General features: G+C 29.8%; 1 protein-coding gene across 1 annotated transcript; it reads left to right on the plus strand.

The window, feature by feature from the left end:
- The first annotated feature begins 8,986 nt into the window (after positions 1 to 8,986).
- Positions 8,987 to 56,979, plus strand: stum (mechanosensory transduction mediator stumble). The gene is made up of 5 exons (XM_075357570.1): positions 8,987 to 9,006; positions 28,728 to 29,349; positions 44,394 to 44,520; positions 48,079 to 48,273; positions 56,447 to 56,979. The coding sequence occupies exons 1-5, from the start codon at positions 8,987 to 8,989 to the stop codon at positions 56,539 to 56,541; spliced, it is 1,059 nt and encodes a 352-aa protein (XP_075213685.1). The 3' UTR covers positions 56,542 to 56,979.
- The last annotated feature ends 13,210 nt before the right edge of the window (positions 56,980 to 70,189 follow it).

Here is a 70,189-nt window from a genome sequence, read left to right on the forward strand (position 1 = left end):
AACCTTGCTTTCCTGTTAGTATATTCGTTTCCTTTTATCAACGTGCTTGTATCAGTGTATTCACAACGCGGCCATATCTATATACAACACTATAATCATTAATCATTGTATAATTAATCTGTTATATAGTAGCCATTGTAATCAAAAGTTTATATAACGTTGTCTTTTCAGTTCTATTAAAACCCTTGATCTTTTCATGTGATCACTGTTCTCAACTCGTGTTCAATTTTTGAACTTAAGGTCTAATTATTGCAAAGGGTTTTGCATATTCAAAGTAGATTGCATAAAGTATAAAGCATAAAAAAGTAGTATATGTATTCTTCAAAGTATAAAGTATATGGTTTATAAAATTGATGAGTTAACAAAACACAGTGGCAAACCGTACTTCGACTACCTTCTTATCATTGTGTATTCAACCCAATTGAGTTAATTTTAGGACTAATCAAAAGTTACGTAGCGTCAGAAAATACTACTATTAAAATATCTTATATTTAAAAATCTGATGTAGACACCACATGACTTCCTTGTAAGCCTATTAAATTACATATACGCATTTTTTTTTTTTAAATGAAACGAACATAAAATTTAATTTTTATTAATAACTTCTGATTTTTTTTGTTTTTTTATTGTTATTATTGAATTATTATTTATCGTAATTTTTTTTAAATCATAAGTTAATAAGTCAATATTATATTTAAATTTTAAAAAAATCTAATATATATTTTAAAAAAAAAGGAAGATGAAGTCGGATTCGAACCGATGTGCCTTCCCCTTGTAAGATCCAAATATTTCATTAATTACTATTTCATTTAGCTATAACTCTAGAACCAATGAAAATAAGAACTACTTATGATATATTGTTGAAAAGCTCTCAATGAGAGCTTATTACTAGAGTTAGGAAAAAGTTCAAAATCCTAACGTTTTTGGATTTTCCTAACACTTTTGGTTCAGTCAATCGGAATCAAAAAGGGAGATGCATAACTAGATGGTAGAACATTCCTAAATCCAAAATTTCAACATCCTGGGGCTAATCGATTTTTTAGTTATGCGAAATACATACGTACGTACAGATGTTACGCCGAAACTAGTCAAAATGGATTCAGGGATGATCAAAATGGATATGTCCGTTAAAATTTGAAAACCGAAATTTTTCGCGACCACAATACTTCCTTTACTTCATACAAGGAAGTAAAAATGTATGCTTAAAAGCCCTCGATAAAACAGGTCAGCAGGAATGGAAACCTATATAAAAAATATAAAGGATACTATTGAATCAAATTATCGAGAATTGGATAGTAATAGAAAACAAAATTGAACCTCCCTTTGCATCTCTTAATAATCGCAGCACTACAGATTTTTCGGAATCAGATGATGAAATTATTTGTTTATTATTGAAATTTAACCTAAGATGTTAGTGAACTTTACTTTTTGTGGACAATTAACAATTTCATAACTCTTTAAAATTTCAAATAAAATGTTTTAATTTCATTAAATTTAAAAAATATATACGTATGTATGCATGGTTGCTGTGTATTAAAGTCGCGTAGATTCATTTAGCATCACGATTTAAAAAAAAAAAATTTTTTTAATTTCACCGATCAGAGGTAAATTTCACCGATGCTAAGTAGGGGATAAAAAATATTTCCACCATGTTTCTACTTGTTTCTACTAAACCTTTATTGTTAATTTATTTTTTATATTTTTAGATAACAAACATGTAAACTATTAATATACGAGGTCTGTAAATAAAGTAATGAGATTGGTTCAGAAAAAACTTTTATTTACAATCCAGTTAGCCTGTACATGGATTCTATCATCTTCGAGATAGTTCCCTCGGGAAGCCACGCCACGCTTCAAACGGTTTTCCCACTCTTCATAGCAGTGTTGAAACTCAGAAACCGGAGTATCCTTCAGATGGTCGGTTACATTTTTTTTTATGTTTTCTACTGCCCCAAAATGGTGTCCTTTGAGGTGTTTTTTTAAAGTCGGCAACAGGAAAAAGTTGCAGGGACTCAAGTCAGATGAATAAGGTGAGGATCTATAGGAATGTTTTTTCTTTGCCAAAAACTCATTAATTGAGAGTGCAGTATTACAAGGTACAGCATCCAGTTGTCTTTGATAGCTGGTCTCACGTGGGCAACTCTTTTCCGTAGTCTTTCAAGAATTTCTCGGTAAACATATTGATTTACAGTCTGTCCTGTAGGCAATAACTCCTTATGGACAATGCCATTACTATCGAAGAAACAAATTAGCATGGTTTTGATTTGCTCATTTTTGCTTTTTTGGGACATGTGAGTTTGAAGTGTGCCACTTCTTACTCTGGCGTTTTGTTTCTGAGTCGTACTCAAATAGCCAAGATTCATCACCAGTAATAACATTTTTTTTAGAAAATCAAGATCAGTATTAATTAGCCCTAGAAGATCACGCACCCTTTCACCCTGTTGTTTTTCTGTTCAACAGTGACGTTTTTTGGGACCAATTTTGCACAAACTTTTTTCATGTCCACTTCGTTTGTGAAAATTTGATGGACTGTAGTACGGTTCAAATTCAATTTTTCTGCAATCGTTTTAACAGTTAATCGCCAGTCGTACCGTATCAAGTCTCTGATTCCCTCAACATAGTCGTCACTTCTTATTGTTAACGGTGTTCCAGAGCGTGGATTGTCCGCAACCGATTCCCGGCCATCTTAAAATGGTTTAAACCATCTAAAAACTTGGGCTCGTGACAGAGCGTCATCTCCATACGCCCTTTTCAATTTTGAAAAATTTGAGTAACATTCTCACCGAATTTAACACAAAACTTGATTGAACAACGTTGCTCGTAATTAGTATCACTCATTTTTGTAACCCAAACAAAAACTCGTTACAGGAAAACTTTGTTTACGTCTCACGTTCAATAAACTAAAAATATTAATACCTAATATACATCAGCTGTTCATATAACCATATGTTTACTAATGACTTAACAGTGTTATCACTTTGGCTGCCAAAAAAATCTAGTTTCATTACTTTATTTACAGACTTCGTAAAATCATCAAAATTGTCAATTTTAAATATACATAAGCACGAGTGTGCAATACATATTCCAATCCATAAAATACACTTGAAAATTTAAACCTAAAGACATTTTGGATATAAATGTCATATTAACATCGAAAGTATGTTGTGTTTCATAACCAATCGATTTAGTTGTTAACATCCAGATTCTTTGTCAGATATTCTTGGGTTCAATATCTAATAAATATCTGACATTTTTCATTATCTTATAATTATATTTTTAAAAAAAGAAAATATTAATGAATCGTAAGGAAATTTTTCTCTGAAATTTATTTTTTGAATTGTGAGTTTTTTTAAATTTATTACGTGTTAATAAGTTCAACGTAGGTGATCCAGTGATTATAAATATAACTTTTTCCTGTAACAACATACTCTTCTTTCTGTAGCACTCAGTTTTGACAAAACTTTGGACAGATGGACAACGTATGTTTGCAATGAAGGCATTGTACAACATTGGTGATAATTTTACGGCTATAGAACACCAATTCAGTATTTATTGGAATGTGATACCATCAGCCCGTGCCATTAAAGCCTATAATTTTGATTAATCCGGTTCAGCGTCGAATAAGAATCCTCCTGGTAAACAAAGGAATGTACGTACACCTGGAAATATAGACGCCTTAAGAGTTTCAATGCAATGAGATCACAAACGGTCTGCCCATCGTTTTCATTCACTTGTCTTATTGAACATGAATATTAAAGTAAGTATTAATAAGGATTAATATATGATTTCATGTAAATCTCGGGTAATGCGGCATTAAATGACGCTGATCCAGTTAAACGTATAAATTTTTGCCACCAAATTTTGAATATCAAAAAAGTTAATGAAGACGTTATTCGTAAAACGCTAAAAGTGATGCTAAAACACTTCCCATTTGTTGAACATGTGAATTAAAGAACCTCCCGATATTGCAAAAGCAACTTTAATGAAACGAATCAAATCACACAATTAAGTACGCCGTAAAATAATATCCCGTGGAATAATATTTCTTTAAATATTAATACAACGATGGGGATGCTATTAAGGTAAACAAAGTGATATGTCTAAATGATTAAAAGATTTTTCAGATAACAAAGAAATCTGAAGTCACTCCAAGTGGTTTCAACAGGATGGGATGACACTCACACAGTTAGGCGATGAATATAGTTAAACGATTGACCTTACCGTTATTACCTTCAGCACAGCGATATTTCTTGGTCCGAGAGGATCTTACAGCATTTTTCTTGAGAGGCAATTCTCTTCGGCTATTTTTTTCTTGTGGAACTATTTAAAAATCCCGAGAAGTAAAAACCTGATAAATATTTAAATCCCAAGTCCTGAAAAAAATAAGAAAAAGTATACAAAAAAATCATTTTAACAGACCGAGTATGAATTAAGGTACCTGAAATGGCGCGTTAATGATGCATTTTTTTTATCTTATGTTTTCCAGTTTTTTCCCGCGAAAATATTTCAGATATTAAAATGTACATAACAATGATATAATATCAAATATTAACAATGATGATAACAAAAATATCTTCAAATTTTTAATTTAGTCATTGTAATTTTTGTTATTAGATAATCATCTACTTAAGTTATATATAAAAAGGAAAAACACCTCTTCACCAGAGAGACTTCCTGTACAAAGTTAAAATGAATCATCAAAATCGATCCATTTGGTATATAATAGGGCTTGATCACATATAAAAAGAAAATACATGCGGGTTGAGTTGAGGATCTCCTGTTTTAGAAGCTATTAAAATTAATTCATATTGTGGCTCTAGTACAAAATGAATAATTTTACTGGTGTAGGAAATTAGCTGTGATTTAAAAATTTTACTTCAATGTAATATTCCTTTTTCCAGTGTTTTTTGGGTTTTTTTTTATCATTTTTTCTAACACATTTTTAGAAACATCATAAATTTCGTTTCAGTCATTCACATTGAAATAGATTTTTTTTTATCAGTAAAAAAATAATTTTATTGCAGTTTATAACGCGAATTGCACGTTAGCTTTTTTTTATTGTTCATTTACATTGTTAAATAAATTTATCTTAGCAATATCCGTTATAAAAAAAAAAAACGATGACCGTCTTATTATCTTCGACAGTTTCTAAGTTGCTTTACAGTGAGAATTAAGATGAGTTATAGGATTTGGAAGAATAGGTTCCTTCCGTCATCTTTTTTCATTTTTTTTTTTTTGTGTATATATCGTTGCTTGTTTTTACAATTAGGAAAAGGTGTTTGAAGGGGTAGTTTTTAAAGGGTAGTGGGGGTTATTACAAAGTCTAATGTCGAGTAGCTCATGCCGTGACCTCCGCTCGTCATGCACAGCCTTGGTCAGTTCGACCTCCAAGAAAAATCGTTACCCTACTACATATATATATAAAAAATACCTTAATGAAACTGCCCGATGCAAATTCATATGTTAGTTGATCCTGGAACACTCTAATAGGAGGCTTCACCGCAACAGCTCGCTGATTGTCGCACTGCAGCCATGGTCGTTCTTGTATACAAGTAAGCACAAAAGCCATTCTTAATGACTTAATTCGTTAAATAACGCCATACATAATACTACCCTTGAGTAAACATGCTTTACAACTAATTGAATATAAATTACTATCATTTATTTAATATTTTAATAATCGCCTTATTAATCATTTTTTACCCTAAAAAAGTAAATATATTATGTATTTAAAGGAATAAAGTAATCAATTTTAAAACGTTAATCCGTAACTTTTGGCTTTAAAAAAGTAATAAAATAGCTTTACATAAAATAATTAACATATGACAGGATTTTTGAGTTTTTTTTTAAATAATTAATACTTTCCTTGAGTCTAACTTTTAAAGTGATTTCATTACTTCTTAATCAATTTAATAATAATATATTAAAAACTTAAATGTTTATAAATTCTTTAAAGTACGGTCATGACAGAATTACTGAAATTATATTATTTACTTAAAAGTGTAATGAAAACAAAATGAACTTATATTTTAATAGTGTCAATAACACTGAAGGATTTATTAAACTTTTCCTTATACGGATGATAAGCAAAATAATAACTAACTACATCAAATTTATAACACATTGTATCCCATAAGTTTCCATACATAGAATATATAAAAATAAATAATAGTAATAATAAACAGATAAAAATAAATAAAATTGGTTTTTATAAAAGAACATTTTTCTTATGTACAGGAACTTACGGGACACTCTGTAGTGTATTTAAATTATTAATAACACATGCAGAATCAAGTTTATAACATAAATTATTTTTATTATTAATGATAGCCCATCGGGCTGGTCTAATCGTTAACTTTTCGTCACAAATTAATTGTTTAACAGCTGATTTTTGAAGTCCGAAGGTTCTGAGGCTCAAATGCTAGTAAACATTAGTTGCTTTTATTCGGATTTGAATACTAGGCAGTGGATACAGGTGTGTACTTTAATGGTTGGGGTTCAATTAACCACACATTTCATGAATGATTAGCCTGGGTCTATACAAAACTGTACCTCATTTACATGTCATATATATGATCTTTATATCATTGGTCCATGGGGGGGGGGGGAGGGGAGGTTACTTATTGTTCACCAGTTGAACAGATTGCATTGTATACATTAGAAATAATTTTTTTTTTTTAAATATCAATGATAAATTTGTATTAATTGTAAATTTTATATTATTTGTTTATTTAATTATTATAAAATTAGATTAATAAACATTAAAGACTCAACATGATAAATTTCATTTTTATATTTTTTATGATTAGTTCTGGGTTCAAATCCCAGTCAGTTATGATATCTCTGACAGGTTTTATCTCTCATTATCAAACTACAAGTGTTTTTGGATAAGCCATAATGCTTATGATTTCTTAAGAAATAATAATGTAATACCACTTCATTCAATGTATAAATATTGTTTTTATTATTTATATTAATATATGTATGTATGTATGTATGTTTTTACTACTGTGTTTCATGTGCTATACATGTGTTTTGTTACTAACAAAACTAATTTCAATTTATTTGTATAAAATGGATTTCAAAAAATGTATTTAAATGTTTTTAGAAATGTATTTATTTTTTTTATGTAATTTATTAAACAATATATTACATATTTAACAATTCTGTAACTATACAATAAAATATGTTACATAATAACAACAAAGTTTTTTTTTGACATTATTATTTTATTTATTTTTTATTTTTTTGAGGTTTTAGGGGCATAACTACTTTGTTCATTAGCCCTTTCCACATCAAAAAAAAAGAAGAAAGATAATATTTCTCTCTTCCCTGACAAAACACCAGCGACAAAGTCAGTAGACTAGTCTTGTCAATAGAGATCATCTAATAAATAGACTTGTCATGGGATAAATCCCCAAAAGAAACACAATATGGCAACTGTCTAAAGGGTCCATGACACTTAAAAAACACCTAAAACTTATATACTAAAACACTGCAAACCCCCCCCCCAAAAAAAAACACTTAATACACTCAAACCATTTCCAATGAAATGTTATCAAAACTTTCAAATAATCCCAAGAATATTAAAATGTCATATGAGTGTTATTAATTTTTACTAGCTCATACAAACTGTCTCCTTCTTTAATGCTACCGCCTAGTTTTACCCTTAGGCCATTCGTTTTTGGTTCTCTTTTCTATCTTCCTAAAGGACTCTATATCAAATTCCAGGTAACTGAGGCTTCAGAAACAGAATCATTTGATCCTCCACAGTAAACCACGGAGGATTCCTTGCTAACGGCACCAGATGATACCGGCTATAATGGTGTGGTCAGTAATGCAGAGTTGAGTATGCATACCCTCCCCAAAGTATGTGGGATGGCTGAAATCCTAATGATTACTTAAGCCTCTCCCTTATAGGCCTTTCTGCTTTCAGGGGCTCCATTTTTGTTCGATCTAGATCTTCTTTTTTTAATAACATTATCTCCGGTTTTTCAGTTTCCTGAATGAGGATATTTTCTATCAAGACTTTTACTTTAGATGTAGTTGGCTAAGGCTTTCTTTCAGTTTTGGCCTTCTTTTGCTTCCCTTGAGTACTGGTCATAGGCTCATTCTTGGGTTTAATGGAATTCTTTTCTTGATAAACATCTGCTTTCTTCTGTGTTGGCTTTGGACTATCTCACCTTGATGGACAAATCTTCAATTTATGATCAACGATATGTTCAACCATGCTTGCCAATGTCTGTGCCAGTTCAGAAATTATGTCCTTTAGTTTAAAAGAAGCTGCAGGAACCGCAACAACCTGAGCATAGGACGTAAGTTTTGGTGATCTGCTGAGCACAATTTTTCTGGCTTCAAAGTAGCTGACCTTTTGAATGATCTTTACTTCATCCTGTATTACTACTTCCTCGTTATAGATTGGAGAGTTTTGTGATCTAGCAGAAGGATGTCCATGGCAATTAACACAAACCGGCAGATCCTTGCAAGGGTCATCCAGATGTAATAGATCACCACAGGGACAAATTTGTTTTGTAGTGCATCTCACTGCACTATGTCCAAATTTCTGACATCTAAAACAACTGCAGTAGAGTCAGGATTATTATAATTATTATTATTATTCTCAAATGAATATCCGGAAGTCTCCAGATATCCTGTGCAGCTTTCTGGATTCGGGGTTCATAGGCAGCTACATCAACTTGTTTATGGTATGTGAGTGAAGCGTATCCTTATACAGACTCAGACCAACAACTAAGCCAGAATACTTCAATAACATTGACATTTAAATCAAATAATAATATTTAGCTATTTGGATCAATGTGCTACAGCATCAGAAAACAGCTGCTACAAAAATTTGATCAGAAATGATAAACTTTTCACCTAACCATTGGCTTGGGTTTAAATTTATTTTTTCTATTCCTCTGTCCAAGGTTATCATTATGTTGTTAGTTTTTAATTAATAACAATAGATCTCTTGGCCTGGTGATATATGGATGTAACAGGTTGCAGGTAAATCCATCACACAAATAAAGAATGCTGAATGCTACCTATGGACTCCAAATCAAGAAAGCTGTCTATGCAATATCTAGTGATTTTGCTACTTTAGTCTCCTTACAAAACTGACATTCATTATAATCACATGGAATTAGTAAGTTAAATTCTCCATCTCACCTTATCCATTAATACACTCTCCTTTAAATGAAGCTCACCCAAACCTTCCCCTTAGCATAAATCAGTGATAACAGTTTCCTTTGTTTATTTTTACTGATAGTCCTGTTTACAGTATACTTCTACCCATATAATCCTCATTTCTTCATGCTACTCATGCTCTCACTTTTTCTGTTTAGCCTCCAGACCCACCATAAGCCACCGCATTAGTTCAGAGGATGAATGAGGATGATATGTATGTATGTAAATGAAGTGTAGTCTTGTATAGTCTCACGTTAACCATTCCTACCCACCAGGTTGGTCTAGAGGTGAACGTGTCTTCACAAATCAGCTGATTTGGAAGTCGAGAGTTCCAGCATTCAAGCCCTAGTAAAGGCAATTACTTTTATATGGATTTGAATACTAGATCATGGATAACCAGTATCCATGTTCTTTGGTGATTGGGTTTCAATTAACCATACATCTCAGATATGGTCGACCTGAGACTGTACAAGATTACACTTCACTTACACTCATATATTTCATCCTCTGAAGTAATACCTGATGGTAAATCCCGGATGCTAAACAGGAAAAAAGCTCAATGAACCATTCCTGAGACATGTGGTTAATCCATATGTTAACCCAACCTCCAAAGAACACCAGTATCCAAGCATATCATTCAGATCCATATAAAAGAAACTGCCTTTATAAAAACTTGAACCTTAGAACTCTCAACTTCAAAATCAGCTGATTTGCAATAACACACACCCAAACTAGTACTATCTTTCTTTCCTTAGCACTGTCTTTCTCATTATTCATTGTTCTTATACTTCATTCTACTTCTCATACATTTATGAAGAGCTCACATTTCATTTTTATAAAATAGTAGCCTCACAACTGCCTTATAAATTTCTTCATTCAGTCTAAGAGGTATTCCTCTTGTAATGTAGATTTTATTTTTTACAATTTAACCATCCTATCTGTACCTAATGACTTAATATTTTAAATTCCTTCCTCCTCTTTTAATAGAATTTGTGCTTCAACCCTTGATACATTCTTTTTTACATTATTCCCAGCACTTTTACATATACTTTAACATTCTGTCAGTATTTTGAGAAAGAACACGTACTCTAACTTCATGTTATGAGAGATTCCTGTAATGTCAGACTAGATTTGTACAAATGTATATGCCAGTACCACCTAAAGGCTACTTCCATTCCAATGAGTGTTCCATATTTTCTTAGAAAAACAAAAATAATATCATTTACAAACACCAATATCTTAAGATATTTCTCTTCTTGCTTTTTCAACCAGGACAATATCAAACGATGTGCAAAGTGTGAATGTTGACATGCACTTCTTTTATTATAATAGCATCACTTTCTTCAGGTGATCTCATTCAGATATTATTGAAATTTACATACGTTCAAAATTTTTAATCTACTTCATAAAAACAGTTTCAGAACTTTATTTATAAACACTTTATTTATAAACACATGGCTTATTGTATCTTAATCTATAGAAATAAAGATATTAATAGTTTATACCAAAGTATCTCATTTTTAATTTTAATGATTAGATTTTCAGAATATAATTACATATTTTTTAATAATTTGTGATAAAAGTTGACCTTAAATTTGGGTCTGTGATGTACATTTTAACTAACCATAAGATTGCAACTGATTCAATTTCCCTATTAATTGAATAAGGAAACATTATTCTCAATTCTTATAATTATTGTTTTATTTATAGTCTTGAATAAAAGTGAATTAACACATATTATTGTAAGTTTCAAAAATTTAGAAATTGAATTATGTCAAAATATTCATTAGAAATACGTTTAACAATAAGAAATTTAGTTTCTCATTTATTGTTAGTTGATTTCTGTAAAAAAAAAAACTATTCATAAAATGTTTGTTCAGATACGAAAAAATGATCTTTTGAGATCTGTATATCCAAAAATAAGATTTAAAACTATATAGGTTATAATACTATCAAAATCATTTTACTAATAAATATATTTTTTTATTTGCCATTACAACTTTTTACATCTATCTAATTATAGGTACAGTAATTACTAAAATATTGTTCGTAATCTATATTTGAAGAAATCTTTGTGTTAAAACATAATATTGTTAAAATCAACCATTTAAATTTTTTTTTTTAAATTAATTAAACTAAATGTTCATGTCATAGTAAGTTACATACACCTTTTTGAATCTGATTTTTGTGGTATCAGTTTAGTAAAAAATTTCATATATTTTAATCTGAAAAATTAATCAAAGGTTTATCCTAAAGTTAATGTGAGAGATAAATTATGATATTATAATTCAAATTACATTAAAATGTATTTATATAATAATGATATTTAATAAAAATGAAGTAAAAACATTTAGTTATCTAACATTAGTTAGACTGATCATGATTACTTTTCCTTAGTTGAAATCAAAATTTGATTTTAGTTGATTAACTTCTTCACAAGATCTACCAAAAACTGCAAAAAACACTTGTATTTCAATAATAGTTTCTCTCCACAATAAATTAATTTCAATTATGATTTAATTTCTTCAATATTAAAAAAATTTAAACATTAATTAAGCCAAGTATTATGTTATTCACATTATGGTACAACACTCTTTAGAAAAATAAAACATTAATCCATTAACATAAATTCAAAATTTTTCAACCAGAAAATTTTTAATTAATTTTATTCTGTTACACTTATAAACTTAAACATTTGAAGAGATAATTTGAACCATGTTGAGCTTCTCACTAAATTGTTATCCCTAAATCTTTGTGATAGTATATATCACAAATAAGATCTTGAATTTCCAACTTTCTTAGTCTTTGGAATGTTTTCCTGTGAATATTCTTTAAGCAGATATTTCATATATTGATGAGCATTATTTTTTTACAAAATTCTTAATTTTTTTTCATGCATGTCTCAAAGTAGCAGCAATAGTATATCTGATATACATATCATTAGTGAATAGTACCCTATTCTACTCCGTGATCAGATACTTAAGAGACTGGAATTACAAACTATAGTGACCTCCTTATTTAGTATCTTTTATAAAAGACTTTAGATTCATCCCTTCTTATACTGATCATTTTGTAATGTTTGTTAAGCGATCATTAAGTAAGTTTGTTCTATCAAATAGCTTTCCTATTATTTTTCTTATTCATAAGTTATTTGTTTTTCTTTTGATTCTAATGATTCTTCTTCTTATGATTCTGTTTTTGCATTATTGATCCATCAGATAGAATTTTATTAATTATTTTACTTAGAGTATATCATATTTAATATTCTTTTAATAGAAAAATGCACATAATCTGAATGTACAGAAAAATATTATGAACCTGTAAACACATATCTCAGGATGGTCGACCTGAGATGTTACAAAGACTATACTTCATTTACATTCATACATAAAATTCTCATTCATCCTCTGAAGTAATACTTTATGTTAGTTCCAAAGGCTAAACAGAAAAAGAGTTTCTTTTTTTAATGAAACAATAAAAAAACATGTTGTTTAATAAATGAAGATTGCAAGAATAAATACATTTATTCAACTGATATGAGTATTTTTAAAATGATAGTCAGCTTTTTTGAAAAGAATGAAAATGTATAAAATTGAAGTAAAAGAAATGAAAAATAAAAATGGTAAAAATACAGTTAATTTAAACAGTACAGAGGTTAAGATATTTCATAGTTTAAGAGCACTTGCGTAAAAATTGTTTACACTCCTAACATTTGAAATATGGAGTGTCCCAGTGTCCTTGGTCCTTTGGTCTTCTTATTATTCATTAACTATCAAAGGATTCATTGTTATTCTTATGTGCAAATGATACAACTGTACCTATGTTTGAAGTTTATAATTTAAACAGTTAGAAAATCTTTGTTACAGTTCAAAATATTATTCAAAGGTTGAGTTTTAACTATCTGTATATGGATAAAATCATAGTACTGTGCTTCTCAGGCAGAAGTAACATTACTTACTGTGTGGATGGTAATATAGTAATAATAAATATACTAATAATGATATTAGTCTATTTCTCTTTGTCTAAATATGAAATTTCTGAATGTCTTTTTTAGATAGATCATAAATCACACAAGTCAGTCAAATTGATTTTGTCCACATTAAAATTAGCCCAAATTAAACTATTTTACTTTAAAGTATCTTAAGAAAATGCTAAACTTATCATCATTATTAAACATTTATTATGTTTACATACATTTCTGTTTTGAAGTATTTTATAATACCTTTGAGCTCCTTCAAAAAATCAGAATGACTTTTCAAGTTAAAAAAATTAGTTGACATATGATTGATCATTAGTGCTTGTAAATATCAATCATGTAGAATGATAATCGGTAAATTAAAGTTTTAACTTATCCATGCATTTATATTTCATACATTTACAAATTATTTTATATTTATCTTTGCTTAAAAAAAAAAAAAATAATAATTCATTCTTAAGATATATTTTTTTTCACCTAACAAAATAAACATCAGATCTGTTTTCATGTAACTTGGTATAGTTTGTCATACAAAGGACTGAATATTTCCAGTGCAATTTTTTTTTATATATTACTATTGGATATATTACTACCCAATTTATTTAAATAAAATTATAAAACATTTTCTTTTACAGAAACAGTATTACCCCTTTGATGAGTTTTAAATAAAAATCTTTTAGAAAAATAATTAAAAACCCTGAATCTCCTGCATCTTTAGTTAACATATAAATGCTCAAATAATTTCCATTTAAACATTCTACATTGTTATTTTTTTTACAGTTATTGTACTTATTTAGAATTTTTCCGAATTTTTTTATTGTTAAGTATTACTATTATCTTTAACCAATTCTATGAGTGTTTGATGCTCTAATCAAATTTTTTACGATGGTTCCCTTCTAGACCCATATAGATCATAACAGGACAGTTTTATTTTATCCTTGGAATAGCATACCTAACCATTTCCTGGTATGATCTGTATAATGCATTACATTATGTACTAATTAGAATAAAATATTTTTTAATACAGAAGAGAAACATTACAGAAGAGGAATGTATAGGAAAGATTAATAACCATAAAAGAAAATGAATTAAAATAGAAAAATTATAATAATAGAAAACCTGTGATATATAACATAATCAACGAAGAAGCTAATAAGAAAATAAAAAAAGACAGTAGGATTAGTGAGAATGTGTTCATCTGAAAAAGTTTTTTAAATCGTTTAAGTTATTTGCTATTAACACAAAAATTCAATAGACTAATCAATAATAAGTATAATTAAAAATAAAAGTAAAAAAGTAGATATAATTGAAGTTAAAAGTAAAAACGCAAAATGTTCAAAATCATTTACATATAATTTCTTTGCGAGAATTAACAATTACTAATAGTAACAAGCAATCTCCAAATTATGGCTAAATTCCATATAAAACGATGGTCAACCGATTACAAGATTATAAATCAAGTTGTAATTAAAAACAAATTAGTGCCATACTAAAACCCGGGCAAAAGATCCGAGTAGATAGACTTCACACAAAAATGTAATTATAGAGAAAAGTTCCCCTTTTAATGAGACACTGAATTTAGTGCAATACTTCAAGATATTAGAAATGACCTGTACTTCAATTGTCATCTTTAATGAATTACCATCATATTTAAAAATTCTTTCCAACAATCTGTTTAAAATAAAATATTATATAAATATAATTAAATTATTATTTGTCTCAAATACGTGAATTTAAAACAGAAATTTTAATTATGATTTTTATAACAATGTTAAAGTTTATTATAAATCTATGTATTTATTGAAATTTAAAATTCAATTCTTGAGTTTTTATTTAAAGAAATAAAATTAATCTCCTTCCCAGACTTCCAATAAAAGAATTTCAGGCAAAACGTAAATCTTATGTTTTCAGTTCTAGAACATATTTCCGTCACTGAAAAAATAATTTTTATTGAGAATTTGATTTTCAATTTTGATTCTTTTTCTTTCAAATTTGTGTAGTAGAATTAATTTCAAATGGGTTGTTGTTGAAAGATTGTTCCCACAACAGCTCGTAAAACCAACGGTAGAAGTTAAATTAATACTGTAAATCATTAAAGTATTCCATTAAAATCATCTTTCTCCATTTTTTAATTTGCTAGCTGTAGTTCTGTTGCTACTGCAGTAGCGCATAGCCACAAAGAAAAAGTAGAGCGATCAGCCAAAACATTGTATATATTAGATTAATCCAAATTGCGACATTTCGTGATCTCCTTACTCCAAAAAACACAAAAAAGTATACAAATTTTCCAGAAAATGCACATACATTTTGTTGACCTATATTTTTATTAATACTGTTGGACTGGTTCAAAATAAATTTTTCAAAAATGGCTCAAAATGTTTCTGTGTATGGAAAACTGATGGTATTAAACTTTAGACTATATTAAAAACAAGGAGGGGTAGCTTTTGCCTTTTATTTTTTTAGTTTTTGTATATTGGTTGTAGACAATTGAGCTTTAGTACAATACATTTTTTTTAATTATTTCAAACTCAGAGTTTAAGTCAGTTGGATTTAGGGGTGAAGGACATTCAATATTATATTTAATAGTATTTGTCTCTTATCTCAAAAACCTACTGACCATAAAAATTAAATTTCACACAAATATTTTGCATTTTATGTATATATATTTTATATATATATATATATATATATATGTATATATTGTCGCATGTTTCGCAGCTCGATTAGAAAATTCAGAGGTTGACAATTTAGAATGTGTATGTGATTACAGTTTACTGGTTTAAAATGTTCATAATTACAACCAGAAAAATTAATAATCATAACAATGGTGATAAATACAATGATAATAATAATAATAATAAGTGGCAATTAATGAACACAAATATTAATATAGTAATTACAACCACAATAATAATCAGGATAATTGTAATAAACGATAATAATATTACATGTCAATAACAGCAAATCAAACAATAAGTACATGACATAATCAAAACAGTAAGTGTGACATAAAAACAGAGCATATTATATAACCTAATCAACAAACAATAAAAATCATATCACACATTAAATAGTCATAAATGTCAATAGTAAATATTAAATACGGATTACACACAAGAGAGAGTTCAAAATAAATAATCGTTCGGATTTATTCCAGGTAGATAAATAGAAGACATAAATTCAGACCCAAAACAAAAGAAACTGCTAGTCTTAACCCTTTTTAATCACTTGTCTTATAAGAACAAACAATAAAGTTCACTTACAAATACCTTTGTTGTCTACCCTAACAGATTATGAATGAATATATTGCTTTATTTCTTTCACTTATACACTTATAGTTTTACTGTAACTCACCGATAGTATTTCTGATTTACTTAAATTACTCGTGCCGTCACCTTAATCGTATCGAACTGGATACTCTCCTTGCTGGACTGACGTCTCGCACTCTCGTCTAGCAGATTCACACCTGTGACTCTCCTCGCTGGACTGTCATTGTAATGTCTCGCAGGACTGGTTCGCAGAACTTCGCCAAACCCACACAACTCGCAGGCTCTCCTTACTGAACTCCTCGCAGAACTGCCCTTGCGGTACCGATGCCGCAACATCTCGCAGACTGGTTCTAATAGAACTCATTTTTAGCTGGTTTTACTGGGCTATTTATACTGCTAGCCCCTTTGGCTGTCGGATCGGACCCAAGTCGAAGCGTGAGAACTGTTGACCGAGGCTTTTGTTACCATGAATTCCAAATCTGTTCTCTTCTCACCGTACAACAGGTGTTCATTGTGTGACAGCGGGCAGTATAAGAAAAGACGGTTGTTAAACGGACCTATTCTTTACAAAATGGGTTCTCCTTTTTGTCCCTTTCTGGATTCTCCATTTATTATACTTTCTATTACTTTCATAATAATTGTTAGGAATCCGTTACTCAGGCCCGCTACACCAAACTTGTTACAATATATATATATATATATATATAACAGCTTTGACAAGATATTTTACTCATACAGAGAAGGGGCATTATGATGCCCATATTAGCTTTTTCTTTTAGGAAACTGTTATTTTTTATCCTTGTTGAACAATATTATACCAAATCGAACCCACTTATTGAAGTAAATAATTGTTCCAGTAAATAAACCTTAAAACTCTAAAAATTATTTTACTAAGAATTCTGGTTTTTTTTCTCAAATATACTTTTAATATTGCATCATTTTTAAGGTAAAAACGTCATTTGTTCAAAGGGTTCAAATCAGACCAAAATTGATGATGGACTCAATTTAGAAACTCGTTATTTCCTGTACTATATATTGTATCTGACTGATCTACCTAGTAACAGAGAGTAGGTCCGAAAGTTTCGAATAACATCACTAGAACGCATGTAGTTGCGTAAACAACTGCTAAAGTGTTTGCACTTCCATTATGTGTCAGTTGTAAGTAAAATGGCTACAGTTCTCAATTGAGATGTGTAAGTACACATCTCAATTCCCCCCCCCCTCACACCGATGGAGAAGAACACCTGCCTCGTAATGTCTCTGGTCGCCACAGCACCCCTTCCGTTCCTACCCATGAGTGGTTTAATCGGAGGATATCTTCTTGTCCTCAAATTGATCACATTCCACAGTCATCAGTTGACCTCGTGAGGTACCACTCGATCAGTTGACCTCGTGAGGATGCAGATGCCTCGAAAGACATCAGTAAATTCCGCCCTAGTCAAGTTTCGCCTTCAAAGAAAACATGAGACACTTAAATCTACCACGTAGCCCCAGAAACTGCTAAACTAACAGCCTATTCGCGGAAGATCAAAGACCCCACACGCCTAACTCTATTAAATTCTATCACCTCCTAAACCGTATGTACCCACTTTACAATACGATTATTTCAATAATTAATGCCACGACAGCATATTAATAATTTCAGTCCACCATGCCACGACAGCATCAATAAATTTAGTAAGCGGAGTGCTAACAGCGAGAATAAATGTCCCAGGGGACCTCAGGTCTGGTCCTTGGAGAGCTTAGTATAATCTCTAGTCTCCTACTTCAGCTCCAACTTTCAGGACCGCTTGGATTTACAGCTAGGTTGATCACAACCAACATTTACTTATTTGCCCCTTAATAAGTGTGGACTCCAATTCAACAAATCACCATGCTAAAGTTTGCAAATCATACCCGGGAGAGTGAAGATCACACTCCCAAGCACGATCCTGTCCGGGCGGACCCTAACCACCCGGGTTACTAACACTAAGTGAACCCGCAGTTGCCAGCGCAAGATGCAAGGAGAAGTAAGCTAGCCAAGTACCACAGTCAACACAAGGTTTTCTGGGCTCTTGAGTACGGCAACTACAGTACAGCGTGCGTTTTGTTTCGATTTAACATTGATCCTCCAACAAGAAAGAGCATACATAGTTGATTTCACCAGTTTGAACAATCAGAATGTCTGTAAAGGCAAGAGCATGGGCTGACTGTGTGTGGTAGAGGAGAGAATGTGAGATGAATTGAAGAAACCTTTCTACAAAGCCCAAGAAAGTCAACCCATAGAGCGAGCAGAGAACTTGGAATTCATCAACCAACTGTCTGATGTATTTTGAGGCGCCGTTTTCTTTTCAAGACATACTGCCTACAATCTTTACATACTCTTCACGGAGGTGACAAACCAAAGCTTGCTGAAGTTTTCGATCAAATACTTGAAACACGTTTCTTCCGCGTTTAATTTTTAGCGATTAAGCAACGTTCCATCTCAGTGGAAAAGTCAATAGACACAATGTTAGCATATGGAGTCAGCAAAATCCCCATGACACACTGCAACATGAGAGAGACTTCCCTAAGGTTAATGTATTTTCCACCTTATTGCAAAGAAAGGTTTATAGACCACACTATTTTGCAGAACTACAGTTACTGGAAAAACGTCCAGGACATGCTGGAAAACTGGCTTTTACCTCAACTAAATAAAGATTCTCAAGACTTCATTCTTCAATAGGACGAAGCTCCACCCCATTGAAACCTAGATGTTCAATGTTATCTGAACGAATCTCTACCTCAATGATGTATAGGACGCATCGGGAATGAAGACCTGGCTCTTCAGTTCTTGCCTCCGAGATCACCTAATCTCACGCCATGTGACTTTTTCTTGCGGGAAATTGTGAAAGATGCAGTTTACCTCTACCAACAAATCTAGCCGACCTGCGGAACTGTATCACAACTGCAGTGAACTCAGTAACACAAGATATGCTTCCTCGCGTGCAGGACAAGTTCAGCTACCGCTCAGATATGTACCGTGCAGGCGGAGGGGGCAACATTGAAAATTTATGAATTGTATCTGTAAACTTAATTGTGAGTATTTCAAATGTAATTTACTTCACATTTGTCATTAATTCTTAATTTAGACCAATACAGAGTGACGAAATAGTGTCTATTATTTTGAATTATCCTTATTTCCATTTTAAAATTTTGTTGAACATAAGAATATCGCCGGAAAAGTTTGCAACTCTTTTTCTTTGCAGCTTTTATCCTTTTTCAAAGCTTCTTTTTGACCAAATAACGTCATATTGAAATTTAAAAAAAGTAGTACTCTTATTAAGAGTACCGTAGACCATGTATGAAACGGTTTATTTAAGCTGAATTATAAAAAAAATTTATTAAATTGATAAAAAGTTGATTTTCTTCAATTCACCGCATTAGAATTTTAAAAAGTGAAATTTATTGTCAAACCTAACCACGTCTCATTGTGTTCTTATGGAAGTCTATACTTAAAAATTTTACTTCTTAAATATTAATTTAAAAATATTTTTATCGATTATTTTCTGTTCACGTATATTTAAAATTGTTATTTTTCCTTTCAGGAAGTCTGTTAAAAATGAACGCATTTCTTAATGTGATTCAAGGTCAATTTCTGTTATTGTAATCACCCTCTTGCACGTCATCAGAGGAAAACTACATGATTTTTTCCAAGGCCATAATCATTTTTAACTTTTGCCTGATACAGTCGTACGTATAAATATGTGTTAACAGAATACGGAATTTTTTTATTTTTCTATGGAATCCGTTAGAAGGAAGCTTTTATAAGAGTATAATATATGTATTAATAGATTTTCTATTGAAATTGCAAATGTGTAAAAGAAACAAGTACTTTATATATATTTATTTATATAAAAACTTTTTTGCATTTTGTTGATTTACCCGTTGTAAAGCACTAATAAAAATTGATTTTAATAAGAATTCAAATAATATAAATAAATGTAATAAAGTAAATTTAAAAACGAGTTATTGAATTTCAGTAACGAACATGCTTTATTATAACTTTAAGCGTTACGCTTAAATTAGAAGTGGAATGTTACATGCAACATTCCACTTTTAATTCTCCACAAGCTGTCGTGTATTAAGATGTAAACATAGATTCAGTATTTCGGCTCAGTTAAAAAGTTTAATTGTTAGGATTTATTGATTTCTTAGATGCAGATTTTTATGAACCGATTGTTCCTCTTATGACATTAACGTCCACTGAAATAAAATTTATTTATGACATAAGTTTGTCTAGAAGTTTTTTCTACAAACGAAATATAACGAACTCCTGAATTTTTCCTTTCAAACCCCATTTTAGAAGACTGCCTGAATCATATTCTGCTATAATTGATCTCCAAGAAACATTTCAGTCACGATTATTAATTTATCTGTAAAAAAAATAAAATAAATCGCAACCTATTTAAATAAAGTTCAACAAGTATTCGTTGGAGAAATACCTCTGAAAATAGGATTTATCATTCTATAAAAAGCAGCTTACATTAAAAATTTTTCTAAATCTTTTTGATTAACTTTTTTTTATCGCTGATAATGATAAATAAGTTATAAGATATTTTTTTTAGAATTGAATTCGACTTTTTTAGTGTTATTTTTAAGTTAAGATTTCAGTCAAAATACTTAAAAAATATCACAAATATCCTGCCTGGTACTTTGTTTTTGGCCTGTTACATCGTTTTGGAGCCGGACCTGCTCTAATATGAACACAGCCCCAAGGGTGACTCAGAGGAAATTATTCACTCCTACAATCCTTCCGCCATCTTTGTACGGATGATCTTTGTGTCAAGATGATCAACATCTTGACACCGCGTACCACGCCCGTTTGGTCCGCAGAATAGTCTTCATGATGTTATCTGGGAATGCCGAATTCTCTCTTGTATGCTTCCCTATGCTTCAGAAACCGATCGCACACAAACACCGTGTGTTCCGTGGTGTCCTTCTCCCCGCAATATCCCCATTCCGCAAAGGATCTCAACGTCCGCTCGGTATATTTTGAAACACCCGGTAACCCGATAAGGAATACACACGGTAACCGGTAAGGAATTATATGAACTCGTAACCAGTTCCCGTGTTTGTGGTGCAGCCATCTCTGGAGGTCCAGGATCAGTCTGTAAATTCATTTGTCTTTTCAACTGATCCAACCTCCTGCTACCTGCGGACAAGCGATGTCTTCACATCTGCCTTATTTGCTCTACTGGTACTTCTCCTCCCTTTTCCGAACGATGAGATCCAGGGCTGTAACTCTGGCCATTGCACCGGGGGCATCGCCCGAAATGATACCATACCTGCAGCGTACCCGAAGGAAGACGACCCAGTGAACACAGCTAAGAATGGCACAGGCTCTCTCCCTTTACAGCGCGATGGACCGTATTAGTGCACCGTACAAAACTTGAGAGACATTACCTGGGACAAGATCATCCGCTTCGATGTGCAGGGATTCTGGATGTTGGTCATTATCCTGCCGATGACGGCTGCCGTTTGTTCGGACTTAACCGACATTTCTCTTAAGTGTTTCTGAAACGTGGCGTTTTTATCTAACCACACCCCCGAAGTACTTCACTGCAGGGGTAGGATGGAGTTCCGCGGTACCGATTCTAAACAAATCGGGGTCACCTTACGCCTACCCGAGACTGCAACCGCTTGAGTCTTCGACAACGAAAGCTGAAGCCCGATCTCCTACAGGCGCGTGACAGTAATATTTAACGCCTGGTTTGCAGTAACCATCACCGCCCGTTCCGACTTGAGCGTTACAACGAGTGTCAAGTCGTTGGCAAACCCGGTCAGGGCTGTCCCAACGGACAGGACTTCGTCGTTCGCGATATTCCATAGTGTTGGCCTTGTTATTGAACGCTGTAGAACACTGCAACTCATCCTGATCCAAACTTCTCCTTCAGCGGAACTACCCGTCGCCGAATCCCGTACTTACCCAACACCGTAACGTGCACATAATTGAGGTACAATGAAATAAATAAAACTAAAAATTCAAGAACTAATAAAACTCCTTGATAACTGTGAAATACCAAGAAATAGTATAACGACTATACCTAATGGGCATTAAACAACTATTATTCAACGATACAAAAATATTAGAGGTATATCAATTTGTATCTTCTCAACCAAAATTTGATACATTCACCTAATTTTTTTTTCTAAGAACTAAGTGTGCATTTATTATAATGTAAAAAAAATAAGTTAAAATTTTGGTGATATTATTAACACGAAAATGGATATTAAAATTGATTTTAAACTAGAAAAAAACATTCAAACACCATTTTCAAAAAATATATTAAATTTCTAACTAGGTGGCATTCTGATTGTTAAACAGCCATTAGTGTACTCGTACACTGGGTGGGTTTTATTATTAAAAAAAACTCTTAATAGCTAACACAAATTAAAAAAGGTGATTAAAATAAATAAAAATAATTTATTATCATTTTTCTTTTATTTTTTTTTGTGTTTGGTTTTTTTTACTAATTCATTAGCATCAACTTCTGATGAAGATTATTTAAGAATAGAGAGGCTATCTACTTTTAGAGTTAAATAAAGTTCTACTTCTTTGTAAGCAGTTTTGAGCGTTTTCTGATTTCGAATTTATATTGTTACATAGCTTTCAACTTAGTCTGATTGCAGTGGAGTATCAATATTATTGAAAAATTTAATAAACTTCGAAACGTTTTTATAAATATACATTTTTTAATTATTAGTTATTAATTTAATTAATAATTTTTCTTTAATTATTTTTTAGAAGTTAGGGAAGTTTGTTTATAATATTGAACGTGTATTGTAAAAAAATTCTGTTGTGTTGCTTTATCATTTTAATTATTCCTTAAGCATTCACTTGAATGAGCTAGAATGTTGACTGAACTGCTCGAAATGTTACGTGATAGTATTAAAAAGGGAGAGAGTAAAGGAAAGGTTTGTTTATCGATGGAAAACTAAATATTAATTTAACAACTTATATCACTTATAGAAAATTTCAATAAAATAACTAATTATCAAACAAAATTAAAATAAAGCTGACAACACAGTTGTTTCTGATGTACGGCTTACACTCACATACACACATAACTCAATTTAAAATATTTACAATATAATTTATTGTTTATTTAATTCAATGACTCTAATTAAAGCGCGCGCGCATACAGTATTTAATTCGCGCGGGTGTGGCGGTACTAGCGGCGACGGTCGGTACTGACTAAATTAACGTAATTTCACAACTTATATGAAAAAATTTTCGCTTGTACGGTTGGCAGACTGGTTTAGCCGCAAGGCTTAACGCACCAGGTACCGAAGCAACCGGACGACCGAGTTCGAGATCCAGTCGGACCGAATTACTTTTTTACACTTTAAATATATTAATTTATTTAATTCTACCGCTCAGCTGTGACGTCACAACATAGCAGTGGTTTAAAGCAGTTTTGGAGTGGGAGTACGATTTTGAAAAACCTTTTTTTACAAATATTGTTATTTTTTAACTGTTTTAAGAAATGTGCCCAAGAAAAATATGACATTGATTAGACAAAATCTTGAGATACTAAGGATGACCTTGCTCTACAGCCTCACCCCCTTAACCTTTAAATTGAGAATGTAACCGCATCATTGCCCATATACAGAAGTAATCTGAACAAAGTTTGGTCAAAATGGTAGTTCTGGAGATATAAGGTAATTTAAAGGCCAACACTGAACACACACACACATACATACGAACATTAATATCTGGGAAATTTCCATCAGTTTTTTTGGATTCTTAGGTGTCAAAATATCAAGATCCAGTGAAAACCGCATGTGCCCAAATTGAACCTCTGTTATAGTGCTGTCTAGACTGTTAGCGCTAATTCGGATATAATAATTATTCAGATCTAGAAGGATTGCACAATTTAATGTGATGATCTTGTGCGATATCTAGATGTGTCCAATATATTACCATTATATGAAATGTGACAAGTAAAAAAATGTAATCAGTTCCCAAAAATTAAAAAATTTTTTTTTTTTCAGTTTTAACGTAAATTAATTCACGTTTACTTCTAGATTAAATGATAATAAATATTATCTACTGTATAACTTCGTAGGTTGGATACCGACTGTTACACTGAATTGATTTTATTGAACCAAGAAACAGTTTGATTCTTGACAGGTTTGGTACTTTTCATTTCTGAAATTCAAGTCATTATCTTTGCATTAAAGTAAGTGCTAATCTATGATTATTATTTAAGTAAACATCTTATCAATTGATCATGGGCAAACACAATCATATATTAAAATAAAGAATCTTTTTGGCGTTAATGTAGAACAAATCTAATTATAGTTTGATTTTGGTAGAGATTAGTTCAAGGCTATTCACTATTGAAAGAGAATAACAATTTAACATAATATATCCAAGTACAATAATAATTGGTATTTATTGCTCTAGATAAAACAATAACCTAACATATGCTTTAGAAGTAGTCATTCTGTGGGTACATAATTTCCTCTTCTATCTTCTTTTGTTATCCTTGATCTCTTATTATAGCATATGTTTAAGTATTCTTCACAAAATCATTGATTAGTTATGTACTACTTCTATTCTGGATACAGATACCTACCAAGAGATTATGGTGGGATGAACCTCCACCCTTCTGAAGGAAGGTTAAAGTACTCTTTTCAATTGGGTGGTTTCATTTTGCATTTACTTTGCTGGTAGATCATACCCTTATCAACAGCTACTTATTTTTTTAACCTTCATTCTTCCTCTCTGGTAGTTATCTGTGGGTTTTTGCTAGACATTCATAGGATTTGCATTAATGATGTGAGGACTTCTTTGAGTTAATGAATCCTTTGATATTTGTATGATTATATAGAGGTACCTCTGTCTGCAGACTTTTTCAAGGATTCTAGCTCCTACCCTTCATCAATTCAAAAAGTCTTTCTTACAGCCAGGATTGCTTATTGGATAAAGCCAGGACTGTTAACCTTACTAATTAATTACCATATCCTAGATCCCATCTTTATTCAATTACACCACACCTCATGCTATGGAAATTGCTGGCCACCTATTATGTTATGATCATGCTGCCACAGTTTAGTTGCCAACAAATATCAGATGACCAACAGGGCAGCTACTTGGGAAGGTGGCAGCTCTGCTTGCAGACTTGTTCAGAGATTTTATTTTTTATTTGAAGATGGGTCATAGAAAAAAAGTCTAATGAAAATTTTCAATCGGACATATGATATCATAACATGCACATAATTGAGTCATGATGAAATAAAACTAAATAATCAAGAACTAATAAAGCTCCTTGATAACAGTGAAATACCAAGAAACAGTATAGCGACTATAGCTTAGTGTCATTAATCAGCTCATTTGGAAGTCGAGAGTTTCAGCGTTCAAAGTCCTAGTAAAGCCAGCTATTTTTACACAGACTTGAATACTAGATCGTGGATACCGGTGTTCTTTGGTGGTTGGGTTTCAATTAACCACACTTCTCAGGTATGGTCGAACTGAGAATGTACAAGACTACACATCATTTACACTCATACACATCATCCTCATTCATCCTCTGAAGTATTATCTAAACGGAAGTTACCGGAGGCTAAACAGGAAAAGAGAGAGAGAGAGCTTAGTGACATTAAACAACTATTATTCATTGATACAAAAATATTAGAGGTGTATCAATATTTATCTTCTCAACTAAAACTTGATACATTCAACTATTTTTTTTTTCTAAGAAGTGATTGTACATTTATTATAGTGTAAAAAAAATCGTATGACCATACAATATTTGTTTTAAAGGTCTTTGCGAGACAAGCAAAGTGGTGTCAAAAGAAATTAAATGCTGACTATTTAAACCAAAATGGTGACCACAAACATCATTATGTTAATTAAAACATGAGAAAATTAATTATTAACATTTTTCAACTACTTCTGTTAATTAAACTTGCTGTCTGGAATTTAAAAATAATTAATTTACTCATTTTTTAAGATTAACATTTTATTTTATAAGAAACTTTTGAATACAAAGATTTAAACTTTTGAACTGAATTGTTCATACATAATAAATCTATTAAACTACGAATTAAAAATTAACTTATTTTTAAATATTAAAACACATTTACTTTTTACATGACTGCCCAAACAGGAGTGTAATGTATTTAAAGTGTATATTGTTACCACATATATGCCAAATTTAATATTGGCTGACAAAAACGGTAGCAGCTCAGATGTCAGCTGGAGCACAGTATACGTACGCGCTGGTACAAGCGTCACTCCCGCCGCGCAGATGACCGCGCAGTTTTCCCACCATAGCGGTGCTGCGGCCCCACAACTGTCAGGTCTCAATAAAAGAGCGTGCATGAGAGTAAATTGTTAATTTATTGTCGAATGGAAGATGTTCCCTGGCCGCCTCAACGTGGGACTTCCCGGCGGATGCCAACATCCCTGCCGGTTCAGCAGGTCTGGCCGGCCCGCCGAAGGAGCCACTGGACGCGGACGCTACCTTCCCGCTCCAGCTCGCCGGGCTTCAATCACCCTGGCCGGAGGACTCAGCAGCTGGAGCCGGCACAGCATGGGATAGCTCGGGGAAAACCACCTTGGCCTCGCCGGCGAAAGACGACCGACGCCGACACAACACTGCGGGGCTCTAGGGGCCACCACTTCCGCTCTGTAGTGAGGACCCAACTGCCGCTGAGGAGAAGCCCGGTCTTTTTTCAATGGACGAGCCGCAACTCCCCGACTTCGCCGAAGACCAGCTTCTGGACCCAACAGTTCTTCTCAGAGCTAACGCAAAAAACAGCCCTTTTCAGGGCTACTTCAAGGTTATAAATTACGAGCCTTTGAAGCCATTCGATAACAGCCCTTCTGAGGGTTACTACAAGGTAATTAAGTGCCATGTGCCGTCGAAAATTCAAACAGGGTATGTGTTTGCTAGTATAATGGAACCAAATCAGAACAAATATTAACTTATATACTCAGAAATGGACCTTATTTAGCGTACAAATATACTGTTTACAAAGCTACATCTGCTATTAGAAATTAATGTGAATGAATTATTAGATAAAATTATATTCATAGGTATAGTAGTTATACTACATACAGAATTCTCACCCACACAGTCTTTAATTATCCTTTATTAAAAAGCAATGTCTGTCAGCAATGTTTTTTTTTTTTTGGCAGTTAAGGTTTTTAATATTACCTCTTGTTCAATTACAAGTTTAAATTTTGCTGTATATCATTCTAACTAATACATACTGAAAATAATATTTTTCAGTAAATCTGTATACTGTTTTTTCTGCCCCCTGTCAATTAGCTTGTTTGCTGTACTTCTCCATTCCTTTCTATACTGAACTAATCTTTTAATTTCAACATGTTAAGTTCTGTTCCCTAATTCAAAGATTTAATGATTCTTATATTTTTTATCACCTTTGAGTAGTTCCCACCATAAAAATACAGTTGAAATTTTATTTTATCTAAAAGGATGTAATCACAGTATACAAATAAGAAACAAACACAAAGAATCCATTTCTTTGAAAAATGCAGCTGTAATTCTCCATTCTTTTCAGTCACACAATACTCAAAGCTTAATAAGCCTTTATTGTTTGTTGAAACCATAACAATCATGCTGGAGCCTCAATAAACACTGAAAAGGTGATTACACCTTTCAAGATTCATTCCTTTGTCTAGTCCTTTCTCAGATATCGACCTAATATGATAGTATATTTACAGTACCTGTAATTACTGCTAGTATACTGGTAGTATTATACTAGTATACTGCTAGTATAGTAGTATTTATACTAGTATTATACTGTAACTATAGTACAGATTTGCTAACCAAAAAACAGAAGTTCACTTACCGATGACAAGAATTCCTTGAAGTCATTTATTTAGGATTAAGTATATATCATTATAGAATAAATCTCTGTAATAGTAGTTTTATGATTGTTACATTAGGTATGACAGGTACATAAGGCATATATACAGTTCTTCATCCCAGAGAAGAATACATGTCACATTCATCCCTGGGATGATTAAAATAAATATTTGTAGGGCTCACTGCGCATAAAATAAAAATAAAATTCTTACTATAAGGTACATATCAAACACAGACATATAATATGAAACAATCTTATTATGAATGAAAACTGATGAAAAACACAAAAGAAATAAAGAAGGTTAAATCTGGTCAATAAATTTTTATCTGCAATAACTGAGTTCTTAAAGAAAACAAAATTTTTTTTTTTTATAAAATCTTTATGTATTTCTTTATGGTAATATATATTATTATTAATTCATTTTTTTTCAGATCACCTCAAGTTACTCCGTTGACCAATGCTACACAAGCAGTAAAAAAGAAGACTGAGGAGTCAAAGTCTAGCAAAAAATGTTGCAAATGTTGCAAGACACCACAGTGCTGCAATAGAATAACAAATGGTATTTCTCAGCTCTGCTCAAAACTCAATTGTTGTAAGAATTCATCATGCTGTAAAAAATCAGAAACAGCAACTAAAAGTACACCATTTTGGAGAAAGATATTCTGTTGTTGCGGGAAAAAAGAACCTGGAGCAAAAAAAAAGAAACCAAAATCAAAAGAAGGCTGTTTTAAAAGATGTTTTAAATGGCTTTTTTGTTGCGGATGTTGCAAAAAAGGAAAAAAGAAAAGAAGTGAAGAAAGCAAGTGCTGTACAAAATGCAAAAGTTGTACTAGAGGTTGTTGTAATGGATGTAAAAGAGGATTAGGAAAATGTTGGCGAGCAATTTTTTGCTTGAACCGTGGATGTTGTCAGAAAATAAGAGATAAATGTTGTTGTACAAAGGCTGGTTGCTGTCTCCCAGGAGGCTGTTGCGGCCGTGCACTGATGCCTGGTGAAGAACGTCATGATCCAAAGCGACAAAGTACTAAGAGTCAACATGCAAGAAAACGAGATGTAAGTACATATATTTCTATCATATTTTTATATTTTTAAACAAGTAGCTACTGAAATCTAAAACAAACTAGTTAGTACATTTTACAACAATCAGCAGTATGGTAATAATAATGTTTTTTTCAATATCATCTTACCTGATGACAGCTGAGAATCCAAAGTAATCTGGTGACTGGTCTTATCTAGTCTAATCTTAACCATTCTTGAGTTGTAATATCACTAACTAAACTCTCAATAAGCAAATTAAGTCATTTGTTTCTCCTTCTCTCCTTCACAGATTATACTATGTGCGTTTTGGTATCCATTTCCTCAATCTCTTCTTTTACCTGGTCTTAAACTGCATTATCATGGCTGCCAAAATTTTCTTCTGATATTTTACTTCAAACCAGTATTCTACTGGTCAAACCAGTTAATTTATGACTTTCAATACCTCATAAAACAGTACATTTAATTCGTTTCTCACTTCTTCATTTCGTTTTATATCCACCTTAGTGTACCCAGTGGATAAGCATCTCATTTCTGCTGATTCAATTAAAGATTTTTACTACTGTGACATGACCCAGGTTTCACTCTAATACAATAAACATGTATGGCCAGTGTCATAAAATTTAATTCTTGTCATCTTTCATGTTCTGTTTTTTAACTTCCATGAACAGCTGCTCTAAATGTATTTAGTTTATTAAAAAACACTCCCGTCTTAAAAACAATTGACACAAGTCTTTACAATTTATTCAATTTATTAAAATACACTGCCATTTTTAAAGACACAAGTCTTCATAGCCAAATAACTAACATTGAAATTTGTTCTAATGCTATCAATGACTGTTTTGCCTTGATTAAGTATTTGTCTTTAGAGTTTATTGTCTTCGATTTCTTTAAAGAATCTCATTTTATAATCAACAAAAGCCTGTTTAACATAATTAATTGCTCTCTGCAGATTGCTTTAGTCTCCTCAGTTACACTTTATCATCTGCATAAAACAAGAAATTCAACCTATAATCAGACAAAAGTAGAAGCTCCTGGGTTTTTCCATTGGTTTTTCTTTTTTCCATTCGCTCAGATTCATATCAATATAAGTATCAAAAGTTTTTGGAGACATGCTACTAATCCTTTTACTCTCTTGCTAGTGTACCTCCTGAGGTCAAATTATTACTTATTTAAACATAAACTGCAGATTTGTCCTAAGTACTCTTTGTAATCAACATCAAGTGACAAGAAAGTCTTTTTTTGGTTCATAATTTCCCACAATATTTCTCTGTTAATGTTATCAAGTCTTTTTTCTAAGTCATATACAGTAAAAGAAAGATGAATTTCCTATTCAAATGATCTTCTTTTCTCAATCAACTGCTTAAGTAAGAAAATTACATCTGATTTTATTTTTCTTAATCCCATCTGTTGTTTTTCTGCCAGACAATCAACAATAATTTTAATCACTCATAATTATTTAAGCATAAAACTTAAACACAGCTTTCAGCAAACTAATGCACTGTAATTGCGTTTATTTTTAGAAGAAATTCCTTTCCATAGAACATAAAGAGAATCTACAAGACTAAATCTACAAGATAATGATCCTAAATTATATCGTATCCTCTGTACACTAAAGTATTCTGTGATTGCCCTGAAAACCTATTATTTACTATAATTTAGTAAATTAATGATCACAATCCTTTAGCTCCCTACATGTACTTGTGTACTTATATGTGTCACGCTTTCTGAGAAGAGGGTTGGTTATATTTAATTTATTGCAAATTCTTTAGCATAATCACAATTTCTATTAGAAGTGTCTTCTCCAAATACCTAGTACACAATTTGGTCAATTGATTGACTTCCAACTCTTGTACTTATATCTCCTGTTATCATAACATCTTTCACTGTTGATTTGCTGAAATTGTTTGCACAACTCTATTTTTTCCAACGTTTTCCCTTCTTCTGGGGCATTAACTCCTATGATCAATAAATTTCCTCATGAGTATTTGAGCTGTACAGTCACTATTCTATCTGACAAGACACAAATCTACAATTCTGTATTTTATCTTGTTACTTTTCATTTATCATAAAAGCTATCTGTACCCTAATTGTGCATTCTTTATTCCAGACACTACATATCATTAAATAATTATTAATTATTATTAATAAATAATTATTATTAATTTTTTACAGCATTATAAGCTTCTGTTTGATTTCCATGATCAATATAGCATACATTTTTGCTTCCTCCAGTTTCTTTGATCGTTCCTGTTTTTTGCTAATTATTCTGTATTCTTCAATACATCCTTTCCAAGATCTTTTATTTTTTATGTTCTGGACTTTTTATCTATATTTTCAATCCAACTTCCACAGTTTTCTGTTGCTGCCAGTAATGAACTGCATATGGTGAGACTGTTGGTGGAATTGCTAACTTGGAGTATCTGGACCTGCCCTGAGTTTCATTCAGAGACCAACTTCCTAAGCTTTTCAATCTTCTCCATAGAATTTTTCCAATCTGCTGAAGAAACTTCCTAAGAATAACAAGTGAGGACCTTATAACTTAGTGCTACCATTCAAAGCCAGATTGATTCAAGTTTTTAATCAGGTTGTTACGCCTTCTGACCACACTTCCATCTAGTTGAAGGATAAACCAATTTGCAGCATTAACATTATGATTCAAATTAAGTAAAATCAAATTTTTGTTAAGTAGAAAAACTAAGTTAATGGATCGTAACAGAAAATTTATAATAATAAATAATTGACAGTGATACCAGTCATCTGAATATTCAGTTAATGGATTATACAAATTTAACCATAACTCATACAAAAAAAGATTAATTAAAGTTAGTGGATTTTAAAGCAAAAGAACGTAAAGTAAATTAAGGTATTTTTATCTTCTAAATTATTATTAAAGATGCACAGGTATTTTTCAAACAAATGTTTGTCTAAAAGAGGAAGAGAATTATTTGATTTATTTATTACTACCTAAAATATGAATTTATTTATACATATATTTCAAGGAGGAGGGTGAAATGAATGAATAACAAAAAATAATGAATATTTAAGTTTTTTTTATAGATTATTAAAAATTAAATTAACATTAAATACAATCAAATTAAAACACAAAACAGATTTTAGAATTATAACTAATACATAATTACTAATTAAAATAAAATTACTTTGTGAGAACAGAAAGACAGAATATATTTTTTAAATTATTAGAAATTATGAACTATACTCTTTTAATCTAATGGAAGTAATTATCAGCTCCTTTTTCAGTGGAGTTTCTGGTAGCCTGTTGTTAATGACATATTTAAACCCCTTTTTTTCAACTTTTATGATTACATAAGATCATTTTAGTTAATCCATTATCCAAGTTTCTTCAAAGGGACTGTTCGGGCTTTACAGTCCTACCAGTACTTTTCATGTGTTCCAATCTCTGTGCCCTTTCTGGTGTTGAAAGAGTTAATGTTGTGAGTTTCTTTCTTGTGAGTCTGAAGTGAATGTTTTAGTCCTTAATTTTTTCACTTAATTTTATTTGTCTGTGGTGTCTTCTGGCAAAAGCCAGTTTCCTTCAGATCCTTACAGTTTACTTCTCTGATCCATCTACATCTTGTCTTGGTGTTTTTTGAGTGGAGGTTGTACTGTACCACTGTTTTAGAAGTCTTGAATCAAGCATCCTCATGATGTGTCCAAAAAATCCTAGTCTCCTCTTACACATGCTATCAGTGATGGGTTCTAACTTTTTGTACACGATTTTGTTGGGCATGATCCACCACTGCCCATCTTTCTGGTACTTTTTGTTGATGCAGGTTCTTCCAATTCTTTTTCCAATTTTCTGGAGTCTGCCAGTCTTTGCTTGTTCATTCAGATGGAAGAGTGTTTCTGCTGCGGAAATGAAAGAGTGTTGCTTCTGGTTTTATAGCTATGTTGTAGTATCTTATTTTTGCGTTTAAGGATAGACATTTTCATTGTAGGTATACCAGGTTAATTTTTGTACTTTAGCTAGTTTGTTTGTTCTTGTTTGGATTGCGGTTTTTTTCATTTAGGTTGTTTGGTATTATTTCTCTGAGTTATTTAAACTGAGGAACTATTTTGATTTTATTACCACTTATGTTTACTTCTTTTAATAGTGTTGGTTTTTGGTGCATAAATTTGGTCTTTTTGAATGATATTTTGAAGCAAATTTTATTTGTAATGTTTTAAAGTTCTAATATCTATGGTTTAGCTCTATCGATGTTGTTTGCTAGCAGTGCCAAGTCGGTGAAACCAAGGCAGTTTTTTGTTTTTAGGCAAACTATGTTTATTTTTGCGGGCATTTTTTGAGCCATTCTTCAATACCATTTCCAGAGTGCAGTTGAATAGTCGCAGTAAGAGTCCATCACCTTGGCATAGTCCTGTTTTGATCTCAAATGGTTCCAAGAGTGTGCCTCTAAATTTCACTTTTGACTTAGTGTTTGTGAGGGTCAGTTTTATCATGTTTATTAATTTAGGATGTAATCCACGGTGTCTTATAATTTTTAGTATGGATTCTTTGTGGATGCAATTGTTTGCTTTCTTGAAGTCTACAAACATTATCACCATGTCTCTGTGTCTTTTTCTGTGTAATCCATAATTAGCTTTAGACTCATGATCAGGTTTGGCCAGCTCCTCCAGGGTGTAAAGCCTCCCTGGTATTCTCCTAGTTCTTTCTTGAGTTGTAAACCAATTCTGTTGAGAATCGTTCTTGAAAGAATTTTATATGTTATGTAGGAGTGAGATTCCCCTGTAGATATAAGGTCTGTTGTGTCTGCTATTTTGTGTAACAGGTGGATGAGGGCTGTTGTTATGTGTTCTCTACTTTGATCCAAATGTTGACAAACTGTTGATGAAGGGTAATTTTTGCTAGTCTTTCTGCATATTTCCAGATCTCTACAAAAGTCTGATCTTCTCCTGCCATTTTGTAATTTTTTGTCTCATCCAGTGCTTGATAGACTTATTTTATTGTGAGAGGGTTGATGTTTTCCTGTGGTGTTGTTATTGAGTTACTGGTGTCAGGTTTAGAAGATTTGTCAGTTCTTCACAATTTAGGAGTTTTTTGAAATATTTAGCTAGGATTTCCACATTGTGTTTATTATTATAGGCCAGATTATGGTTTTCATCCTTCAGTAGTAGGGTTAGGAGTTCGTATTTTTGGAGTTGTTTTTTGAAGACTTTGAGGTAGTCTCGCAACTGTGTTTTGGTGAAATTACATTGAAATGTTATTTAATTCAAACATGTTATCTTAGAAGATAACAATATGAAGCCTATCATATCCGAATGCTGCCTTCTGTAAACTCTGGTGTTGCTTGGTTCAGCTGATGGAATATTCCTTAAAAGTTCTTTCATGATGACTGTCAAGGGATCACCTGCGGTAGGACTAGGTCCCAAGTTACAACTTTATATATGATTTAGTGAGGTGATAGTGGGGTATGATCTGATGATAAATGAAACTGTGAAGTTTGTTTAGATTCAGTTCACCAAACAAATTTCTCCTATTTGTTCCAGATACCGGATATTATTTGTTCCTTGTGGAGGATCGATCTGACTTTTGCTTTTGTTAAAGTTGTTATTCTGGAGAAAAGTTAAAAAGTCCAATCCTAAGCATTACACCCAGAAACCCCCCCCCCTTTAATAAATAATCAAACAATAGAGACAGTGTATGATCTTAACTGTTTCTATCAAATTTAGAACAAGTATGTTTACAAATTTTATATTATTAAAGCTCTTACATACAAATTTCATATTATTATAATATGGAATTATTAATTCCATATGACAATTTTTTACACAATTTAATTTAAAGCTGACCTAAACTAAACTTTTCCCTTTGTTTCTTTTTTCTTTTTCTACATTCTTTTCCTTTTTAGGGATTATTAATATCATTACATGTATTAGCTGCATTTGTATGCTGTAATTATTGTTTCTGTAATGTATCACATGTTTTTTTTTGGGAAATAGTTTAATTAACTATAATTTGTTACAAAAATATTATTATTGTTAAATGTAATTTTTTTTTCAAATCTAGCCTAATTATTTTGTCATTAAGTTTATATAACTTTGTAATTATTAAGATTTTTGGATAGCTATGACATTTAGCATTTCTCATTTTTGTAATTGGCTATTTTTTTCTGTGTTAACTCTGCATTAATGCGTTTTCTTGTTTATAACTTCGTATATCTACAAATATATATGTTCACTATAAATGGTTTTATCGCGTGGTGTGGAACTGATCGTAAATAAATAAGCAGAATGTTCTATCAATTAAAAGTATGTTTAATGATTTTTTATTTTTATCTTTACAATTTTCTACTATGAAAGTTTTTGTATTAATTTAGTGATCATGCTTGGATCTTTTTGAAATTGCTTTAAATTTTGTGAACCGAATGACACAAAACCCTGCTTACGTAACTATTTTTTTTTTTGCATATTTAACAGAGTTTTAATAGCACTTCTTAATTTTAAAACATTCTTATAACCTAGAGCATGCTGAAAATAATGCCATGTACGTGACATAATGATATCCATGATAAACAACTTTAATTTAATTTGTATTCTTCAAACTATCAATTTTTCTTAAAACATATATATACTTAGTGCTACTTTGAAAATAGAATCATTCAGTAGACTGATTCACAGAAGTGTCTGAGAACAAAATTCATAATCTTCTTAGTTACTAAATAAACAATTCCTTAGCAACTCACTAACACACCTGTATTTTTAATATTAAAGAAAAAAGTAAGAAAATGAAGTTTTTTTTTCTTTATTGATCCATAAACCCCCCCCCCCCCCCCGCCCACACTGCGCAGTCTAATTAACGCTAACCTATGACACTTTTAATATCATTAAGAAGTTACTTCACAAGTGAAGTTCATCACAACTTGTGCAGTAGTTTCTGAATCTCCCCCGAAGAAACAAGCAAACATCCAACTTTATTAGTATAAATATCATTGATTCAGATTAATTTTTTTTTTTCTTTAATATAAATAATTATATAATTTACTTTTGGAAGTATTAATTAATCTATTAGTATTTCTTGAGTTGTTTTAAGTTCAAGTTTATTTTTGCTTACAATTCTTTTTTTAGATATCTGTAAATTTAATAAACTTTTTATTCATTTATTTATCTATAAATATTAGTTGTTGTTTTTTTTCAATATTATTGAATTAATACTCTGTAAAAATGTTTTAATTCACTTTAAATACTGCACATTTTTTTAATGACACTAATAATTTTTTTCTCAGAATTTAAGATAATAATATTTTTAAAGATTTTTTATTTATTTTATTTTACCAAAATTTATGTTTTGCAAAACAATTCATACTAATAATGTCAACTTTCCTTAGTTTTTATTAATTTTGTTTCAAGAATTGTAGTTTAAAAATCATGTCTTGTTCTAGATTTCATTGTAATTAAACGTTAATTGGATTTAAACGCTTTTAGTTCATTCTCTGCTTTATACAAATATACCTAGTTCATTTCTTCTAAAAAGTTGACATCAGGAAGGAAATTTTTGCCATAAAATCATGTCATATCATCCCCAACTACTCTCAGAAAATGGGAAAATGTACCTAAAGAGAAAAAAACATATATTCGTATTTACAGGGCTACATTTTACAATCACCAAAAAATTTTAAAAAAATATAGAACTTTCTTGGAAATTGTTAACTTTCTTATAAAGAAAAGTATATTAAAGTCATTTAAACCCTACCTTGAGTTCTTTAGTCATTTATTATTTTTTTTTTTTTTTAAATAAATGTCCTTATTATAGTATTGTGTACATTGTTATAATTGAAAAATAATTATTTTTGACCATTTCTGATGTATTAATTAAAACAGAAGTTGATACTGCATTGTTACTGGGTTCCAATCAATACTTTAAAAACAGCAACTATTTTAATTCATTATTTTAGGTAGTTTAAACTAATTTTTTTTTTTTAATAAATTTGTGTAAATGTCTACAGTCCTAAAAATATTACCAGTATTTAGTATTACATATAACAATAAATATAAGATTTTATAAAAATCATACAAATCATTTTTTTTTCTTTCATTTAAATTTGAAATTTTGAGTTACGGATTATTCTTATCATGTAAAGTGTTCATTTTTAATTTGTCTAAGGCTTGTTTTATTAGTTTATTACGCAGGTATTAAGAAATTTAAAAAATCTGAATTTATATTTTAAAGATATTCATATTAATATATCCAAAAATAAATCAATTATCAAATTAATAAATTTCATAGTTATTTATAAAAATGTTGATCTATTTACACCACTCATCTCAGTAAGAAAAAAATGTGAATTTAAGCATGCAAATACACACACATGCATACATGTGTGTGCTTGTACACACACACACACACACATTTTATATATATAATGACCTAGTAGCTATATTATTTTAGATGTATAAACTTTATTTAAATTGACACCAAACACTTTGCAAACATTGTACTATTAGGTATACATCATCACACTTATGATTGGATTGTGAGCAGTAAGAGAAAAATGTCAAAGAAATCAATGAAAAATTCAAGGGTAATTAAAATAATAAAATTTATTATAAATAAATTAGACTACTTGTATTTATGTTATTAATGTTGGTATATAGGTATATATATTAAATTCATCTCTATTAGAAATTAATTTAATGTTGCCTGGATATAATTATTCTGAATAAAATAAATTAAAGAAAAAATCATACAAAATATTAAATTAAATTCTTTTTTATTGCTAAGGTAATTGTAGTTTAATTTATTTGTTTTTGGTTCATTTTTCAATTCATCTATACTTTTATTTTATTTGGTGAATTTAGTAGCAAATAAATTAAAAAAATAAAATTGATCCCAATAATTAAGCCTAGTTTGTTTCCACTTTTATCAAACAGTGCTCTTTTATCATCTAAAAAATTATTTTTTTTAATCTACCACTACTGCATTAAAAAATCATACTCTTAAAATCACTTTTCTTAAAATCAATTTTTATAGGAAATGAATTTAAAATTAATATTGATATATATATTGTCTAAATGTTAATAAAAATTTTAAAAAAATCTTTATCGTGTTCCTGTAATTTCAATAATAACTTAGCATGTTTTTGGAGATAGAAACATGTTTTTAATGGTAAAACATCCATCTTCATCAGAAGCAAAATAGACATTAAAGATTAAAAATAAAAACAGAATTAATATAATTTATGATGAAAATTACTAAATTAATGTAATTCAGTATTCACCAATATAATTTAGTAACAAAGGTAGTTTTAATAATGAAGATGGATGTATCAGAAACATGTTTTCACAAGTTAGCATATTAGAAAATTTATTAGGTACATTTTATAAATTTTATTTTAATTAATATATTATAAATAAGTCACAGGGTGTGTTAAATATATTTAATTAATTTCCTAATAAGCCCTTATTCTACCAACCCGCTTGCTGGTACTGATACTAACTCGCCAATAATTCTTTACCAGTTCCCAGCTCACCAATCGCCATTATTTGAAGACATTTCTTGTTTACACTGTTTCATATGAATCAGTAGTATAGTGACAAAATAAATACTGACTTCTAGGCAGTTGTATAAATATGACTTTAAAAAAGCATCAATACTTTATGTCTTACTATTTAATTCAAACAAAAATAAATAATAATAATAATAATAATAATAAATATCAATGAATGACTGCTACCCACTAGTAATTATTATATAAATGATTTTAAAAAATCCATACTATGAAATAAAAATTTTCATTATAATCGAGTTTAAAAAAATAACCATATATATAAAATAGAATACCAGTGAAAATACTTGGTTCCTTAGTTAAAACTCAGTTTACTACACTTTTAAAAAGTTAGTTTAGTTAATGATTTTAAACAATCATGTTCCTATATGTATAAATTTTATTGATTTAAATTAAGCAGAAATAAATTAGAAACAGAAATTTTAAGTAGCTCTTTTAAAAATGTTTGAGATAACAATGTATTTTTGTTTTACAACTATTTAATTTTAGCTACTGTATTTACTTATTATAGTTAATATTAAACTGTAACTTCTACCATTAACTACATATTTTATAAATAAAAAGATGTGAATCTTTTTAATGAGCTCTCAACTAAGCTATAATAAATTATTCATCAGTTAAGACTGTCCAGTTCTGTGATGTACTCTGTATGTTCCTTTAATTTAGGAAATGTGACATGATTCATGCTCAAACCATCCAGTCCAATGATTTTTATCAAATTTTGTGCTTTACTGAAAACATGATACAAGTTTTAACTAGTAATCCTACGAATTTAAGTGTTGTTCCAAGAATATTTTTTTTTAGTGCATTAATAATTATACCGTGTATAGTACATATTTGCCTTTTCCCTCTCTACCATATCCAATTCCTGTATAATATACACAGATGTCTGTCTGTTCTATAATACATAGATCTAATCTTGTCCCATACCAATTGACAAAGAAATAAGTTCAATAGCATTACATGATACAAAAATGAATGACCAGAATTTTGGCAATAAAATAACAGAAAATGGTACTTCATCTTAAAACTATTATTTTTAGATTATTCAAATTATATTCAGCATGGCAGAAGTATGACCTACAGGGAATGTAGCCTGACTAAATTAATTTTTTTTAAATATACATACATTCAAACAAAAAAGTTCATTTTAAATGGGTCAACTTTTTAATTACAATAATACAATGTATTATTTAAAATCATCAATTATTTAAATGACAATCTGAACCAGATTATAAAATATAGATTTTTATAACTCACGCCATAATGCTTTTTGTCATTCTTGAATCATCTTCTGTGAATGATACTACAGTTTTTATTCTGTTATCAACTAGTATTGCTGTTAGGGTTTTTAGAATTAAGCAGACCATATTTTAAAATTTGGTTAAAAATATTTTTTGGATTTGAATGACGTTTGTTCATTTACTACATCTTTGTCATGTGTTTTTGTATATCTGTATATTTCAAAATGTTCAAGTGTGCTAAAATATGATCCATTTTTAAATATGTGTAGAATATTAAGACTTTTTATTAATGTTGATGAACTATTGTTTATGGTTTTGATCCAAGAACATTTTTTTATATTTTTCACATACTGTACATGAAAAAGGAAACATTACACACTTTGGCATTATGAAGTACAAAAACATATGGCAATGTATTATATAAAGTGAAGAAATTCAAATCTATTACTATTTTAAATACATTCTATGTACTTAGCGGCCTAACCACAAAAAGCTAACAGCTATAATACCAGCTGATGCCAAATAAGAACAACATATCAGTCACTGAAAATGGTTGCAATAGTAACTGGAAGTAATATGATGTGGCTTTAAAACTCTGTATATATTTATTTTCAAATGTATGGAAAAAATCCCATTCATAAAGTCAAATTATAACAATAAAATAAATTATGTTAAGTAATATAAAATAAATCATTCATATCACAAAATATTTTTTGAAAATAAATCAATAGAGTATAGATAAGAACTATATATATCAAACCATTGGCAATAGTGTTTACAAAAGTATGATAGATGATTAATAGTTGAGTGCCAAATTACACCCTTGGACAAGTAAAAATAGCAATTATTACTTCATAATAAATGACCAGATATGTAAAAATCAAACAATTGTAGCAATTCAAGACAATTATAATAATTTATAAGTAAATTGCATGTGTAAGGAAGATCAACCATTACCATAGCAGTTTCTGTACTAGGTATCTTTCATAAATAAATCTTTGTAAAACTTAAAAATAAAACTTAAATAATGCATTGGAGAACCAGTTCTAAATGCCAAGAAACATAAAAAAGAATTAAAGTACCAGGTGTCCAAAAATTATCTGAACAACTTTGATGTCTAAGAAAAAAGTAATAGTCATATAATGAATGATTGCACTCTTTAATAACTCATAAAGTTTCCCTCAGCAAGTATTAGACAGCACTGTGATTGCATTTGTAATCATATACATCAATCGCCATGAATTCGTAGATGAAAGCGCAATACGTAGAGTATTTACTGAAACAAAATCAGACACACAAATTCAATGCAATTTTAGAACTTGGTATAACTTAGAGCCACCTTCAAAAATAAGTATTCATTCATGGTATGATAAATTTAAAGAAACTGACAGTGTTGAACATAAAATGAGTGCAGGCAGGCCTAGAACATCAGATGAAAAAATGAAGATCATTCGTCAGTCTTTTGTTCACAGCCCTGGGAAGTCAACTCGGAGTGCAGCGTGCGAGTTAAATCTTTCACGATTTGCCAGTCACAATGTTTTGAAGAAAAATTAAAATTGCGTCATTTAAATTACAAATATTACCACAAGATCACACTTCTAGAAAGGAATTTGCTATGGAAATGATTGAAAGAAATGAAAATTATGATTGTTAGCTTAAAAAAGTTATGTTCTCAGATGAGGCTACACTTCACAAGTCCGAAAAAAGAAACACTCAAAAGTTCAAATATGAGGATCAGAGAACCTCATGTTACACCTAACCACATTAGAGATAGCCCAAAAATCAATGTTTGGAGCGGACTGCTTCACAATTGTGTGATTAGACCTTTATTCTTTGCAGAAACGATAGTTGCGCAAATATCCATCAAAACTTGTTAGAAGCTTAACCCCAGCTTGAAGAATTACAACCCAAACTCATATTTCAACCATATGGAGTGCCACCACACTGGGGTTTATTAGTGCGTGAATTCCTCAACAACACATCCCAAATAGTTGGATTGGACATGATGAACCAATTGCTTGGCCACCTAGATCACCAGATATAACTCCATGTGATTTTTTCCTATGGGGTTTCATCAATGATAATGCATTCAAAATTCATGTAGTTAATATTGATGGCCTTAAGGAGAGGATAGCTAACGCATTCAAACTCATAAATGTGAATATGTTACAATGAACGTGGTATGAATTGATTACCAGTTGAATATTTTGCAACGTACTAATGGTGCACACATTGAATGTATTTGATTACAGGTAAAAAAAAAATCAGTTTTAATGTTTGTAAAGTCATACAACCCATTTTTGTATCTTGATAAATAAATTATTAACTCAATATCAAAGTTGTTCAGATAATTCTTGAACACTCAGTATTAACTAAATTAAAGAATTAATAAATTTGGTTTGGTTCATCATGTAAAAGTTACATTTTTAAATAATTTTCATTAGAACCATCAGGTACAGTAACATAGCACATTGTAATAAGATAAAGTAAAAAACTGTTATGGAAAATAAGTTATATATTTAATCAAAATGGAAAAAAAAATTCAGTTTTTTTTTATTATGAGACAACAATATAAATGAATGTAGCTTAAGCAGTTTTATTAGAACATGTTATATAATAAATTACATTAACTTTTTTTCTGAAAAATGCCATTAAATTTAATACAATTTTATTTTAATTTCAACTATTAAGAAAGAATCCTGTAAATTTCATAAAGCTCAGTTTATTCCAAAAAATAGTTACATGGACAAAGATTAAAATAATTAAATTTTATTCATTATGACTTTGATTATAACTGAAAAAGACTCATACAATATTTAACTTCAACCAAAAAGCATTAATAATTAGAGGAACAAAACTGATTTCAAATTTTTTCAACTGAGTTTTTCAGTTATATACATAATGGATAAGATACTCCAAGTTTATGACGTGAAAGTGAAATAGAATAATATCACTAGCTAAATGACTTTGCTACTATGTAGGAAACATAACTGCTTATGACATTAGGTTTCAAAATTAGTTGATCATCTTAGAAAATACTCTGCTAATTTTATCTGTGATAAGAGAATATCTTTGTCACCTGACATCAGGTTAAGTGACTTTTTCATTTTATAATACAAAATGAAAAAAATGTTATGAAATAAATATTTTGAGAGTATTTTCAGTAACTGGTTCTCAAAAATTTTCTGTTTATTGAAGGATCATAAATAAATCACCACATCAAGATCAAAAGTCATCAAAGTGTGTGCTGCAAAAATCTTCAAGAAATTTTAGAATACAGCACAACTCTATTCATCTCAGATATTGTAAATCTGCATATTTGCAGATTATCTGGACCAGCTCAATTTATCCAGTAAACTATCCTGAAGATCAGCTCCAGGAATTTTAAATATGAACACTATGTATCTTTAATTCAGAAAGCCACTTATTTCATAGTTTTGGTCATTGTTTTTTTTTATTATTTGAACTTTGCATAATATTATAAAACACACACAATACAATGAATTTAATTTTTTAATAATTCCAAATTGAAAAATTCAAATTTTTTTATATTTACTTATAATTAAATATAATAATTTATTTTACAGACCCCTCACTTTAATATGGTGCTTATATTCAAGCACAAGCTTTTGTAAATGAATAGCAAAATGAATTCATTTTATCCTTCATTCAAAGAAATGTTCAGTACATAGTCACTGAAGTGTAGATCTAGTTCCAAATTTTCAGAATTAATTTTATTATAAGTAAAATCTGAATTATGATTAATTTGAATAATGAAATTGATTTCAAATAAATTTTGATGTTAACACTTCCTGTATTTGTGATCTCAATAGTTTACAAAACATTTCTTAATTACCTGAACTAGCCTGTCTGAACCACATCCATTCTTTGAACCAATCTCTGGTCTACATTAGCAGCATTTTTATTGTATTATCAAAACCTAATCATTAAAAAAGAAATGTTTTTAATCATTCTTCAGTGATGTACAAAACTGAAGGAAAAGTAATAATTTCTTAAATTTTAATAGTTTTTGTTACTTGTATTAAGAATAAATATAGTAAAAACACTAACCACAATTCTTCACTTAAAAAGAATTATAGTTACAGAATAGAAATTTGTTATATGAATACAGAAAATAATACATCTATGAATCTACTTATTTAATTTATTACAGCTGTCATAATATTGTAATCATAGTTAAATACTATTATAACTATCAAATAATGTTTTATTACTTAATGTTTAATTTTCATTAGTGCTGTAGTAACAAAACATTTTTTATTCATATTGGCAGCAGGATGTACGAAAGATAGATCCAACATTAGTGGACCACATATCTGTGATAAGAGCAGCTATTCCTGTTCTTCCAGTACCTCTTGCCTGGTTCTGCCTCTTTTTCAACATTTTTATACCAGGGTCTGGTAAGTGATAAAATACTGTTTAAAAACTTGTAATTTTAGACCTTAAAACTTATTAATTATTATTTCTCAAAATAAAAAAAGAAGCTAACTTATTCATTCCTTTACTTTAACTCATTTAGAGCATCAATGGGTATAAAAATACTGTAATTAAAATTGAAATTCTAATCTGTGGATTAGGAAAGACATTTCTAATCAATGAGGAATCTGAATTGTTACTATAAGTGTAGAATTGTCATTCAGCATAGAACAATGAAAAGTATTATTTTTTACAGTAGCAGTATTCCTGGAAGATATTTTAGCTGTATAGTGAGGCTAGGATCAATTATACTTTATAAAAACAAACTTTTAATCGTGCTTAATATATTTTCTTCATGATGTTTCACCATATATGGCACCTTGGTTTGATTCATTCATAGAAGGACAATTTTTGCGCTACCCAAGACCCCCACTTCTTCTCTGAAATTTTTTGCACAAGTAGAACCAGTTGACAGTCTTTGAATTGCATGAAACTGTTTCACAAGGCTCTAAACCTTTATACTGGCAATTATCAGGTGCAGATACTTCATTTCAATGGTTGGCTTGCATTTGGGACCTGTGTTCCAAAATTACTTTCAAAATTACATGCACTTATGTCTGTCAATTTAAATAAATAAAAAAAATAAAACTGACCACAAAAATAACAAAATTATTACTTAAAAGTAATACTTTCTTCAGTTCTTTAAAATTAGAAATCTTGAAATTAATAACAAATTAAAAAAACAACACCACATAATTAACCTGTAACCTTTAACTTGGCAGCTATTATAAATTTAAAGAAAAATCAAAAAGGTAGTGTATTTTACTTTTAACTATTTTTTTTTTTTTAAATGTGGTTTTCCTTTTTATTTATTTGCTTTGCATTTTTATATGTATGAGAAAAAACTTGTAGATGAATACTGTTTATATTTGCAATAGACAATAAGTCAAGAAACATACATCTTAATGAAAAAACAAAATGAATAGAGAGAAACAAGTAAAGAGACTGTTAATGAGTGTGAACTGAGACTTATTTGAATACAGGAATAGTTTTAATTTTTTCTCAAATGCCATAATGCTTCAGTTGTTATTCCCTCTCCATAAAAAAGGTTTGGCATTTAGTTTACAAAAGTATAGGCCAATTCATTATTGCCTGTATTTTATAAATTGTTTGAAAAATTATGAAAAATAGACTTTTAACATTTCTTGAAAAGTATAACATATTCACAAACTTTCAGTATCATTTTAAGAAAAACTTTTCCACCAACACAGCCATTTTTCAGTTTTTAAAAATATTTTAAATTGCATAGATAATAAACAGGTTTCATTTTCAATCTTTTGTGAACTCAGTAAAGCATATTAATTAAAAAATGAGCTACAATATCAGAGGAAGTGCTTACAATTGGTTAAAATCATACCTAAACAACTAAAACAAATAAATGAAATTAATAGGAGTACACATGTAAAATGTAGTCCTCACTTCAAGATATAGGAAGCTGAATGCCTAAGGAAGCATCTTCAGTCTCTTGCTTTTCTTAAAATTGGTTAATGATCGGCCACAAAATCTTAAACTATTGATTTTTACCCTCTGCAGATAAGAAAAGTATATCTATAACTGAGATAATTTTTTAAAACGTTACATTTAAGACCAAAAAATTACTCACTGGATGGATTGCAACCACCAAACTTTAAATATGTATAAAATCATTGCATTGTGATTATCAGGTAAATTTCCATACCTGAAAATTCCATAGTCAGATTTTTTAACATTACTAATCACATAGGGTAGAATTATTGTTAATAACAATAGCTTTTCTGTTATCCATAAAGTAAATTTTAAGGTATTTAATTAGGAAAAAATTCTCAACAAAATCAAACCTTGCTGATTTGGTTTAAAGTGTCTAAATAAAATGCTAAGCATGTTATCACTATTCAGTTTTTTATAATATTTGAATACTCCACTCTTAAAAGTATAAAAATATAAAATCATTTCTTAGGGGTCCCTAAAAAATTTGAATGAATTTTCAAGATACAAAAATGGGCTACCAGATCAATGTTTGATGCCATTAAGTTTGAAACATGTAGACCAACATTTAGAAATAACAAATTTTAACTTATCCTTGTGATTATATTTTTGAATGTGCAATTTTTGTTAAAAAGAATAGTCCCTTATACTTAAAAATATAACAACGTCCAACTCTATGTTACACTTTGTGTAACAACACAATAAGGCTTATGAGAAAGGGTTTTATTTTGCTTTCATTGACATTTTTAATGAATTAGGGAATTATTAAAAAATATTCTTCCTGATTTATTTAAAATATAATTAAAAAGTTTTCTTTTATAGAAAAAATATTACTGTCAATGAATTTTAAAATAATACTATATAAGGTTTAGACCAATAATTTTCAATAACATCTTCTTAATTGTGATTAATCGTGTAGTTATTTTTTATATTTAGTATCTTCATGTATTTACTTCTTTACATGTATAAATTTTAAATAATTAATATGAGTTTAATCTCATCTACTTTTTTTTTATTTTATAATTAATAATATTATTAGTATTTTGTGATGCTGCCCTGATTGTGATTTTACCATAGTTTCCCTTGATCCATCAAGGCAAATGCTATCTGTGGAATAACATATTAATCCATCCCTGACATTATCTATATAATGCATTATTATATACCAAAAAGAATAAAGAATCTCTTATTTATTCATCACAATAGTTTTGAAAATGATAACAAATATACCCCTACTTTCTGAGTATAGTTTTGAGTATGTTCTTAAATATCTTCGTTCATGTTGGGTTTTTCTACAGTATTATCATTGAAGTATTCTCATCTCAAGTTCGTAACTACTTACATAATACGTATTATTTGTGTATGAAATGTTTATGAAGTGCTTCTTCACAATAATTTGATTATATTCAAAATACTAAAATAGATTAATTTGTTAAATCAAATAACCTTGTTTTTTATAGTTCTACCTTACATTTTTTATTAACTTCTGTAAATTGAATATAATACACACCTACAATATTTATTCTAAATTCAGCTCATTTCATGTTGTAATGTCTTACACTAATTTTCACTGTAATTTCCAATTTTGATAGTTATAAAAAAAGTTTATATTATATTATTTGTTTCAAAATCAATCATTGTTCAACTGTTGTATTGTAACTAATTCTACTGTTAACATGTTTCAGATGAAAAAAGTAGCAAATCCATATTTTATAACACTGGAATAACAGTGCTTAAATCTCAGTTATGTAAGAAATTAGATTTCCCATTTCTTTCCTTCCCAGTTGTTTTGTTAAGTTGTCACTCAACTAATGTTAACTAATGTCAAATTATCATCTTAAATATCCTGACATACTACTAAGTTATGTATATAATGTTTATTTTTTTAATTATTAGTATGATTATATTAGTGTAATTTTATTTATAGAGGATACTTGATACAACTTTTATCCTTACAACTGATTTATTATAAAATACCCTAATGATTAATTATTTACATAATATACTTTTAATTTCAGGAACACTGTGGAGTGGGTTATTCTGTTTATGTTTCGGCAAAGCCAGATTCTCTGTAAAGGATACCAACGGATCAAGAGTTGGAGCATTCTTTGTGAATGTTTTAGTATCAATTAGTCAGGCTTTCACCATTATATTTTGTCTTGTTGGCTGGGGATGGAGTATTTGGTGGGGAGTAATGATGGTACGATTTGCTAGTAAGTATCTTCAGTTGCATTCTAAATTTGAAAAATGATTTTACTGAGCTAAATTTTTGTAATGTTCTTTAGCCAAATTAAAAATTAGTACTTTTTTAATAATTAATTTGTACCACTAATTCTATTATAAGACACTTTTCGCGTGATGCAGATGAAGCAACAACTACTCATCATAATAAAGTGAAAATATATTTTTGCTTTGTGTTCTGCTTAATATTGTAAATTCCTTTAAAATTTGTTTATAACTATTTTCCAAAATTTTTTATTATTAAATGATTTATAATATCCAAAATAGAACATACTTATTATAAAGAAGAGAAGGATATTTTTTTTTTTTTATATCTTCATTACATGAATTATGTTTATTAAAAACTAATATTATAGGAATTTAGAGGAAATATAAGAAATCAATTCATGTTTAACACAAAAGAAGTAATATTTCAAATGGTTGTATTGAAATGTGTCTATGAATATTCTATTGAAAATAATTTTAATGATGTGTCACTCTAACAAGAAAGAGACTATTGAGAGTTATTATTATGATTTTTAAATCAGTTTTTATCTGAATGCTATTATGCAATATCCTGACGCTGTAGGGAAAGACACCCACCATGTGATATGATTCTGGTCGCCACACCACCCCCTCCATACTAGCCCTGATGGGCTTTACCAGAGGTCATCTTCAAAACCTCAGGCAAAAAACATCTTTCAGCCTTGTTCTTGCCTCATTTAGGATGCCACTGATGCAAATGCCAAGTGTGACATTTCCATCAGTGTACTATTAATCATTTGTTGATGTTATCCATACAAAAATAAACCTTTCAATAAGTCTTAAACAAGACTGGACCAATCGAGCTGAATAAAATGAACTATACCTTAATGGGAAAGGTTGAGTTCAACACTCAACACCACCATAAATAAAATAAAATAAAAACATAAAACAGAACATAGCAAAATATAAATAAAAACAACAATAAAAACACTTATACCATAACAAGAACATAACAAAACAACAAATTGAAAACCCAAGTGGGAAAACCCAACACACCTTCAGCAGTCCTTTCCCTTACAAGAAATCCCATATATTCCTCATTGATAGTCCATTCGGCCTGATTTTTCCAATTTTCACAGAGGTCCAACATCAACCAAATAAAAGCCGACAAGTCACCTCTGTACGCATCATATCATACTGCAAGCATTCGTAGAAAACATGAAAGGCATCATCCAGGACTCCACCTTGCAGACATAACCCGGAATCAATCAGGCCAAATCACTATTATGCAACATCCTGAACTCATAGAGGAAGACATCTTCCATGTGGCAGTTTTGGTCACCACACCACCCCCTCCATACCTAGCCATTATGGGCTTTACCAGAGGTCATCTTCAGAACCCCGGCAAAAGGCATCTCTCAGCCTTGTTCTTGCCTCAGTTGGGATGCCACCAAAGCGAATACCACATGTGATATTCCCATCGGTATACTACTAGGAAATGAACTCATTACAACAAAACACATCTATGTCAAGTCTTTAACAAGACTGAGTGACATGAAGGAACTGAAATTAAAAATGCAACTACCTACCCAGTAGGTTAGAAGTTGAGTTCAACATGCAACCATAACATAACACAAAACAAAAAATAAAAATGAACTCAAAAATAAATTTAAATAAACAAAACACTACAAAAACATGAAAACTCACAACACAGTAGAACAACAAAGCCACGACACAGGAAAGACCAGGTGGAACCCTAAATTCCCTCAGTAATCCATTCTATTGCCAGGTACCTGAAGAAATTTTCAACAATTACCTATTCGGCCCAGTTTTTCCAACTCTCACGAAGATCTAATGTTAAGCCAAAAAATAGTCTCTGTGCGCAAACATTCACATTTCACGCATTTGTAAATTACATGGTATGCGTCATCTAGTTGTCCACAATCTGGACATACACCTGAATCCACCAGGCCAAATTGCTGGAGTCTGTCTCGGAAGGTGACTATTATACAACAGTTCAGCAACCTCTTAATTTACTTTTCTGCTCAGAATTTATCTGCTAACTGACTGCTGTCCATTAACCAATATACAAATTGGTTAACCATTGGCTTAGTATAAAGCTAGTAGTTTCTAGATCGGTTGGTCTAAATAGAGATTTCCTGCAAGGTTTTGCCATTTTTCACTTATCTCTTCAATTCCATTTTATCTTTCTTATTAAAATGCATATTTTGCACATCCAAGGTTCCAGTATTAAAATAATAAAGAAAGATCATTTTTCTATGACAAATACTCCAAGAAAATTTGTTCCATGCAAGAAAATTCACAAGATGATTGAACTTCTAGTTACGTAACAAACATTGTTTTGAAAACACACCATCTACCAACAAACACAAAAATTTCATGCACTCATATGATACATACAACTTGGATTTTTTTTAAGATTATTATATAATTTATTGCAATGATTCAGAACTTTTTGTTTATTATCGATTCCTTTTATTTCTATTGATCCTTTACAGACTATTTACATAATTCTTTGATGGTGGGTTAATTTTTTCCCAAATTTAATGTTATTTTACCAAGTAAAACTACTTAAAACTTATAAATAAAACATTCTGAGATCTAAAATTAATCATAACTATAAAAAATTATTTTTGTTATAAAATCATTTTAGCATAAAAAAGACTTACAAAAAAGAGGATTATCCAACATTTCTATATAAGTGGGCTTGTTATCTAACGCATTGTTCTAACAGAAAAACTGTATAATTTTTTTCTGCTTTACTCTGATTCCAGCAGTTGTAACATCTGATTGTGACAAATGAAAAGCAATTGAGGTAAAAGCAGTATTAATCAGAGTTGATTTCTCTGTACCTAATAAATTCATAAACTAATTAACTAGTAAGTTTCTGTGGTAAACAGAATAAAAAGTCACTTGCAGAGCTGTGTATAATGTCTATTTCAGTGGGCTTTCAATAATGACATCTTACAATATGTTTGATGTTTGATTAAGTAAAGGTGATATGGAAAACCACTTTACACCCTTCTTATCGTTGATAGCCTATCGTGGGGTGATTGTTATTCTTAGTGACAGCAATGTAATATTCAAGAATGACTAGTGTTAGGTTATAACACAAAGGTTGAATATATATATATATATCATACTACAACATATGTATATGTATATATATCTCACACTATATCATATTAATGTCATACACAATGTACACAATGTGTATCATTGTAACTTAAAAAAGATGTTTTAATTATGTTTCCCTTTTGATAGTAAGTATATTTAAAATGTCAGTGTATATATAACAGGAAATGAATAATTTTATTTAATTTAGCAATGCTTAATTTAACAAACAGTGTCTGGTCATTCTCTTGAATTAATGTTTTTAATTAACCAAACTCCAGTTTTGTTATTTCTTTTATGATCAAATTTTATCAGTGATCAGCTGTTCACACATAAATATTGTTCTATGTATAAAATTGATTTATCCTTTTTCTTACAATTTTATATTAATTACTTACAAGCATTAAAATTCTACCTAATTGAAAAAATTGTATGCCTATTCAGATTATAACTACACTACAGTTAAAAATAAACTTAAAAGTATTGAAATAAAAGATAATGAGTAAAATAACTAATAATTTTAAGAAATAATAATAATGATAATTTGTTCTTTCAAGGTTAAACTTTCATTTTTTATCAGAAATGTTTCTTAATCAGAGTAAATAATAATTATAATACTTAAGTTCACAAGATAAATAAAACAAATAATATGTTATGTACTACATTTCATTCCAGTGATAAGAATTATTTACCAAGAAACTTACTTTTTTATTACAAACTTAAAGCAATAATATATAGCTCCAGTCTTTTAAAATTTCTTAAATATTGATAAAATTTAAGAAGCAAGCAGAATTAGGTGATTGAAAAAAATGAATACGTTATTTAATGGTATTGTTATATTAATTTTAATTTTTCCCAAAAATTATGAAAAATAAACAATTTTTTTCTTAAATTATTTTATTTTCTTATTATTTGAGATTTTTATACTTAAGTATATTACATAATCGGGGAAAAATATTAATGCTTTAAATATTAGATTAATTTAGATTACCAGGTTACTTAAATAGAACATATGGTAAGGGAGTTAGGGCAATTTTTTTTTGCTAAAGTTGAAAATTTATGAAAACTTCAAAAAATCACTTTTTCAGTCAACATGCTGTAAAAATTTTTAAATTTTTTGTATTAACTTAGATTAATCTTACTTCTTGCCTTTTGATCCTTAAAATTGTTAATACTAATCATGAATAACTTAAAAATATTTTACGCCTAATTCATATATTATTTTTTTCCCATATCAAACTGTAACATTGAAGTTGAGTGTTTTTGCACAATTTCTTTCCCTGTAATCTCTAAACAACATCAAAGTGTGTATCTTATATGGGAAAGGGTCATTGTGGGTGTGTGTGTGGGTGCACATGTGTGTGTGAGAGAGAGAGAGCATGCATGCGCATGTGTGATGAAATCTTTTACTTCAGATTAAAATATATTTATAATAATAATAATCATGCATGTTTGTAATAAATTTGGTATTTTGAGTTACTTAAGTAGGTAATTTCAGTATTTATCTACTTAAGTTTATTACTTGCTCAAGTAAATACAAGTTAATTACTCGCTCAATATCCGTAGTTTTTCTAACTTACTGGACCAAAGTATCTTTGTGCTTATAAAAAAATCACTGAGTACTTGTAAGATAATTACATCATATTTATACCAAACTATGGATATTATTAGGTTGAACAAGGACACAGTGATGAAATGAATAGTAACTTTAGAGAGGTTCATACTCATATTATTGATAAATTACAGTCATTTATTTCCATATAACATTTTAAAAAGTTCAAAAGAAATAAATGAACACAAATTAAAACATGAATATAAATTCCTGAAAAACTTTTCATTATAATGAAAAATGTCTTATTTAATTATTTCTATATATACACATTATAATATTATAAATGAAATATTTGCTGTAGGAGCAATTATATATTTGCTAATAGCTAATAACACAGTAAAAGATACTGAATACATACAGGATTCTGGCAACAAGTAAAATTAACAAATAAAATAAATAAATATAAAAAAATTCCTATTAGTTTTTTTTTTTAATGAATTCACCATATAAGGTGGAAGTTTGTATGTGTGAATATGAAATGAAAATTTTGTAGCATATAAAAAATGCCATTCCTGACTAGGATTTGAGCCTTCTAAATGAAAGGCGTCAATACTAGTCCACCATAAGACTAGTGGTTTGGTAGATATATATATAATTTATCAAAACACACACACACACAAACATATCTGGACCCTGCACCAGATAATGCCTAATTGGTGTACATGTAGATTCCTCTATCTCCTATCCTTATCCTATCTTATCCTATCTCCTATCTTCTCTTCTTCACTTGCTTCCAGTAATATTCTCTTTTTTCCACCCTTATATTTAATTCTTTCTTTCCTGTACAGCTCCCAGGTGTCTTTGGGCCTTCTTTTGATTATCCACAGTTCTTTTATCACTCGCAGTAATCTCTCCCTATTCATTCTCTTAACATGACCATATCATCATAACCTTATTCTCCTAATTCTCTCCCTCATAATCTTTCCTTTAGACTTTCTAATGTCTTCATTCCTCATTCTATTTATTCTTATTTTTCCTTTTATCGCTTTGAGTAATTTCATTTCAAATATCTGTACTCTGTTTTATAACTCATTCATTCATTCTACCATCTTTGATGATTCTGCTCCAATTTTACTTCCTTGTACGAAGTAAAGGAAGTAATCGCGAAAGATTTCAGTTTTCAGATTTTAACAAAAATATCCATTTTGATCATCCCTGAATCCATTTTGACTATTTTTGGCAAGACATCTGTATGAATGTATATCTCACATAATTAAAAAATCCCTTACAGCACACCGGAAGACAGAAGTAGATTTCACCAGTGCTAAATGCAGGATAAAAAAGATTTCCACCTTAAAGTTAAGAAAAACTTCAAATTTACTCAATTTGTCAATGGTTGCATGTGAAAAAAGTTTCACATCTTTAGCGTATGACTAGCCCCATCTTCTTACAATTCCAGCAACATTTTGGTCATCCCTTGCCGTAAAGGTTGGTCATATCAAGAATTGTTTTAGACAAAAGTTTTAGGTAATATTTAGAGGACTAACAACCACTTTAAACTGATTCGATACTGTGCCTAATAAGGAAGATATTTTTTTTGTCTTCGAAACCCCATTTTTTCTACCCTGCGAGCCAAAAGTTGGTGATATCAAATCACCAACCAAAAAATTACCTTAATTAGGTAAGTTTTAGGCCCTCAACCAAAGAATAGTAGGAACTTTAAACGAATTTGATATTTTACTTAATAAGAAAGTTATAACAATATTTTGTTTGTTTCAAAAAAGCCCCTCCCCCCCATTTCCCCTCCATAGTTCAATTTTGCCCATTAACGAACTCAACCCAGATTTTGGATCGTTATATTTTCTGTGTGAATTTGAAAGTGATTGGCGTAAAATTACGGCAGTTATCATGTCCGCAAGAAAGTGAAATATGAATGTGTATATGAACTTTTGAACTGACGGTGGTTTTGGGGTTCTAGGGGATGTGAAACGCGAAGATATGTCGAAATTTTCCAGAAGTGGAATCATGGTACCCATTACAATTGGTAGCTTTGTTATGACATCTACCTAAAAATGATTAACCATAGACTGTTGAAATTTTGTATTTAGAACTGTAGTAATACCTAGTTGTGCACCTCCACTTTTGATTGCAATCAACTTGACCAAAAATGTCCAAAAAACTCAGAGTCCAAAAAATTTGGATTTTTTACTCTTTCTTAACTGCAGTAATAAGCCCTCATTGAGAGATTTTCAAAAATATATCCTAAGTGGTACTTACTTTCATTGGTTCCATAGTTATAGCCAAATAAATTTTTGATTAATGAAATATTTGGATCTTACAAGCGGAAGGCACAATGGTTCAAATCCGACTTCATTTTCTTTTTTTTATAATTTAAATATATTGATTTATTAATAATTATTAACCTCTGATTGTAAAAAAAATGTTTACAATAAATAATAATTCAATAATAATAATAAAAAAAATATATGAAAAAATATCATAAGTTATTAATGAAATAAAATTTTTTGTACTTTTCATTTTAAAAGAAAAATGTGTATATGTAACTTGATTGGCGTACAAGGAGGTCATGTGGTGTCCACATCAGATTTTTTATTACAGGAAGTTAATATGATTTGTTGTGTACTTTTGGTCCTTGACATGTTACAATTCTGTATCTTGTATTTAATAGCTTGATATAGTTTTCCTTCTATTGACAGTAGTCCTAAGATCTGATTTGACATTATTCCAGACTCTGAGATCTTATTTCTTATTTATGTGAATCTTTTAACCATTCATCTTCAGAAGCATCCCAATTCAGAATATCTGTGGTTACTTTCAAAAATAGTTTTCTGATTTAATTCTTTTGTCCATAATTTCTCATCTAATTATATCCATAAAGGCAAATCCCTTATCACCTCCAAAGTTAGTTTTCACTGCTTCCATAACAGATGGAATATAAAACAATACTTAAAATAACACACGTAATACCGTGTTGTGGGAAAAGGAAAGGAGAAACTTTTCTTTTATTCATTATTGCCTTATTCAAGTTTGAATGAATTCTTATTTTCATTCTTATGACTGTGTATTTCATCAACATCATTGAATCAACTCAAAAAAAAAATGAATATTAAATGAACTGTTGAATATTTAATCAACTCATTGACTCTCTTTTTATACTGTTTTTATTTTATGTATTTTTAATTTCATTCAGAAAGTTGTTTTAAAATGTTACATTCATATAAATAAATGTCTCATGAAACAATATAGTATTTTACTTTTTCATAAGACATAACGATAACACAATGTATATAATACATAAAAACACAACACATGTATATGAAAAAACATACAGTCCATGAGATAATTCAAAACAGTAATACAATTAGATTTTTTTAAACAGAAGTCAAACTTAATTTGATATTTAAAAAAAAAGATTTAACATTAAAAAACTATTTAGTTATTTTGTTAAAAATTTTAATGATGTATTGTTTCAGGAAAGTACAAACGTCTTCAACAAGCAGAAAATACAGTGCCGACAACATCACAAGCCAACATTATTGATGCTGAGCAAGGAGCTGTAAGACATTAAACAACAATTTCTAAAAGCAGTAAAAGGAAGTGTTGTATATTGTTTTTGCAAGGCTGTTTTATTGCATGAAATCAAAAAAATGTTTCACATGTTTTTAAGTGTTATTACATGTGGTATCATGTTGGTTATTTTTCCAGTAACCAATCATTCATTGAGTACCACACAATATGTTAATTTACTGTAAAGAAATCAGCGGGAAATTCATTCTGAAATTTCACTGATAAAATTTGCTGTGCTATAATAAAAAATAAAACTTTACAACAACTTGGAGACACTTGGAAGAGTTTAAAGAGAATAATGCATGTATCTGTCAGTGAAATAAATTTTGAATCCATAAAAATATGATAATATCAAATTTATATTCCTCAAGACAATATAGCAATTTCATAAATCAAATTTTACTTAAAATAAAATTTGTCTTGTATGTAAATAAAATCTTACTGGCTTAATTCTTTAAAAAATAAATAAAAAACTTTTTTTATACTTTAGTTTGTACATTTTAATAATAAACTATGATTAATAACATTATCTTAAAACTATTTTGGTTATATAGTTATTGTTTATAGTGTAAATAAATAAATAAAGAATATATAATTATTACAAATCTTGTTATAAAGATTAAATTTTATGAAATTACTTCAAATAAACAAGGATTTTGCTGGCAAAATCCTTATTTTGAAGATATAGTTCTTTTTTAATATACATTTTATGACATTCAACAGTCTTTTTTACCTCTAAGTTGTAATACTCATAATTTAAATAATGTAGAATTCTATTTCTTTAATTCTTAGAATAATGAATGTTAAGTAACTGGTTTACCTAATAATATTTTGAATGTTTTTTCTAAATTTTTCTCATTGAACTAATATTAATAGACATAGCAAACATATTTTGAATGGAACCCAAATGAGAATGTTAATCTTATGCCTTATTTGTACGTATAGATTATTAACATAAAATAGCCATTTCAATCATATTAACTAATATATTATATGCATCCGAATATAGTGACAAATATTGTGTATTTAATATTCTTCAGCATTTTTATTAAAATAAATAACATAGAAAAGCAAATATTAAGAAAACAACAAAATAGTCATAAATTTAGCCAAATTTCAGAAATCTAATCCTCTCTGATATCAGATTCTTTCTTCACATTTAAAAAAATCATTAAGTGATATTGGTACAAACTAATTTTAAAATGATAAGCTTTATTTTATACTTCATTTTGTTCACTTTATTATGATTATGCTTACATTTAATTTTATATGAAACAAAAAGAGAGATTCCATATCAATTACTTGATTTTAGCTGTGTAATGGTTCGGAGTAATGATTTCCACAGAAACCTCCATTGGAAACTGAAATAAGCTGAATTCCACGGCAGAGTGATCTTCTTAGCATTTTATTCAGAAGGTCCTGAATTCAAATCCCATTCAGGAATGGAATTTTTCATATACTACAAAATTTACATTCCATATTCTCATGCCCAAGCTATCAGTTTGTATGGTGGATTAATCATAAAAAAATTAAAATACATACATACAATTAAGAGCAATTCACCATTTTAAAAGTCCAAATATTCCTGTAATTTTATACATATTTTCAAAATGGGTTTTCTTTATAATAAATCAATTAATTTTGCAACTGGTAAACTTATCAATGACTCATTAATTCTTAATATTTTAACCAGTGTCTCTCTTGTACCATAAGAATTCACTGGTTATTCATTTTCTTCTGTTGTAGATTACAGAATTACAATAATAGACTTCATAAATGGTTTTTGATTACTTTTTTAGTTCTTAATCCTATTTGTATTTTTATTTTTTTGTTTATTACCAAACCAGATGTGACATTAAAAAAGAAATAAATAAATGAATTTGATCATTGGAACATCAACAGTTGTTTATATAATTAATTTAATAATTAAAATAAAAATTTTAATAATTAATTTAAATTTAATAATTTAATTTATAATTTTATTTTATTTTATTTTTAGAAGATAAAATAATAAATATTTAACATTCCACATTATTATAAGTAAGAATTAGTTCTGTGAAAATATAAAACTAATTCTTGCCTAGAGAATCCAATTCCCTAGACAATCAGAAATTAGTTGTTTCTTTCTAAAAATTTTCTTTAATTAAAAAAAATCTATCACTCTAAAGTAAGTAGTTATAATTAATTTGCTATAGCAGCAGTAACTAATGTACTCAAATACTCAGAACCGCTCTTTTCAAAAAGAAATATTGCATTTATTCACCATGATAGTAATTAAATATCCTACTTGAACAGAATTAAAATGTAATTTAAATCTTATTATTAAAATTGGTAGAATTTTTTATCCATGTTTCTGTTTGTTTTACTCTCTTAAGGAATGTAGCCCTTGCATAAAGCAAGGGATTACTACAATTTCCAGTTTTCTGCTCTTACATAATCACAAATAAATGCTTGTATATTTATGGCAATCAAAACATAACCTTACATCACCAAATAATATTATTAATTAATTTTGCCTCTCATAAAATATAGGCTATCACAAAAAATTGCTTCCATAAAGTCAGCAGTAAAAAATTACATAAATTAATGTAACATTAAAAAGGTAAACATTTTACAAATAAATTTATCTATTTTGTCATAATAAAATTGTGATGTTTGAATAATAAAACTTTCAAATTCTTTTCAGTTTTATTCAGTAATTAAATATCAACTCACTTTGCCATTTTTTTTTTTCCAGTTATTAAATACACTTATAAATGCTCTGATAGAAATTGCTACTTTATCAAATTAGTTTAAAAACATTTATTACTTTGTGTCTTAAGAAAAAGATATCTTATTTTAGTAATTTGATAAAATGATTATCTATTATTAGTATTGCAAATTCTTGGTGAAGATTAGAATAATTGTTTATTCAGTTAATAGTTTACCAAAATTTATCAAAAAGTCAACCAGTTTTGAATTTGAGTAACTTTATTAATTTTTCTTTACTTATACCTCCTTAAATTAAATAAGTAATTCATAATTTATTACTTTCCTGGCACTAGAGCTTTGCTGCATGAAGAACGAAGATATGATAATCAGTCAAAAAATCGAGTGTGGGTTTTATTGCATTTCTCTCAATGTTTCATGAATGAGGAATCCCAAAAATCAAAAGAAAATGTGGGGGTAAAATTCATACATATGTGTGTTGGAATGTTTGAAGCTTAAAAACTTTTGACTGGATACATCAATTATGATGAAATTTGGCTCAAATACTCATGTATATGGAGCAGTTTGTGGGTAAAATTCAGGGTTAGCATCTCCAGGGGGTAATGTAGATAGCTTCTTTTTAGGTCAATTTTACAAAATTTTGCAAATGTAACCATGCTTTATATTAAGGTCATTCATTTCATGTATACAAATTTATCTTACAATTTAAAAAAAAATATTGTCAAAACTGTCTGCAAAGCAGACAACCCTTCCCCAGAAATCAAAAAAGCTATCTTCATTTATTGCACATTTTTTAACAGAATTTTTTCATGTCTTCCTAAGCGTAGTAGTAGTGTAAGTGACCCAAAAAAAAATAGTTTGAGAGCAATATTAGGGGTGGGGGAGCCGATCAAAGTTAAAAAATATTAAATTTTGGAATTCTTTAAAACTCTTTCAGTTTACTTAAACTGCTAATAATAATATTACAATAAACTTACATTATAATTCACCCCCCTCCAAAAAGAAATCTTAGATAACCTTTTATTGGTAGTACATTTTACAGCGGAATTTTTCTTAGTTACTTCCATTTTAATGCCATAAACAAAAATAAATCAAAAACATTTCTTGGGAGAAAATGTTGCAAGTCGAGGAGTAGAAAGAAGTAAAAATATTGATTTCATTTTTTTCTTTTTTTGAATTTTTTTTGTATTATTATTTTTCCATTATATAAGAATATAATCAATACCAAGAAAATATAATAACTTTGTTATCAGCTTCTTTTTTTATTTAACCAGTCTTTTTTTCATATTTCAACCTGACATTAAAAATTCAACTCCAACTGGATGTTTTAAATTCTATAATTCATTTAAATGGTTTGCTTGGTGAACATTCTGTCGTATTTTTGATGATTGGATCAGTAATGTCAGTGCTCTTGTCTATTAATAAAACGTTCTTTATGTAACATATTAAAAAATTTCTTGAAATCAAATCAATTATAAATTAATATAATAACATATTTTAGATATATAATTCATAATGTGGGATTATGTTTCATTATTGTTATTATTATTAAAGTGCTTCCTTAAGTTTTAATTACACCATTAATTAAAATATATTATAGTAATAAAATATTTTAATGTAGATGACAGAATGATATCTTTTTTAATATATGTAAACGTAACAAACAGTACACTTTTTATGTATATATTTATTTTATATTATTTTCATTTGTGTAATTAAAACCGAATGTAATATTGATAATTTAATAGAAAAAAAATTTCTTATTGAGTTCAACAGTGTTAATGTAAAATTCGGTGTACTAACAAATATTATTTTTTACTTAAAAGTTATTTTATCCAGATGTTATTATTTACTTTATTTTCATTTAGAAATTATTTTTGCTGGTGTTTTTGTTTCAAATAAATTTATTTTAGTTACATTTAACAATTAATTGTGTCTAGTTTTAAGAATATGAAGTCTTCCACATAAGTTAAAAAATGTTTTACATGTTTACTATGAATAAAATTAATTAAAAAACAATGTTAAAGTTTTGGTAGTTTTATTTTCCTTTTACCTTTAATACAAGTGTTTTTTAACTAACCTTTTTTTGTAGATAATTTACATGTAGACAGTTTACAAGCCACCATGGTAACCATTGAGGTTTTTTAATTTTTAAACTATTTTACTTAAAATATTAGTTGGGACACAAAAAAAAATGCTATCACGTGAAAAAACCACTTACAAGAAAAGCAAATAAACCTTTCTTGACAAAAATAAAAGAAAGTATGTAGAGAAACAACAAACAATCAAACATGAGCTAAGGCTATCTAGAACACAAATGTGGATTAATCTTTTATATTACATTTTCCAATCAATTATCTTAAATGTTAATATAGTGAATGAATTTCAGGACCAAAGTATAATTTAGGTGAACAGAGAATGACTTAAAATAATATACTATTATGTTAAAACAATCCAATATACAATGTCAAGAAATGAAGAAAAGAACAAAATATAAAATATCTTCATATATTCTAAGATAATTTTTTTATTATTATCTTCAACTTGGGAAAAAGTTGCTAAAAGTCTACTAGAGGAACTCTCTTTACAAAATATAAAAGACTAATCCCAAAATCATTGCTATTGGTTAGAAATAAGCCTTGAATATACAAAGGGTAGTGAGTAGGTACTGCTTTACAATTTCAATAGCAGAGGATACCTACTTCAGGGACTGGCGACCCTGCCCACATGAGCTCTTGGTTCCTCCATATCCTTATTCCAGGGGGAATCATGTAATTATTACCTTAATCCTAATAATTCCTTACTGATGCCTATGTATTTATATCCATTTTTCGGAATACACGAAACTCCTTAACCATACATGGAAATATTTCAAGTGTAAATTTGGAAAATATAATATTGCAGTCCTAGTCCTTTTCTTTCTTCATTTTTTTTCCTGTTTAGCCTCTGGTAATTACCTTTCAGATAATACTTCAGAGGATGAATAAGGGTGATATGTATGAGTGTAAATGAAGTGTAGTCTTGTACAGTTTCAGTTCAACCATTCCTGAGATGTGTGGTTAATTGAAACCCAACCACCAAAGAACACCGGTATCCACGACCTAGTATTCAAATACGTGTAAAAATAACTGACTTTACTAGGACTTGAACGCTGGAACTCTCAACTTCCAAATCAGCTGATTTGGGAAGACGCGTTCACCACTAGACCAACCCGGTGGGTTACAGTCCTAACACTAATATTATTTTATTTAACCCATGCAATGTTTATCATGTAACAGGGATTTCTAAGTTACTGGCAAGTGTTAAAATGTGGGCCCATATAAAGACAAGATTCTGGGAAATATATAATTTAAAGCAGAGTTTCAACTCATAATTTGTCCAATAAGAGAAAGTTTTGAGATTTTGTAAAATTTAATTATCAAAACTTGAAATCTTAGAGGCTCGGTCAAAAAAACTTCTTGAAGAGATGAAGAAGAAAAATCGAATTAACAAGAAATGAAACAAGAGATGAAATGAAATCGAATCGTGAACAAGCCAATAATTCTTTTAGGCTGGCTCTATATATATATATATATATATATATATATATAAATATATATATGTATATGTGTGTATGTGTGTGTGTGTGTGTGTGTGTGTGTGTGTGTGTGTGTGTGTGTGTGTGTGTGTGTGTGTGTGTGTGTGTGTGTGTGTGTGTGTGTGTGTGTGTGTGTGTGTGTGTGTGTGTGTGTGTGTGTGTGTGTGTGTTTAAGTTTCCTTTTTTTCTGGTGTATTTTAATGGTATTATTAGGTATTTGTTTTGATATTCAGTTAAGAGATTCTCAATTTGTGAATATTCACTATTGGATAAATGAAGTTAAGTCTTTTGTAATCAGTTCTTGAAAAATTTTAAAACTGGATTGTACACCCAAGAAAATACCATTTTTTTAATTTCTTTTCATGAAAACTATCTTACAAAAAAAAAAGTTTGCTACAAAATCCAAAGTAAGTGTAGGTATAAGTAAAACAATTCTCATGTCTTCAAAAGAGTGAAGGAATTTATGACTGAATATGGTATATCAATTTTATATTGGCCAGATAGTTTACCTAACATGAATCCATTGTGAATATCTGGACAATTCTCAATAGAAGGTGTGACAATACCCAAAATAAAAGTGTATTTCCGGTGTTATTATTATATAACACCTTTCATTATTATATAAAAAATTAGGTGATCAAATCAATCCCTGACCCAAGCCTACTAAGATCAGTTTCAGTTATCAAAAAAAAAAAAAAAACCAAAGGAGGACATGACAAATATTGAACATTTTTTGAATGCAGATTTGAAAATCTTGTTAAAAAACCTAATGATTTTGTTTTTGTTCATATCAATTAGCACAAAGGTGTAGATAAAAATTCTAAAACTAAGTAGTAACAAAAGACACCAAAAAGAAACTGAAAGAAGTAAAAGCTGATACTTTAAATGAGCTATTTAGTGAAGTTGTCAGAATGGAAAAGCACAGGTAGGTGTTGTTTTTATAACTGATCCAACATGGAAGTCAAGAGTGATAATCTTGATGCTTAACTAAAAGAATAAGATCTTGCAGATTTAAAAATGTAGTCATTGGACATATGCATCATAAGAGAGAATAAAGAAAATGAAAATTTATCTGTACACATGGAATGCTCAGGGATCAAGATCAGTACAGTAATACAAGTAGATTATCTTTTAATCACTTTGTAGCTAATTTCTTTGATAGTAAAGGAATATGTATGCAGAGGCTGTATTCAGTCAAGATTTGGACGTTGTGTTGTGCAGATGTGTTGTTTACCTGAATATTGGTTTGTATTGAGCTTGTATGTATTTTTACAGTTTAAGATTGGATCTATAAGTTAAAAGCTTTAAGAGTAAATTTATTATTTCCAGTTTCTTTATTTATTTTACTTTTTCCATTATTGACTATATTTAAATATTGGCATTTTACTTTGTCCGTTTTTGTTTCAGTGCTTTAGTGTGTCTTATTCCATTAAAGATATCTAGGTTTTTTTTGTTAATTTTAAGGAAATATGAAACATTATTTATTTATTTTTATATCTGAGTAGATTTTACCGATGAATCGTACTTATGTTAACATAACTTTTATTTTTTTATTATTTTTTTTTTAACCTCCGAATCCACCATTAGGCATTCTTCAGAGGATGAGATGAATGATTTGTAGTGTGTGTGAAAAATGTGCCATGCCTGACCGGGATTCAAGCCCGGGACCTTGAAAGCCCAAGATGCTACCACTCACGCCACAGAGGCCAGCATGTTAACATAACTTAAACAAACGTAACCTATGTTCGCTAACCTGTATTTTTCCTGAATATATTATATTGTCAGATTTCTGGAAACCTTATAATGGTTAAAGCAGTAATGTTTTGATTATTTAAATAATAAATTCTGAAATTACTGTTTGTAGTCGAGTTGTTATTTTAATCTGACTTCTATTGAAAAATGTTTAAGCCATTCAGCCTATAGTGGAAAAGATATCATTTTAAAATGGAAAACTTCATATTCTCTGATATGTGGGGGAGCTGTTCTGACCTCAGTCTCCCAATGTCAAGGAAGGAAGCTTCGGTCATACGATTGCAAGTCACTGTTGACCTGCACTGAGGCTGAGGGAGGAGATCAGTTCTCTGAAGAGAGTTGTAGAGATGTCTCTAGACAATAGAAATCTCTGCAGCTTGCTTGAGAATATGAAGTATGGCTGGACTGCAGGATTTTCTGTCGGTTGTCAAATTAAGGCAAGTTCTTACGATTTGGTGTGTCATATCCTGTTAGTTTGTGAAATTGGTTGAGGAAACATATAACAGTGATGGTTTCACCCTATTCAAGTCAAGAAAAGAAGGCGGAGAAGGGCTACTAAGTCCCATAAAGATCTTTGCTTGATGACAACCACGCAAGGGACTTGGCTGCCTTGTGAAGAGTCGTATGAGGTATGAACTAATATGTGATTTCGGTGCTTAGGCTGGGAGGGGGTCCTTTTATCATGAGGCAGAGGATCTACTTCCAAGGATTTTTATCTAAGTGATCTCGGTGGCATTATTGATAGTAGTACAAAAGTCATCGATAGGATAGATCCTGGTGTTGCGACGAAGATCGGAAGTTTGAACCACACAAGGTTGCTTGTTTCACTCTGAAATCCTTCAACTCTTGAACACTTTGGTGTTTGAAGTGACCCAAAGGAAATGAGTGGTCATGTCAATAGACATATAGATAGGTGCGGTGCGATGATGTATTTTTCTCATGCGCTAAATGTGTAGGTGCAACTGGCTGCATTTAAATTCAGGTGGCAAAGTAGTTTTGAGTGAAGCCCAATCGTAGGAAGTTTTGAGAAATAAACTTTTTATAAATGAATGGGTTGATCCTTTTTCTGTCTTTGAAACAGTTCACCTACTTAACTCTTCACATAACCTCCCATCACAGAATTTCATCTACCCCTAATGAAACAATTAGTATCAAAACTCTTTCTCTAATAATATGTTAATACACATAATGTCAGCAATAAAACTGATTCTAATATTTTTAAAATATCAAATGCTAATTCTTCCTTCCCAAAACCTTTAATCATAATAACATTAGGATTTCACACATAAATATTCAATGCCTAAGACATAAGAACCACGAGATTGAAATATTTTTTTCCAAGTCACCAGATTTTGCAAGTTTTTCAGAACAATGGCTGGCGAACATCAGATCCATTTCTGCGCTTGGTAATTTCAAACTTGCGGAAGCTTTTAATAGAAATTGTCATAAAAAATGGAGTCTCAATTCTTGTTAAATCCACCTTTTTAATAAAGTTGAAAGTTACCATATATTTGTGGAAAATATTTTGAATGCTGTGCATTTTAGATTAGGGCAATTTTAGCAAATTAGTTTTACCAAAACAATTCCATTGTTTTTTTTAATTCTTCAACCAGTAGTCAGAAAGTTTCTATTGTGATGCAGTATAATATGGTATCAAGGACAACACGTTTTATTTTCCTGGCTATAAAATAAATGAAGTAAAATGTTAAAAAATGGAAATTTTTCATTGAAACTTTCATAACTTTATGGGTTTTAATGAAGCTTCACTTATTATTTTACAAAGAAGATAAATATTATAAATATATTCTTAACAACATTTTGAGTTTTTAACCTTTAACATTAATTAGCCTTTATCTTTTATTCAAACATTTTTGTGTGCATGCGTGCATGTGTGATAAAAGTATTTTTGTGATAAATGATATTTTATATTTTTTTAACAATGTTGTAGTCATTTTTGAAAGTACCATCACATGATTTTCAGGTTGCATATGAATCTGATAAGCCAAAGCATTTTTGTTCTTTGAGGATTGAGGATTTCAGAAATAAAGTAGTAACTACTACCATCATTTATAGACTAGAGGTTTCATGCTGGACTAAAAGACATGGAAGTTTTGGACAGAATGAATTCAGAAATATAACAGCAGAGGGGGCTATTATCAGTTTAGTATCAATTTATTATTTTTCTTATCATTTTACTATCTTTGAGAACAAGCCTACATATGTAGGTTATACGTTTTTAATTTGCCCATCTGTTGACTTTCATAATAACCAACTTAGCGTTCTGTTCTTTTTAGAATAGAAGTAAAAAACTACATAATTCGAGAAGCACTTTAATCTTTAGAAGAGTTTTATTTTTTCTAATAGGGATACTTCTGTTTGTCTAACAATAAAACCTCTGACTATTATATCAATCAAAATATTAGCATATGTTCAGTATTTACTGTTCGTGTTAATGTGCTTATTGATCTTTATGTTATGTGTATTTTATATGCAATTAAATAGTAGTTTTGATAAAGCCAGTGCACTGAAAAACTGTCTAATTAAGATAAATAAATAGATTATTATATAAATATATATATATATAAATATATAATAATAATATATAATATATATAATAATAAATATATATATATATATGTATATTTATATAGTGAGTATTTCATTTTAATTGCCCCAGTCAACTTTCCTACACCTTATTTCAAGGTTAACACGATTTTTTTTCAAATGGATGACCTATTTTTGACCCCATCAGTGAAAGGAGCAGAAAATTTTACAACGAAATATGTAGTCACACATATGACCTTGGACCTTTTTTTGAAGGTCATAAAACTAACCATCAGAGATACTGTTATACGGGTGATAGTGTTATACGAATTAAACGTTTTTGAAGGTCGTACAATATTCCTGGAATATTTATATTCCAGGCCATTATCTCGCAAACTATGGGAAAGAGCATAAAAATTACTTTACACTATCACATAACACTATCTCTAATGGTTAACCTGTGACCTTAAAAAAAAGGTCCAAGGTCATATGTGTGACTACATATTCCAATGTAAAATTTTCTGATCTTTTCATTGAGGGGTTAAAAATAGGTCAGTCCATTGGAAAAAATCGTGTTAACCTTGAAATAACGGTCAAGGACAAGATTAAATTCAAGGTCACAATGAGGTGTCCCCGCTCACCATCCAGCCAGTGTAACTTTTGTTCTGATAATTGTTTTGTGTTGCACGTAGTTTAAGAGAAAACCGTCTAGAGCAATTAAAATGAAACACACTGTTAACGCACGCGCGCATCACACATATGCCCACTTGAATACACAAAAAGTTTTTTGCCGGATCTCATTTTTTTATGTTCTAAGCAAAAAGGAATATTTAAATCTTGATGAATCATTTTAACAACACTTTCTCTGTATTATACAGAGTGATTTATCAGGTTTTGCAGTTACTTTGGCAGCTCATTCCACATGTAAAAATAGGAAAAAATATATAAAAACAGGTCCGGAAACGTTTCGTTAATGAGTTACGGCTCGCGAAAAATTTCGCCCAGATTTCATCTCCAGTAAAATGATGTCATACAGAAATTCTTGAGACCCAAAAATGTATGCTAATTTGATGGTTTCATATGAAATTCAATCCGACAAATTTTTAAAAAATGAGTCCAAGAACTGTAACTTCCATATTTTTTTTTAGAAAACCGGCGAAAAATGCAAAAAAACGGGAGTCGAAAAACACACTTTTTTACGTTTGACTTAATTTTGCCAAAAACCCTTTAATAAAACTTGTAGGAAATTTAATTCTAAACAGAATAGTATAAATATAGTAAACAGAAAGTGAATAACGGTTAAATAAAATGGACTTTTATTTAGACGGTGGTCAAAGGGTGAACAAGAAGCGTTCAGATTTGGAGTTCCAATGGTGTGGCGAGACTCACAAAATCACACCGATGATTGTGTTACTTTTGTTCGACTAGTGTTCACGGTTTCAATTTCACGAATAAAAAAGTATCGTGTATCCAAATATGCCATCCGCTTTACGCACAGTTCTTCATTGTCCAGATTTACCAGTGTCAATTCCACCAGAAAATTTACCTGAAAGAGACGGTTCCACAAGTGATTTAAATGAAGATAACATCGAGGAGTACGAAACTGGAGATAGCTGTGCACCACAGCTTTATTCACAGTCTGAACTAAAAGATTTGGTTTACATCTAATCAAAGAAAATTCAGAATTGCTTGGTTCAAGGCTTAAAGAAAAGAACCTGATAGCAGCTGGCACCTCATTTTCCTGGTTCAGGTACAGAGAAAAGGATTTTCTTCCGTATTTTTTTGAAGAAGGAGAATTAGTCTTCAGCACTGAGGTACGTCGACTTTTGACTCGATTCAACATTCCTTACGAAAGTACCGATCGGAGACTGTCCATAGATTCGTCTAAAAGAAGCCTCACAATTGTCCTTTTTCACAATAGAAATACGTATCCTTCAATTCCCGTCGGACATTCTTTCCATTTAAAAGAGGGTTACAATAATTTGGGATTTGTTCTCGATAAAATTAAATATGACAATCATCAGTAGATTACGTGCGACGATCGCAAAATAATATCGATGCTTCTAGGATAGGGTGCTCCTAGGATACCAGAGGCAGAGAAAATCATTGGATAAGGAAAGATTGGCCAAGGAGAGCTTCATTAGAACCTGGAACCAAATATGTATTCCGAAAAGCTCTCATAATCCGAACAAAGTTCTCCTTCCACCTCTACATATCAAGTTAGGCTTGATGAAGCAATTTTTCAAAGCCTTACCAAAAGAAGTTAAATGTTTAATATGAAAAATTTCCAGTATTATTAACCACCAAAGTAAAAGAGGGTGTCATTACTGGTCCTGACATTAAAAAATTTCTCAAAGATGGTAATTTTGAGAAACAAATGGAAGTTGCAGAAAAAGAAGCCTGAGGAGCCTTTAAAGATGTAATAACCAAGTTTCTGGACAATAAGAAGGATCCGAACTTCAAATCAGTCGTGCTGCAGAAGTACAAAAATTTAGTCTGTTCCATGGAGCTTAAAGGTCACTCCTAAATTCACATGTGGACTATTTTCCTGAGAATCTGAGTGCCGTTAGCGAAGAGATGGGTGAGAAATTTGCGAAAAGTCCTGACGTGATGGAATAAAATTAAGGTTATTTTCGGATTTAGCACTAAGAAATACGTGAGAATCGCTTATCAAAAACTAAAAAACACAGCCATCGCAGGCTTGTGATATTTAGAAAAAAAACACATTGACATTCTTCTTCACCACTCTTTTATTTTTAAATAAATAAAACATTTTTATAGATTTGGTTTCATAAATTTAAAGTTTTTATTGACTTCCTCATATTTCATTCTTTTTCTAATGATTTTTTTTTGTGTTTTTTTCCGTAGGGAATAGTTTAGCCACTAAATAACCAAAGATTAAAACAAGTTACAATAAAATTAGTAGATTTTCCTTTTAATAAATAAACATTTTATTTTCTACAACGAAATTATTTTTGATCCGGATTTAAAAACAGAAAATGATAACACCAAACTAAAATGAAAGTTTAAAAACAGTCAAAAGCCAAACAAATGTATACAAGTGTGT

The sequence above is a fragment of the Lycorma delicatula genome, chromosome 2 (genome assembly GCF_047948215.1).
Source record: "Lycorma delicatula isolate Av1 chromosome 2, ASM4794821v1, whole genome shotgun sequence".
Lineage (NCBI taxonomy): Eukaryota > Metazoa > Arthropoda > Insecta > Hemiptera > Fulgoridae > Lycorma > Lycorma delicatula.

Bases quoted from the DNA above. Each gene is read 5' to 3' on its own strand.
- stum (XM_075357570.1), top strand. From the start codon at position 8,987: ATGGATGTAACAGGTTGCAG. The intron at 9,007-28,727 runs GTAAATCCATCA...ATTTTTTTTCAG, and splicing joins ATGGATGTAACAGGTTGCAG to ATCACCTCAAGTTACTCCGT. The intron at 44,521-48,078 runs GTAAGTGATAAA...TTTTAATTTCAG, and splicing joins CATTTTTATACCAGGGTCTG to GAACACTGTGGAGTGGGTTA.